The sequence below is a fragment of the Agelaius tricolor genome, unplaced genomic scaffold (assembly GCF_023055355.1).
Source record: "Agelaius tricolor isolate 1412-34295 unplaced genomic scaffold, bAgeTri1.0.p SCAF_1, whole genome shotgun sequence".
NCBI classification, from domain to species: Eukaryota; Metazoa; Chordata; class Aves; order Passeriformes; family Icteridae; genus Agelaius; species Agelaius tricolor.
In genome coordinates this window covers 12,884,385-12,955,148 of record NW_027269261.1, presented here as the reverse complement: position 1 = coordinate 12,955,148, position 70,764 = coordinate 12,884,385, and the positions used below count along the sequence as shown (strand labels likewise).

Sequence of the window (70,764 nt, the reverse complement as noted above, 5' to 3'; positions counted from 1 at the left end):
TTTCCTTAAACATATGGAAGACTGTGGAAAATCAGCACAGGAGATGGGAAGAGTGAGGTGAACAGCTCACTGGAGCAGCAGACACCTTGGCTTACCTCATCTCCCGGGAATCCTGCAAATCCAGCTGGAGAGATCTGTGCAGAGACCCTGCAGCACTGCCAATACGGAGACTGCCTGCCTTGCGCATTACGGGGATCAAAGATCTTCCAAATGCCCCCTTCTTCATATCTCCATCACTGGTATATGGCAAGGAGGTCTGGAAGGAATAAAACACAGTCCTCAGATCAAGCATCCAGCCTTGCCCCCATTCATGCCTCAAGACATTTAGACATACCCTAAACAGGGACCTGGCAGGAATATACTAGTCAGACTGATGGAGCTGACTGGGAAAGAATGGGAAATGGAAAGGGAACTGCTGAGAGAGAAACCATGTCCCACATTTCTGAGAACTCCCTGCCTTCTCATTTCCCTGGAAATGTGGCTGCATTCCCAGCTGCCATCCCCATGTTTGACATCAAGATGTTCTCAGCTGCCACTGCCCCCACTGGCCTTTTGGATGGCATGGCAGTGGCTGTAGATCATCACTGTTCTCTCCCTGCCCCTAAGGTGTCTCACAGCCACTGCTGATCTCCAGCCATGGCCCCACAAAGCCATTCTGCAGGATGTCCAAACCTGCTTTTCTCAAGGCCCTCGTTTCTTCTGCTGCTGCCCTTCCCTCCTACAGTTCCCCAGCAGCCTTTGAGCCCAGATGCTGCTCAGCTCTCGGCATGCTCGCTGCTCTCCAGCTCCCACACATCCATCAGCTCAGGCTCACTGGCATTTGGGAAGCTCAGCAGAGCTCCCTGCCCTGCTGCTCTCTGCAAGCTCTCTGCCTGCCCAAGCTGCTCCAGGGCCCCCATGCCATGGCCAGCAATGGGGCTGGAGGCAGCACGGGTACATGCACACCCATCCTTAGTATCCCATCGTTGCTGGCCCAGCTAAAGAGCCAAATCAGGGCCTGTGCAACATCACTGAAAGGGTCAGTTCCTATCAGGGAAAAGGTCTCAAAACTCTGCTGACAGCACACAAACTGAAGATTTACCACACAGGGCATAGCTTGGTCTCCTTACCTTACTTCCTTTTCCCTCTGGACTCGGCTCCTCTTTCTTTCTCATTTCCTCCTCAGAACCGCTGCCAGGTTTCCCACTCCTCTGCTCTCCGTGGCACATCTTGCTTGCCTTGGTAGAAGGAGAGCTCTTCGAGATGGGAGGCAATGGCTTTGAGGGCAGGAGCATGTAGGGACTTGCCACAGAAAACTTCTTGGCAAGAGGGTAGCCAGTCAGGCCTGCAAAGTGGAGACACAAAATGGATCAGAGCCTGCAATGCAAACCTAAAGCATCTGAAGCTCCATATTTCATGGGACAGATTCCTTGGAAGCTTCTAAACAGCTGCACAGGGAAACATGCTCCTGCTGGCAGACACTTGAGGCAGGCCAGGGGAAAACCCTGAGCCACTTCCCCAGAGCTACCACAGGCACAGCCTGGCCTCTGGGCTGCCCTGGGACAGCAGGGAGCCCAGAGCCCTGTGCTCTCCAGGAATGCCTCAGCTGCACAGGCACCCTCCTGCTGCTCTCCCTGCCCCACAGCTCAGCAGCCCTACAGCTCCAGGGGCACTGCCAGCAGCACAGCTCCTTGCAGGGGGCACATGCAGGCCACAGCTCTTCCCTGCCAATGTGCACAGCCTCTCTGGGCTGACACAAGACCCTTCCTCCCAACAGAGAGCAGCCCAGCTCCCACCTCACCTCTGTGTGAGCCTGAGCCATGCTCACAAGGCAAGAAGTGAATTGGGTGAACTCCCACCTGTACAATCAATCCATCTCATGGATGAGGAATACAAGAAGTTTTTTTACTATTCAGAAGATCACTCTGTTTTTGTTTTTCATGAAACCAACCTCACTACAATTCCTCTGAACTGTATGGGGCTGGCAAGCTAAGAGAGAAAGCTTCTACAACTTTGCTTATGTGTTGCTCATTGCTCATCTACCACTTTGAAATTCCTTTCCTTCTAAATTGTTGGCAATCCACAGTGGTCTCCCAAATTGGACAATGAAATTCCTACTTCCTACACATAGGAAGTAATTGCTTTCCCAAGCTACTGTTCATGGCCTTTATTTCTGTAACTCCCACTCAGTTCTGGGTTGGGTTTGGTTGATTCCCAACTTATTCCATTTCTCTTCACTGCACAGGAAGTGCTGGCACGTGAATAATGACAGCCATGTTAGGAGTAAAACAAACTTTGCACTCCCCTTACATATCCCCAGCATTCAAGCACCCAAATCTGTAGGCACATTGCCTTTCAAATATTCTGCTTGTGCTCAGCTTCATTGCCCCATGCGTTTTTTCCCTGCTACCTTTCCTGAAGAGTCCCAAACCCAACAAAAACATGACTTGCCTCAAAACATTTCTGATTATGGCACTACATAGCAACACAATTTTTTTTAATTGAAGGGACATAGGTCAGATCATGAAAAGAAGACCGTTTGTAAATCTATATTTATTTATCCCCCTAAAATAGCCACATCATCTTTTAAACCACAAGAGTCAAGCGTGATTGGGATAAGTCAATTCTAATCCAAAATTAAACCAGAAAAAAAAAATCATTCCTTACTAAGAAATACTACTCCCGAGCAGCCTTCAGCCTTCCAGCTGCAGTTCGGCAATTAAAGAGTCATTCCAAAGGGGCCATACACAGGATTTGGCAGAACTAACCATAAGCCAAGGAACCAGGGGTTCTCATCCCTTCCTCTGCATCAGCAGAACTATTTCTCCAAGTCTCATCTCTCCTATCACACCCAGAGATGCCAAAGGAACAACAACAGTGTCAATGAGGCTTCCAACTTGGAAGCATTCCCTGAACCAGATGCACCTGACACAGCATTTTGTCTGGCACAATTCCACTTGTCAGGGATCAGGCAAGGCAGGGACAGGCACAAGGCACAAGGCATCTCCTGCCCCAGCCTCAGCCTGCAACAGTGACACAGGCAGAGACAGCCTGGAAACAGATTTGTCACTGTGACCCTGCCATAGGTGGCTTTGGGACTGTGCTGTCAGAGGATGACAAACTCGCACCCTGCCTAGGCTGCATGCATTTGGAAGTCTCCTTCTTCTTCATTGGAAAAGTCCAAAGGACTTCCTGTCATAGGAGGTTTCCCAATTCCTCCCAGTGCAAAACCAGGCAATGTCCATGAATCGCCTTCACATCTCATAGGGTTCAGATCAGAAACAGCCCCAAGGAAAGGTTTTCGCCTTGAAAAGCAGGAGGAAGGAGCGGGAACATTTCTCATTACATACTAAATGCTTTCCATTTCTCTACTAATTCTGACATTATAAAAGCAACAGGGAGATAAAAGGCATGTGCAGGATGGACAGGAATGTTTCCCTTTCCTGCACAGCATTTCCAGGACCCCAAGGTACCACTCCAGCTCCTGCCATTCAACACTTCACACTGGAGGAATTTTCACGGCAACACCAGAGAACACTCCCAGGGACTGGGCTCTGGGAGAATCCACTGTGCCCATCAAGGAATTGAAATGAATGTAAATAAATTTTTAAAAGAATGGGTTTTAACCAAGCTTTCAGAATGTCACCTCCAAGTCAAGACTAGAATGGTCATTTTAGGACAGACATGCCCTGTACACACCTGCATCTCTTGTCATGTTCTCTTGTCTTGTGCTGCTGGATCTTGCCCTGGAGAAAATGGAGGACAAAAGAACATATGAGGAGGTAGAAAGAGAAGGGAGGGAATGGGTGTACCATGAAAGGAGACAAAGCTACTTAGCATGGTCACTTCTATGAAGGAGGGAATGAAACACATAAACCCAAAAGGATGCAAAGATGATTAATTGTCCTTAAGCTTTCAGTTGCTGCAGCCACACAGAGCTGGCCAAGCTCTGGCTGAAACACAGCAGTCATTCTTCAGCTTGCACCAGAACTCCCCAATTCTGCTGCCTCTCCTTTCAGAGCCAAGTATCTCCTGCAGCCCCTCTGAAGCAGCAAGAGCTGCTGGGCTGAGACACCAGCCTGGATGGAGGGCAGCTACTTTTGTACTGCTCACAAAGTTTCACTTTGCCTGCTCGTGCCTTGCACTGGTGGCAGCCCCGTGCTACACGTGGGCAGAGCACTGCTGCCTCCTGAGAATGATATTACACCTCCTGGCTCTTTCCAGAACAAAATGGCCTTTTCCAACTCAGCTGCTAGGGAAGGATATTCACGTTGCACTTTCAAAGCCCTACCAAAGATTTTCAATTGGAATGATACTTCTGTGGCTCCCTCTTTATGGTTATCACTTGGATAAACTTCACAGCTTCATTTTCTCACACCTATCCCAAGCCAATATCTTTCCATCAGGTACAGTCCTAGAACTCTTCTCTAGCACCTTGCCCTCTTTGATCTTAAGCCCAGATCTAAACATCAGTCAGATTATACATTTATATCCCAAAACTTATCAGGGATCTCATTTCACAGTGGAGGCCCAGGCACAGAGAAATTACACCTGATGTTTGCAGAAGCAGCACCTGAATTTGCAGACACCTCTCCAGGAGGCAATATTTGCCCATGCATATTCTCCTGGCTGCAGAATTTAACAGTCAAGGATCTCAGCATTCAAACTTCTGCAGGATCCAGGCCCTTCAAAACATTTCCCAAATGACCCCACAACAATTACAGAGGGAATCAAGAGCCAAGTCCAGTAGAGGACCATTCTGGAGGTGCTTTAAGCGCTGTCTCCTCTTTCCCACCACCACCTCTGCTCTTGGGGCATTGCTGTTGCCTTTGACTTTGGATGGGCAAAACGGTGAATACAAAGAGGTTTGCCTAAATATATAGGAGACTGTGGAAAATCAGCACAGGAGATGGGAAGAGTGAAGTGAACAGCACACTGGAGCAGCAGACACCTTGGCTTACCTCATCTCCCGGGACTCCTGCAAATCCAGCTGGGGAGAGCTTTGGACAGATCCCACAGCACTTCCAACAGGGAGACTTCCCGCCTTGCGAATTGGGGGGATCAAAGGCAGTCCAAATGATGCCTTCTTCATTTCCCCACCACTGGGATATGGCAAGGAAGCCTGGAAAGAGTAGAACACAGTGCTCAGATCAAGCAGCCAGCCTTGCCCACATTCAGGCATCAAGAAATTTAGATATGCCCTCAATTGGGACCTGGCAGGAATAAACAAGTCAAACTGACGGAGCAAACGGGCACAGGATGGGGAATGCAAAGGGAACTGGTGGTGGAGAGACCATGTCCCACATTTGACATCCGCCCCTCATGCTCTCTGCTCTGCAAGTGTGGCTAAGTGTGCCTGCATTCCCAGCTGCCATCCCCATGTTTGACATCAAGATGTTCTGGGGTGCCACTGCCCCCACTGGCCTTTGGGATGGCATGGCAGTGGCTGTAGATCATCACTGTTCTCTCCCTGCCCCTAAGGTGTCTCACAGCCACTGCTGAGCTCCAGCCATGGCCCCACAAAGCCATTCTGCAGGATGTCTAAACCTGCTTTTCCCAAGGCCCTCATTTCTTCTGCTGCTGCCCTTCCCTCCTACAGTTCCCCAGCAGCCTTTGAGCCCAGATGCTGCTCAGCTCTCGGCATGTTCGCTGCTCTCCAGCTCCCACACATCCATCAGCTCAGGCTCACTGGCATTTGGGAAGTTCAGCAGAGCTCCCTGCCCTGCTGCTCTCTGCAAGCTCTCTGCCTGCCCAAGCTGCTCCAGGGCCCCCATGCCATGGCCAGCAATGGGGCTGGAGGCACTGGGCTTAGATGCACACCCACCCTCGGTATCCCATCATTTCTGGGATATGATGCTGAAGAGCCAAATCAGGACCTGTTCAAACTTCATTGAAAGGGTCAGTTGCTGTCAGGGAAAGGTCTCAGACCTGTGCCAACAACACATAAAGTGGCAATTTACCACACTGGACATAGCTTGGTCTCCTCACCTTACTTCCTTTTCCCTCTGAACTCAGCTCCTCTTTCTTTCTCATCTCCTTCTCACAGCCGGTGCCAGGTTTCCCACTCTCCTGCTCTCCGTGGCACATCTTGCTTGCCTTGGTAGCAGGAAAGCTCTTCTGGATGGGCATCAATGGCTTAGAGGGAAGGAGCATGGAGGGACTGGCCAGGGAAAACCTCCTGGCAAGAGGATAGCCAGTCAGGCCTGCAAAGGGGACACACAAAATGTATCAGAGCCTGCAATGCAAACCTAAAGCATCTGAAGAACCCTCCTGCTCCTCTCCCTGCCCCACAGCTCAGCAGCCCTGCAGCTCCAGGGGCACTGCCAGCAGCACAGCTCCTTGCAGGGGGCACATGCAGGCCACAGCTCTTCCCTGCCAATGTGCACAGCCTCTCTGGGCTGACACAAGACCCTTCCTCCTAACAGGGAGCAGCCCAGCTCCCACCTCACCTCTGTGTGAGGCTGCGCCATGCTCACAAGGCAAGAAGTGAGTTCAGTGAACTCCCAACTTTTCATCAACACATCTAATGGGAGTGGCACTCAAGGGCTTTTTGAGACAATTTCTTTGGTTTTCTTTTTCCTGGAACTAGTCTGTGTTTTATTCCTCTGAGCAGTATTGAGTTAGGAAGTCTGAAGGGAAAGATGGAAGGCTCCAATGGTTAGAGGGGATAAAAGATTCCTTCTTGAGGCTGGCCTTTCTGAATCGGCAGGAAAAACCCACACAGCTGTCACTGCTAGCTCTGCAAACCACAAAGACCTCTCAGCCACCAGGCAGGCCTTATTGGTGTTTCTATAGCACCTTAATACCATCCTCAGTGTTGGACCAAATCAGCAAGCAGAGGAAGAACAGGAAATTTATCTGTAGTGAGACCCGACATTGATGGCAGAGAAAGCAACAGGATTTGCATCTCATGACCATTTCCACTTTGGGGTCAGCTGTGGCCACAGTCCCTGTCCTGGCTGACAGAAGGAGTCATTTGGCCACTGTCAAAAGGGACAACACAGCCTAAACTAATGAGACAATGTTGGGATGCCATGGGTGGATCCATGCAGGATCATCTGTAGCTGTCAGGCACCTACTCTGACACAGAGCCAGCACTGACCACCATGCACCAGTCTTCCCTGAAATCCAGGGGGATATTTCTTTCCATTTACTCCAACCTTTTTCACTCCCTTCCTATCCTCACCTTTTCCTGCCATGATCTTTCCTTTTCTAGTAGAATCCATCTTCAAACCCGTGCTCCTGCCAGGCAGAAGTGTCAGGGTTTGAATCTGGGATGGCTCTGGGAGGTGGCAGTGACGGGAGCTTGGTACCCAGCCTTAGAACAAGGCCTAAGGGTGACTCCAATCGCCAGCGCTCGGCACAGAGAGGCAGAGCCAGACGCGTCTGCTGCCATTGGGGCCGTGTCAAGCACAACCTGCACCAGCCCAGCCTGGGGCTGCCCCTTTGTGACACGCTCCCCATGCTTCTCTCGTTTCCATGGCTGCAAAACCCCACCCCAACTCCATCCCCTTCCATTCCTTCCCAAGCCCAGACAGCCCTAAGCCCAGCCTGCCCAGGCCTGAGGCTTTCACACTGTCTAAGATGTAGACCCTTTCCAAAACTACTTTTCAATGCCCTTAATTCTGTAATTCCCACTCAGTTCTGGGTTGCAGCTTGATGGTGTGGGATTTTGTTTAATTCTCTTCACATCAAACAAAGTGCTGAGACACAAACAATGGCACAGGGTGGTGGAAGAAAAAGCAGCTTTGCACTCCCCAGTACATCACCCCAGAATTCAGTTGGCCGTGAGCTTAGGGAACAAATTGACCATCCAAATGTTCCTCTTTTGCTCTACTACATTGTTTCAGGGGTTTATTTCCTGCTTTCTTTATTGCAGAGACACCAAGACCAAACATAATCATGATCTATCTCAAAATATTTCTGATCTTGACTAATACCATCAATTCAAATTCTTTTTCATGGAAAGACTGGAGGGCACTTCATACTGAAATACTCTCCAATTGAACTGGGGGAAGTAAGAGAAGGAATTCTTTACATGGTTCCACAGAGGGTTAAACTATGTGGCATCCAAGCACTATGAAATACCAGCCTAAAACTGGATTTCTTTCCCTGTGTAGAATATCCTGATCAGTAATAAAAGACATAAAGGTATGGATTAATGAGATTAGTCATTCCTGGACCAGAATAAATCCAGAAAACACTTCACCTTCTTCAATGACCAAACCTTCCCCCTAACTGCATTAAGCACGGCAGCTGCAGATCAGCAATGAAGGAGCAATCCAAAGGGGCCATACACAGATTCGGCAGAACTATCCATAAGCCAAGGAACCAGGGGATCTCATCCCTTTCTCTGCATCAGCAGAATTATTTCTCCAAGTCTCATCTCTCCTATCATTACACGACCAGAGATGCCAAAGGAACAACAACAGTGTCAATGAGGCTTTCAACTTGGAGGCATTCCCTGAATCAGATTTTTGTCTGGCACAATTCCACTTGTCAGGGATCAGGCAAGGCAGGGACAGGCACAAGGCACAAGGCATCTCCTGCCCCAGCCTCAGCCTGCAACAGTGACACAGGCAGAGACAGCCTGGAAACAGATTTGTCACTGTGACCCTGCCATAGGTGGCTTTGGGACTGTGCTGTCAGAGGATGACAAACTCGCACCCTGCCTAGGCTGCATGCATTTGGAAGTCTCCTTCTTCTTCATTGGAAAAGTCCAAAGGACTTCCTGTCATAGGAGGTTTCCCAATTCCTCCCAGTGCAAAACCAGGCAATGTCCATGAATCGCCTTCACATCTCATAGGGTTCAGATCAGAAACAGCCCCAAGGAAAGGTTTTCGCCTTGAAAAGCAGGAGGAAGGAGCGGGAACATTTCTCATTACATACTAAATGCTTTCCATTTCTCTACTAATTCTGACATTATAAAAGCAACAGGGAGATAAAAGGCATGTGCAGGATGGACAGGAATGTTTCCCTTTCCTGCACAGCATTTCCAGGACCCCAAGGTACCACTCCAGCTCCTGCCATTCAACACTTCACACTGGAGGAATTTTCACGGCAACACCAGAGAACACTCCCAGGGACTGGGCTCTGGGAGAATCCACTGTGCCCATCAAGGAATTGAAATGAATGTAAATAAATTTTTAAAAGAATGGGTTTTAACCAAGCTTTCAGAATGTCACCTCCAAGTCAAGACTAGAATGGTCATTTTAGGACAGACATGCCCTGCACCTACCCGCATGTTCCAACATCCTCTCTTGTCTTGTGCTGTTGGATCTTGCCCTGGAGAAAATGGAGGACAAAAGAACATATGAGGAGGTAGAAAGAGAAGGGAGGGAATGGGTGTACCATGAAAGGAGACAAAGCTACTTAGCATGGTCACTTCTATGAAGGAGGGAATGAAACACATAAACCCAAAAGGATGCAAAGATGATTAATTGTCCTTAAGCTTTCAGTTGCTGCAACCACACAGAGCTGGCCAAGCTCTGGCTGAAACACAGCAGTCATTCTTCAGCTTGCACCAGAACTCCCCAATTCTGCTGCCTCTCCTTTCAGAGCCAAGTATCTCCTGCAGCCCCTCTGAAGCAGCAAGAGCTGCTGGGCTGAGACACCAGCCTGGATGGAGGGCAGCTACTTTTGTACTGCTCACAAAGTTTCACTTTGCCTGCTCGTGCCTTGCACTGGTGGCAGCCCCGTGCTACACGTGGGCAGAGCACTGCTGCCTCCTGAGAATGATATTACACCTCCTGGCTCTTTCCAGAACAAAATGGCCTTTTCCAACTCAGCTGCTAGGGAAGGATATTCACGTTGCACTTTCAAAGCCCTACCAAAGATTTTCAATTGGAATGATACTTCTGTGGCTCCCTCTTTATGGTTATCACTTGGATAAACTTCACAGCTTCATTTTCTCACACCTATCCCAAGCCAATATCTTTCCATCAGGTACAGTCCTAGAACTCTTCTCTAGCACCTTGCCCTCTTTGATCTTAAGCCCAGATCTAAACATCAGTCAGATTATACATTTATATCCCAAAACTTATCAGGGATCTCATTTCACAGTGGAGGCCCAGGCACAGAGAAATTACACCTGATGTTTGCAGAAGCAGCACCTGAATTTGCAGACACCTCTCCAGGAGGCAATATTTGCCCATGCATATTCTCCTGGCTGCAGAATTTAACAGTCAAGGATCTCAGCATTCAAACTTCTGCAGGATCCAGGCCCTTCAAAACATTTCCCAAATGACCCCACAACAATTACAGAGGGAATCAAGAGCCAAGTCCAGTAGAGGACCATTCTGGAGGTGCTTTAAGCGCTGTCTCCTCTTTCCCACCACCACCTCTGCTCTTGGGGCATTGCTGTTGCCTTTGACTTTGGATGGGCAAAACGGTGAATACAAAGAGGTTTGCCTAAATATATAGGAGACTGTGGAAAATCAGCACAGGAGATGGGAAGAGTGAAGTGAACAGCACACTGGAGCAGCAGACACCTTGGCTTACCTCATCTCCCGGGACTCCTGCAAATCCAGCTGGGGAGAGCTTTGGACAGATCCCACAGCACTTCCAACAGGGAGACTTCCCGCCTTGCGAATTGGGGGGATCAAAGGCAGTCCAAATGATGCCTTCTTCATTTCCCCACCACTGGGATATGGCAAGGAAGCCTGGAAAGAGTAGAACACAGTGCTCAGATCAAGCAGCCAGCCTTGCCCACATTCAGGCATCAAGAAATTTAGATATGCCCTCAACTGGGACCTGGCAGGAATAAACAAGTCAAACTGATGGAGCAGACAGGCACAGAATGGGGAATGCAAAGGGAACTGGTGGTGGAGAGACCATGTCCCACATTTGACATCCGCCCCTCATGCCCTCTGCTCTGCAAGTGTGGCTAAGTGTGCCTGCATTCCCAGCTGCCATCCCCATGTTTGACATCAAGATGTTCTGGGGTGCCACTGCCCCCACTGGCCTTTGGGATGGCATGGCAGTGGCTGTAGATCATCACTGTTCTCTCCCTGCCCCTAAGGTGTCTCACAGCCACTGCTGAGCTCCAGCCATGGCCCCACAAAGCCATTCTGCAGGATGTCCAAACCTGCTTTTCTCAAGGCCCTCATTCCTTCTACTGCTGCCCTTCCCTCCTACAGTTCCCCAGCAGCCTTTGAGCCCAGATGCTGCTCAGCTCTCGGCATGCTCGCTGCTCTCCAGCTCCCACACATCCATCAGCTCAGGCTCACTGGCATTTGGGAAGTTCAGCAGAGCTCCCTGCCCTGCTGCTCTCTGCAAGCTCTCTGCCTGCCCAAGCTGCTCCAGGGCCCCCATGCCATGGCCAGCAATGGGGCTGGAGGCACTGGGCTTAGATGTACACCCATCCTTTGTATCCCATCATTGCTGGCCCAGCTAAAGAGCCAAATCAGGACCTGTGCAACTTCACTGAAAGGGTCAGTTCCTGCAGGGAAAGGTCTCAGACCTGTGCCAACAACACATAAAGTGGCAATTTACCACACTGGACATAGCTTGGTCTCCTCACCTTACTTCCTTTTCCCTCTGAACTCAGCTCCTCTTTCTTTCTCATCTCCTTCTCACAGCCAGTGCCAGGTTTCCCACTCTCCTGCTCTCCATGGCACATCTTGCTTGCCTTGGTAGCAGGAAAGCTCTTCTGGATGGGCATCAATGGCTTAGAGGGAAGGAGCATGGAGGGACTGGCCAGGGAAAACCTCCTGGCAAGAGGGTAGCCAGTCAGGCCTGCAAAGGGGACACACAAAATGTATCAGAGCCTGCAATGCAAACCTAAAGCATCTGAAGCTCCATATTTCATGGGACAGATTCCTTGGAAACTCCTAAACAGCTGCACAGGGAAACATGCTCCTGCTGGCAGACACTTGAGGCAGGCCAGGGGAAAACCCTGAGCCACTTCCCCAGAGCTACCACAGGCACAGCCTGGCCTCTGGGCTGCCCTGGGACAGCAGGGAGCCCAGAGCCCTGTGCTCTCCAGGAATGCCTCAGCTGCACATGCACCCTCCTGCTCCTCTCCCTGCCCCACGGCTCAGCAGCCCTACAGCTCCAGGGGCACTGGCAGCAGCACAGCTCCTTGCAGGGGGCACATGCAGGCCACAGCTGTTCCCTGCCAATGTGCACAGCCTCTCTGGGCTGACACAAGACCCTTCCTCCCTGTTGCCATCTCACCTCTGTGTGAGGCTGAGCCATGCTCACAAGGCAAGAAGTGAACTCCCAACTTTTCATCAACACATCTAATGGGAGTGGCACTCAAGGGTTTTTTGAATTTTTGAGAGAATTTCTTTGGTTTTTTTTTCCTGGAACTAGTCTGTGTTTTATTCCTCTGAGCAGTATTGAGTTAGGAAGTCTGAAGGGAAAGATGGAAGGCTCCAATGGTGAGAGGGGATAAAAGATTCCTTCTTGAGGCTGGCTTTTCTGAATCGGCAGGAAAAACCCACACAGCTGTCACTGCTAGCTCTACAAACCACAAAGACCTCTCAGCCACCAGGCAGGCCTTATTGGTGTTTCTATAGCACCTTAATACCATCCTCAGTGTTGGACCAAATCAGCAAGCAGAGGAAGAACAGGAAATTTATCTGTAGTGAGACCCGACATTGATGGCAGAGAAAGCAACAGGATTTGCATCTCATGACCATTTCCACTTTGGGGTCAGCTGTGGCCACAGTCCCTGTCCTGGCTGACAGAAGGAGTCATTTGGCCACTGTCAAAAGGGACAACACAGCGTAAACTAATGAGACAATGTTGGGATGCCATGGGTGGATCCATGCAGGATCATCTGTAGCTGTCAGGCACCTACTCTGACACAGAGCCAGCACTGACCACCATGCACCAGTCTTCCCTGAAATCCAGGGGGATATTTCTTTCCATTTACTCCAACCTTTTTCACTCCCTTCCTATCCTCACCTTTTCCTGCCATGGTCTTTCCTTTTCTAGTGAAATCCATCTTCAAACCCGTGCTTCTGCCAGGCAGAAGTGTCAGGGTTTGAATCTGGGATGGCTCTGGGAGGTGGCAGTGACGGGAGCTTGGTACCCAGCCTTAGAACAAGGCCTAAGGGTGACTCCAATCGCCAGCGCTCGGCACAGAGAGGCAGAGCCAGACGCGTCTGCTGCCACTGGGGCCGTGTCAAGCACAACCTGCACCAGCCCAGCCTGGGGCTGCCCCTTTGTGACACGCTCCCCATGCTTCTCTCGTTTCCATGGCTGCAAAACCCCACCCCAACTCCATCCCCTTCCATTCCTTCCCAAGCCCAGACAGCCCTAAGCCCAGCCTGCCCAGGCCTGAGGCTTTCACACTGTCTAGGATGTAGAACCCTTCCCAAAGCTACTTTTCAATGCCCTTAATTCTGTAATTCCCACTCAGTTCTGGGTTGCAGCTTGTTGGTGTGGGATTTTGTTTAATTCTCTTCACATCAAACAAAGTGCTGAGACACAAACAATGGCACAGGGTGGTGGAAGTAAAAGCAGCTTTGCACTCCCCTGTAGATGATCCCAGAATTCAGTTGGCCGAGAGCTGTAGGGAAGAAATTGACCATCCAAATGTTCCTCTTTTGCTCATCTTCATTGTTCCAGGGCTTTATTTCCTTGCTTTCTTTATTGCAGAGACACCCAGGCCCAACATAAACATGATCTGCCTCCAAACATTTCTGATCCTGGCAGCTCCTGACAATTCCATATTTTCTTAATGGAAATAGCACGGGGCAAGTCATTCTGAAATACTCTCCAACAGAGCAGATAAAACTAACCATCCTTGTGTTGGCAGAACTAAGCCTGAGCCACGGGACCTGTGGGTCTGTTCCCTTTTTCTGCATCTGCAGAATTATTTCTTCAAGTCTCATCTCTCCTATCTATTCTAAGAACCTTTGCACTCTGCATTAGGTGCCCCCAGTGTTCAGTGGGCCGATATAATCAGCTTTTGTACACACTCTGCCCCCTGAGCTGAGCAGCATCCCTGGGACCCTGCAGCACCACTGCAGGCCAACATGCTCCAGGCACAGCTGCAGGAAGGAGATTGCAACAAGTCCTGGCTGAAGGAGTCTCCAGGCTGCTGCAGCCCTTCCCCTGCGGCGGAATCATCCCTCGCTGCCATGGGGGGAGCAATGGGGGTGACGGGCTCTGTGCAGATGAGGGTCTCCTCCATGTGCTGCTGCTGGCTGCGCTGATACAGCTGCTGCTGCCTTCCCCCACAGCTGGATCAGGAGCCTGCCTGGGAAAATAACACTGCCAGTGCCAGGGCCAGCCACCCATCCCTGCCACGGCCCTTGTACACACGGCATCCTGCCCACAGGGCATCCTGCCCACCAAACTGCTCCGCTCAGGTGATGTCAAACAATATCAAAATACATTCAAACGATGTGTTTTCCACATTCTGGCAAAATCATGGCCATACAGTCCACATGTTGGAGGCAGACTGCTGTTGGCAGAATGGGGGAAGCCCCAGCAGCTGCTCTCCCCATGGCTGGATGGCCATGGCAGCAGAGGCAACTCTCCCACCGTGCCCACTGCTGTGGGACCCAGTGCTTTGGGCTTGTTCCCACTGAACTCGGCCTGCTGCTTCAGCAGCAACATCACTTCACACATTTGATAACAAAGAGTTGGAATGGCACACAGGACTTGCCCCAAGTACTACAAAAATCTTTTTAAAATGGGAGGGGGCAGCAGAGTTGGAATAGTTAGTTCCTTTTTAATACAAGCATACCTGGATTGAAGCAGGGACACTGGGCTAATCATACTGGGAACTGCTTTGTAAGCCTTGTCTCTAGCAATTCCCACCAGTCTGCAGGCATTTTTCACTACAAAGGGGTAGATAAGATTTTACAACACATCCGTGAACAAGTCTGAGCCAGAAGTCAAAGCACAAGAAAAGACTCCCAAATCTGCCACCCATGGGGAAAGGAAGCAGAAAAGCAGATTAAACAAGTGCCCTTGCAGCTAAATTGCCTGCATTTATCCCATGCTCCAAGGGCCAACAAAATCACCTCAATTCAAACCCACAGCTTAAGATGAAGGAATAAAAGTCTTTTGAGAGCATTTAACGCCTGATTCCTATTACTTTCAAGCAGAGGTCAATGCTAAATCCCTTAAAAACACAAATGCAGGTCTGTTTGGGACTGCATCCTTCAAAAGCACAAACGGAGGTGTGAATTGCAGAACTGTTTCCATTGGAAAAGACCTTTAGGATCATCGAGTCCTTCCAATAACCTGAGACCCCTGACACTGCCAAGGCCACCACTAAAGCATGACCCAGGACAGGATGCCATTGGCCTTCTTGGCCACCTGGGCACACCTGGCTCACCTTCAGCCACTGCCAACCAGCACCCCCAGGTCCTCTTCTGCTGGGCGGCTTTCCAGCCACTCTGCCCCCAGCCTGTGGCCTTCCATGGGGCTGCTGTGACCCAAGGGCAGGACAGGGCACTTCACCTTGTTCAACCTCATGCAAGTGGCCTCAGCCCATGATCCAGCCTGTCCAGATCTCTCTGCAGAGACTTCCTGCCCTCCAGCAGATCAACACTCCCACCCAGCTTGGCATCGTCTGTAAACTGCCTGAGGTGCCCTTGATCCTCCCCTCCACATCATTGACAAAGATGTGAATCACAACTGGCCCCAGTGCTGAGCCCTGGGGAGCACCACTTGTGACCAGGCACCAGCTGGATTTAATTCCACTGAATTCCACCACTCCCTGGGCCCAGCCATCCTGACAGTTTTTACCAGGGAAGAGTGCATTCAGTTCTTCAGTCTTTTCCTCAACCTTTGTTCTGTGTTTCCCCCCACATCCAGGAAAAGACAGAGATTCTCCTTAGCCCCCCATTTGTTGCTGATGTATTTACAGAAACATTTTTATCCTCTTAGCGATTTTCTTGGAAGAAATTCTCTACAGTGAGGCAGGTGAGGCACTGGGAACAAGTTGCCCAGAGGAGCTGTGGATGCCTAAGGAAGGGTGTTAGGTGAACATGGCTCAGCCTCACACAGAGGTGAGGTGGGAGCTGGGCCGCTCCCTGTTGGGAGGAAGGGTCTTGTATCAGCCCAGAGAGGCTGTGCACATTGGCAGGGAACAGCTGTGGCCTGCATGTGCCCCCTGCAAGGAGCTGTGCTGCTGGCAGTGCCCCTGGAGCTGTAGGGCTGCTGAGCTGTGGGGCAGGGAGAGGAGCAGGAGGGTGCATGCGCAGCTGAGGCATTCCTGGAGAGCACAGGGCTCTGGGCTCCCTGCTGTCCCAGGGCAGCCCAGAGGCCAGGCTGTGCCTGTGGTAGCTCTGGGGAAGTGGCTCAGGGTTTTCCCCTGGCCTGCCTCAAGTGTCTGCCAGCAGGAGCATGTTTGCCTGTGCAGCTGTATAGAAGTTTCCAAGGAATCTGTCCCATGAAATATGGAGCTTCAGATGCTTTAGGTCTGCATTGCAGGCTCTGATACATTTTGTGTGTCCCTTTGCAGGCCTGACTGGCTACAGTCTTATCAAGTTTTCTCTGGACACTTCCAATGTTCTCCTTGCCTCCCATCCAGAAGAGCTCTCTTTCCTCCAAGCTCAGGAAGTAGCTGCTGCCTGTCTGAAGAGTGTCACAAGAATAGGATTTATGTGTTGGGCTTCATGGTTACAGATGGATTTATATTCTGATATTTAGATGTAGTTTTGAATAAATGTGTTTTGATTGTATCTTCAAATTTTGATGACATCTTTTTAATTGTATATATTTTATTGTGATGATTTTAAAAAAATAAAGAAATTAAATTTAAATAAACCAAAAGGAGAATGTGAGACCCAGACCTGCTAGCCTAGAGGTTATGGGAGTGCAGCTCACTTGATGTGCCTGTGTCTTGCCACGTCCTTTCCTCACTGTGCATCTCCTCTTCCCCTTTTGCCATGTTTTCTTTGTGCCATTTGTCCTGCTCTTTCTTACTTGGCATTACAACAGGGCCACCTGTTCACATGTTTGGGGGACAATGGATCCAAAGGATCCTGTCTAGTCAAAAGTTTTCTACCTGGATGAGTTCTGTCCTCACCAAAGACCTGAGCAAAGAAACATAGAGAAGTGTGCCCAAATGGCAAAGCTTTGCTCCTTGGCAATCTCACACAGATCTGGCTCACAGGTGTCTTCAATCACAATTTCATAGGTAAGGAGAGGTTGTGTATTTCACTGGGAAATGGTGCACTGCTTTGGAAAAGTCATCTGTAGGTATATTTACCCAGGACAGCAGTCCAGCTGTGTTGTTTGCAAGTTGTTTGCAGAAGGATGAGTGGACTGTGAGGCCAACAACAAGTGACAAGGGTTCCTCAAATCTATTTACACTCCAGCCTGGGTACCATTCAGCCCAGAGCTATGGGACAATGCTGTAGTGCATCCCACACACATTCTGCTTCCAAGAAAAGCTTGGCTTGGCCTATTAGAGTGAAAGAAATAGAAGAGTAATAGAATGGACAGTTAAACTCGTCCCTTTGGAATGACCCTCCTGCTTTACAGTGTCAACCCTGCCCCGCATGCTCCCAGGGCTTGTTACAAACAAGTATCTGAGATTGCTTAAAAATTCCCAGGCAAGGTTCAGTAAAAAACAGATTGAATATTAAGCAACAGCCCATGAAAATTCATTGGCAACATTCACACTATTGCTTACTAGTCGGTTAATAGTCAGTTAAGGAACAATAGGAAAAAAAATAGCAACAAACAAAATTCTGTCAATCAAACGAGAAACATTCTGAGAATTGTGTGTGTGTGTGTGTGTGTGTGTGTGTGTGTGTGTGTGTGTGTGTTTTTAGGTGCTTTTGACAAAGGGACAGAAAGGACAAGGCTAAAAAGGAATATGACCTAAAAGCTTAACAGCACTTCAGCTTAACAGTGGTTAAACTGGAGCCTCCAGGAGTGGGGCTCTTGGCCCAGGATCCATTGCTGATCGGTGATCCTGCCAGTGCAGCAAACTTGAGAGCTCGCTGCCCCTGAGAGGCCCCACTCAGAGGGAGGTTGCTGCTGGCAGCCACTGTGGTCCAGGAGAGCTCCAAGGGCCTCCTTTGGAGCGCTCTTTAGGGGCCACAAGAGAGTGGGCCTCGGCCATAAAATGCTTCCTCATGGCCGCACTGTGGGGCAGCAGCCTGTCTTGGAAAGCGGGAGAAGAAGGATGCCGTGCCATTCAGGCAAGAAATGTGGTTTCCAAGGCTGTTCCCAGGACACCCCAGGAGCTCATTAGACAGCACAAGTTCCTGGCAGCACTCCGTGTCCCTGATAAGCTCAGCAGGAGCTGAGCCCGGGGGCTGTTCAGCAAGGCCCAGGCCTGACAAGCGTTTCCCAGATCACCGTGGGGCCGGACAAGGCCGGGCCCATTCACCACCACAATCTGAAGCACCAAGTTTTGATGGAGGGGAAAAAGCCACTGCCCAGTGGAAGTGGGCCATGTCCTCAGGCCTGTGGGAGAATCACAATGCAGATCCTTGTGCTACTGATTCCATGTCTCCCCCTTTTTCTAAGTTCTTGGTGGCAAGGTCACTTAGGTTAGACACACAGCTCATAAGCAGTGCTCCTGCAGCTTTCTGCACAATGAATTAAAATGAGATTACACATCCCAGATCATGTTCTGTTACGGTTTAACTGACTGATTTCAGGAATTTCTGGAGCAGCACTCAAATATTTACTGTGTGCGGCGCAGAGCACAGAGGAAAGATTTAATGTCAAAGGCATCGCCCAGGCAATGCTCTTTTGACAAGTTCTGCCCTGAGCTTTCCTTAGGAAGATCTGAAAGGTTCAATGTCACCAGCACGAGCTCCTGCAATGGCTGCTGGCCAGCAGAGCAGGGCTGTCAGCTGTGAAACAGTTGCCACAAGCAGCAGCTCAGCCAGGGCAGCAAATCAAGAGCTGGGAAGGAGCTGATCTGAAGGCCAAAGCTCCTTAGCTCCTTCCAAGAGGGCTGGAACACTTCCTCATCCCAATGAGGTGCAGTGCTGGACACCACAGCTCTGTGTGAGCACTGGACACAAGTTGCTCCCACTGAGTGCTGTGATGGTTTCTGCAGGAGCTCTGGGCTCCTGTGTGTGCCGGACACAATGAGGAGAGAAGGAGCCAAGTGCCCTGTCACACCTTTGCCTTGAGCATAACCCAGCCTGGACCAAACACCCTGAAAGGTTTCCCCTTTGGCCCATGTCTCAAAATGTCAGGTCGGCTGTTTGATGACTCAGGTTGCTTTGGTGTCAAGGAATTTCCCTCAGAGATACTGGGTTTGTCTCCCTCTGTGCCTTCCCCTCAGCAGCTTTGGGGATGCTCCTGTGTGAAGCCATCTGTCTCACACAGTTGGAGACAACCTAAAACAGGACACTCTGCAATAAGTCGTCTCCTCTAATGTGTTCCAACAATCCCCTTCCAGCAATAGGAAAGTAATACTAATAGATGACATTTGGAAAAAAAACAAGAGTTTATTAACAGCATGCCTACAAAGCAAGAAAAAAGGCCAGTGATTTCTAGATATCAAACTGTCAGGCCTCACCGTCCCCCCACTGGAACAAAGACCCAAAATGCCAGAGGAAAATCCCCCCAGGACACACGTTCCAAGATGGCGCTGGGTTCTCCCTCAGGAAGAACAGGAGCTATCACGGAGTAGTTCCAGCAGCAGATGAACGTTCAGTGGCTTGTCCAGCAACGACTTTCTCCCAATGGCAGAGCTCCGTGGAGCAGCCACGGCAGGTGAAGCAGCTGGGCTGGAGCCCCTCGGTGTCTTTTCTCCCCGGTGTGGCTCAGCTCACAGACTCTCGGGCTGGGAGCGGGGCCGCTCCCCTTCTGCCGGCACAGTGTCCCTGGGCTTGGACAAACAGATTTCTGCCAGGAGAGCCCGGCAGACTGTTCCGCATATCTCTCATAATGGTCACAAAAACAACTACAAACACTCTGCCGCCGACAGCTTTCACAAAGGGCTGCAGAAATCCAGGATAGCCTAAAGTGAGAGGCAGAAGGCTTTGGTCTTCTTCCTGCCACCGAATTCCTGATGATCTGATGCAATTTTATTCAGATGTAACATGGGATCTGAGTTTTTTAATTAAAATATTTCATGATGAGTGACAAGCCTTGGGAGCACAAGGTACAGGACTGATGTGTGAAACCATGAGCATATTCTCCAAAATGACCAATTTAATTGTCCATTTTATTACTCTTGTATTTATTGCACAACTAATCAGCAAAACCAAGCTTTGCTTGGAGGCAAAACAGGCACGGGATATACTACAGTCCCTTGCATGATCACCAGGGCAGTGACAAAGCAGGCAGTCTGCTTCATTGTGAACCACCACAGAGCTAGATCCCAATGTGGTTTTAAGTAGCATGGTATTATTAAGCCCCCTTTTTCTGCATGAGATACAAAAAGAAGGTCTGTCGTGGTTTGAGAGGAAGTAAGTTTTCTGGGATGCTGTGGTCAAACCAATGGGTGTTCAGATTTGAATATTGGCACCTGGTGTGGCCACTGAGGATATGGATACGCCTCTGAGAACACAGGGGTTAAAAGCAGAGCACTCCCAGGGGAAGCTCTCTTGGGTTCTGGTTTGGACCTCCCCCAGCCCAGCTGCTGCTGCTGGGCAGGGGAGGGGAAGCCATGCGGCCGGGTGAGGTAGGCTGGGCCTTGGACAGAGATGGGAGGTGAAGAGGCCCTTGAGGATGGAAGGGTGGAGGAGCACCAAGAGGCATCGGGCAGCCACCCTCCCCACCCCCCCCTCCCCAGGAGAGAGAGAGAAAGAGAGAGAGCACCAGCCTGTGCCGGTGCCACCTTGAGATTTGATAGCATGGCCGGGAGAAGGGGAAGGGGGGGTACAGCGAGAAGGTGCCGGCAGGGCAGTGGGAGCCCTGAGCAGGCAGAGCCTGAGATTTTAACCCCTTTCTCAAATAATGGAAACCTTACAAATACTGATCCTCCGGGATCTGAATGAGAAGAGAGAGAGAGATGAAATGGAGGAGGAAATGGGCAAGTGTGATGAAAGTTCGTGCAAGTGAAAGATGTCGGAAGAGTGGAGAAGAATCTTAGGTGGGAAGAGATGATGGAGTGGCCTTAGCTGGACTTTTCTTGTATAGCCATGGACAGAACCATGTTTCCTGTGACACAGAGACTGCATCCAGGGGGAGGCAATGGCTCAGAACCAAGAGGGTTCAGTGTTGAGACCCCTCGGCCCCGGGGGGTGAAAGTTGGGGGGGACAAGTGTCCCAAAGGTGAGACTGTGCTCTTTTTGGAACGGGACAAAGCATCCTTCAAAGGAAAACCCTAGAAGCAGCTCTGGTCCATGTGCAGTGGTGAGAGCACTGGGCATTGAAGGAAGAGGTCACGACGGCAGATGTTCTCCGTGCAGTGCCATGAGTGACATGGAAACACACGAGGTTTCAACTGTGTTTCCTGGGGAAGCCTATGGCACAAGAGGGACTCCTCTCCTCTTGATGAACTGAGAATTGATTATCTAAAGGGTGGTGATGGACCAAGAGTTGGTGATCTGAGGGATAGATGTACTGGAAATTTGGTGGGGGGAGGAGGAAATGTTTTTGGAAGGTTTTCATTTTCCTGTGTGTTTCTTTTTACATATAGTTGTAAATAGTAATAAAGGTTTCTTTTCTTTATTTCTAAGTGGGGGTCTGCTTTGCTTATTCCTGGTCACATCTCACAGCAGACGCCAGGGCGAGTGTATTTTCATGGAGGCACTGGCATTGCGCCAGCGTCAAACCATGACAAGGTCCCAAATGATTTTCATGCAAGCATGCAGTAAAGAACTGATCCTGCTCTCCTAAGGAAGCTTTGGCTTTGGAATTACACTCTTCCCATTCCTCTTTTGACACACACACTTCAGGTTTGCCTCCACTCCCCTGCAAGGCTGGCAGTCGCTGTTTCCCATTTGTTTTTCCCTAGAGCCAGGACAGTGGCTGCTTTGAGACTAAAAGCCCTGAGATCTGGATATCTTGAAGGAGCATGAAATGCTAACCAAGTGTTCCCATTGGTAATACCCAGCTCTGCACTCCCCAGAGCTCTGAAGCAGCAGCAGGAGGACCATGCATCCTTGCTGTTTGTGGATGTTCATGTTTCTGGTGTGCAAGAGCAATGGCTTTGAGGAGGGACAAGAATGCCCCTCTTCCAACAGTGGCTGTGAAAGGAGATGTGAAGTTTCACTGCCTTTTCTAGGATATTTTTGAAAGATATACGAGAATACTGTGACATGGAGCAGGTCCCTAATTGTGTCTGCAGTGAAATCCCCAAAGGACACATTCAATCTCCTGCTGATGCCAACCCCATAAGCTCATGGAGCAGTTTTCCCTGAAACATGCCACCCTGCCTGGGCTTTACTAGGCCAGGACTAGACCCATAGCTAAGCAAATGCATGCAGCCATGTGACATAGTTTTTCCATCAGAAAACCTAATTAACACATTCACATGCAGTTTATTCTGTAACATCAGAAGCTGGCAACCATGAGGACTTTGCTGGCAAAAGGTTACAGTATGCACTGGGACCAGAAGTGGTTTTCCTTAAGGCAAAGCAAATTGAAATGTGAAGGTTAAAAGCTTCAAATGACTATGAAAGAAAACTGAGAAAACTGCAAAATAATTTCTGGATAGGTGTTCTGGTTTGAAAGCAAAACCAGCGAGAGACTCCAAGTCAGAAATACAATTTATTAGGAAAAGGGGAAAAGAAAACCAAAAACCAAACCAAACCAAAACAAAACAAAAGAACACCACCCAAAATACATGCAATAATACAAAAGAAAAAGCACTGACAGAATACAAGCAGACACCCTGTTGGTCAGGCTGTTGGTAGCAGTTCAGTTGGATTGGTGGCTGCACTCCTCCTGGAGTGGCAGATGTGATCCTGGAGAAGGGTGTAGTCTTCCTCTGAAGATCCAGTGGAAAAGGTGGCCGTTCATTGGGGAATCCAGTGGAAAGGCTGCTTGTTCTGGCCCAAACTCCAGATTATATCCAGGTGGGGATGCTTAGTTCCTCCCTGCTGGGCACAGCATCTCACAATGGGCTGTTATCATTTCATGAGTCATGGGGTGGGTCCATGAGACAGAAATGGCTCCCAGAGGGAATTACCTCTGAGTCATGGGGAAAGGCATTGATGGGCCCATTAACAGGAGATAAGGAACAGAACAATGCCACTCCTGGTTTCAACAGCTTTTGAGGATGGGAATAGAATACATCTTTATATTGTAACCAAGGACAATAGGGAGCATTGTCAATGATCATGCAGCCCACCAAGAGCTGGAGCTGAATCCAGAATTGCTTGTTCCAGCTATGCAGGAATTCATTACCCTGGCAAGCACTGCTCCATGGGAACAAATGATGTCTCAGCACTGGGCTGAATGGAACCCAGACTGGGGTTTAGATTTGAGGAACCCTTGTCACCTGTTATTGGCCTCACAGTCCACTCTTGTTCTGCAAACAACTTGCAAACAACACAGCTGGACTGCTGTCCTGGGTAAATATACATGCAGATGACTTTTCCAAAGCAGTGCACCATTTCCTAGTGAAATACACAACCTCTCCTTACCTATGAAATTGTGATTGAAGACACCTGTGAGCCAGATCTGTGTGAGATTGCCAAGGAGCAAAGCTTTGCCATTTGGGCACACTTCTCTTTGTTTCTTTGCTCAGGCCTTTGGTGAGCACAGAACACATCCAGGTAGAAAACTTTTCACTAGACAGGATCCTTTGGATCCATTGTCCCCCAAACATGTGAACAGGTGGCCCCTTTGTTACTTAATGCCAAGTAAGAAAGAGCAGCACAAATGACACAAAGAAAACATGGCAAAAGAGGAAGGGGAGATGCACAGTGATGAAAGGATGTGGTGAGACACTGGCACATTGAGTAAGCTGCACTCCCATAACCTCTAGGCTAGCAGGTCTGGGTCTTGAATTATCTGCTTGGTTTATTTGAATTTATTTTATTTTATTTTTTTTAATCAAGATCAAATACATTCAATTAAAAATATATCATCAAAATTTAAAAGATACTATCAAAACTCATTTATTTAAAACTACATCTAAATATCAGAACTTATGTGCATCTGCAACTTTAAAACCTAACACATAAATTCTCTTCTTCAAGCACTCTTCAGGCAGGTGGCAGATTCTTCCTGAGCTTGGAGGAAACAGAGCTTTTCTGGATGGGATCAAGGACTTTTGTGGGTAAGAAGTGTCCAGAGAAAACTTCTTGATAAGACTGTAGCCTGTCAGATCTGCAAAGGGGAGACACAAAGTATAGCAGAGGCTGCAATGCAAACCTAAAGCATCTTAAGTGTGATAAATATGTTACAGTGTTGGTTTTCACAAACCTTGGAGTGAACACTATGTGTTTTATAACATCGACTTTAGTCAATGTTAAAGCTTTGAGTTCTTTTAATACGAATGTTGTGTTGTGATGATGTTAACATTTAACCAATTAAAGAATCGAGGCCCATTGATTGTATCGAAAAGCAGCAGACACCACAACGAGGAGGACTGCGCATGGCCTGAAGGGGAGGGATGGAGGAGGAACCATGTTAAAGTATTTGAATATGAATTACCATTTATGAACATGTATTTGGCTGTTGCAATACCCAGGGTATATTAGGGGTGTTGCTGTGTTGATTGGTGCACTTCTGGCTGCAGCTAAGCATCCAGCACAGTTCCTTTTGCTTTATTGACATTGTCCCCTATTGTCTCCTATTAAACTTTAAATTTTAACAGAGGTGTGGGCTTCATTTATCACATGAAGCTCCATATTTCATGGGACAGATTCCTTGGAAACTTCTAAACAGCTGCACAGGGAAACATGCTCCTGCTGGCAGACACTTGAGGCAGGCCAGGGGAAAACCCTGAGCCACTTCCCCAGAGCTGCCACAGGCACAGCCTGGCCTCTGGGCTGCCCTGGGACAGCAGGGAGCCCAGAGCCCTGTGCTCTCCAGGAATGCCTCAGCTGCACATGCACCCTCCTGCTGCTCTCCCTGCCCCACAGCTCAGCAGCCCTACAGCTCCAGGGGCACTGCCAGCAGCACAGCTCCTTGCAGGGGCACATGCAGGCCACAGCTGTTCCCTGCCAATGTGCACAGCCTCTCTGGGCTGACACAAGACCCTTCCTCCCAACAGAGAGCAGCCCTGCTTACCCTTACCTCTGTGTGAGGCTGAGCCATGCTCAGTCTGAAAAATGGGTGGCATTTTCCACACTCAGCCTTCACCTTTTCCTCCCTGGCAGTGACCCTGGGGCCAGCGCTGCTCTGCAGCCTCTGCCGGGGCTCCTGGGCCAAGGCCCCCTAAGCCGGCCGGGAGCCAAGATCTCCATGGTTCCACACACCATCCTTGCAGTCAGGCAGAGGAGGGAGGGTCCTTGGGAGTAGAAGATGCTCAGGAATCCCACCTTTCAATCAACCCATTTAATAGATGAGGTGCTCATGGGGCTTTTTAATTAATCAGAAGGTGTAGGGGCATACAATATGGGTAAATGAAGGTGGTATAGAATGTAATTTTATCCCCTAAAGAGTTGCAGATGAACCAATTACTAAAGATTAGGAGTAGGCCTGATGTTAACAGGCCACACCTGTAACCAATAAGAAGCGCGTTACAAAAGAGTGGATTGGTGGGAGCTAGAGTCAGTTAGCTACTGCAAGGACAAGGAAGAGTCAGTACTAGAGGAGCTGCCTGCAAGAAGCATCAAGGAGGTATGAAACTCCAGTAATGTGGAACCCTTACAATCTAATGTTGATAGAACTGTTGTAATTTATATGACAACAAGAATGTTACTTTGTTGTTTTTTTTTTCATGAAACTAGCATGCATTTAATTCCTCTGAACAGTCCTGAGTTAGCAAGTTGGAAGAGAAAGGTGGAAAGCTGTAATGATAAGAGGGAGAAAAAGATTACTTCTTGAGGTTGGGTTTCTGTGAATACCCAGTAAAGCCCGACACAGCTGTCACTGCTAGCTCTGCAAACCACAAAGACCTCTCAGCCACCAGGCAGGCCTTATTGGTGTTTCTATAGCACCTTAATACCATCCTCAGTGTTGGACCCAATCAGCAAGCAGAAGAAGAACAGGAAATTTATCTGTAGTGAGACCCGACATTGATGGCAGAGAAAGCAACAGGATTTGCATCTCATGACCATTTCCACTTTGGGGTCAGCTGTGGCCACAGTCCCTGTCCTGGCTGACAGAAGGAGTCATTTGGCCACTGTCAAAAGGGACAACACAGCCTAAACTAATGAGACAATGTTGGGATGCCATGGGTGGATCCATGCAGGATCATCTGTAGCTGTCAGGCACCTACTCTGACACAGAGCCAGCACTGACCACCATGCACCAGTCTTCCCCGAAATCTGGGGTTTTTCTTTTTGCATTTGGCTCTGGCCTTTTCATTCCCCTCCTCTCCTCACCTTTTCCTTCAGTGGTCTTTCCTTTTCTAGTGAAATCCATCTTCAAACCCGTGCTTCTGCCTGGCAGAAGTGTCAGGGTTTGAATCTGGGATGGCTCTGGGAGGTGGCAGTGACGGGAGCTTGGTACCCAGCCTTAGAACAAGGCCTAAGGGTGACTCCAATCGCCAGCGCTCGGCACAGAGAGGCAGAGCCAGACGCGTCTGCTGCCACTGGGGCCGTGTCAAGCACAACCTGCACCAGCCTAGTTCTGGGTTGGGTTTTGCTTTTTAGGATTTGTTTGTTTCTCTTCACAATAAAAAGAGTGCTGGGACATGAACAATAGCACTACATGTTAGAAGTAAAAGAAGCTTTGCACTCCCATTAGATGTCCCAAGTATTCAGGGAGCCTGCATCTGTGGGGAACAAATTGACCATCCAAACATTCCACTTTTGCTCTACTTCATTGTTCCAGGGGTTTATTCCCTGCTTGCTTTACTGCAGAGACACCCAGACCCAACATAAACATGATCTGCCTCAAAACACTTCTGATCTTGGCAGTTCCTAACAATTCAACATTTTCTTAATGGAAATAGCACAGGGGAGGTCCTTCTGAAGTACTCTCCAACAGAGCTGTTAGAACTCAGAGAACTAATCATTCTTTACATGACTTCACAGAGGATAAAACCATGTGGCAGCCAAGCAGTAAAAAAAAAAAAAACCACCTTTCTTAAATCAGAATTTTTATCCCCTGTAGAACAGTCAGGTCAATAATAAAAGAGCAACAAGCAAGTGTTAATGGTACAGCCCATTTCTAGTCCAGAATTTATCCAGCAAAAAGTCACCTAAATTACGAAGCAATACTTCTCCCCAGCTACATTCAGTATTCCAGCTGCATATCAGCAATAAAGGAATCATTCCAAGAGGGGCCATGCCCAGGATTTGGAAGAGCTGACCCTGAGCAAAGGGACCAGAGGGTCTGATCCCTTTTTCTGCATCTGCAAAATTATTTCTTCAAGTCTCATCTCTCCTATCTGTTCAAAGAGGCTTTGCACTCTGCATCAGATGCCCCCAGTGTTCAGTGGGCCGATATGATCGGTGTATCTGTAGGGTGCAAACTGGCCGTGCAAATTCTCCTTCATTGTGGCAGGGGTTTATTCCTGCTTTCTTTCCTGTAGACACACCCAAACTCAATATTACAATACCTGTCTCAAAACAATTCTCATTTTGACTGTCCCTGAGAATTCAAACCTATGCTCAGAGCATTTCCCTGTCCCCAGGCACAGGCTCCAAGGCTGGGCTCTCACCTGCACAGAATGAAGAAGAGCTGCTGCACCTGCCAGCGGCTCCGGGGTCTCACGATCAGCACTTGAAATGCAGCTTTTGTACACACTCTGCCCCCTGAGCTGAGCAGCATCCCTGGGACCCTGCAGCACCACTGCAGGCCAACATGCTCCAGGCACAGCTGCAGGAAGGAGATTGCAACAAGTCCTGGCTGAAGGAGTCTCCAGGCTGCTGCAGCCCTTCCCCTGCGGCGGAATCATCCCTCGCTGCCATGGGGGAGCAATGGGGGTGACGGGCTCTGTGCAGATGAGGGTCTCCTCCATGTGCTGCTGCTGGCTGCGCTGATACAGCTGCTGCTGCCTTCCCCCACAGCTGGATCAGGAGCCTGCCTGGGAAAATAACACTGCCAGTGCCAGGGCCAGCCACCCATCCCTGCCACAGCCCTTGCACACACGGCATCCTGCCCACAGGGCATCCTGCCCACCAAACTGCTCCGCTCAGGTGATGTCAAACAATATCAAAATACATTCAAACGATGTGTTTTCCACATTCTGGCAAAATCATGGCCATACAGTCCACATGTTGGAGGCAGAATAGGGGAAGCCCCAGCAGCTGCTCTCCCCACAGATGAATGGTCATGGCAGCAAAGCAACTCTCTCACTGTGCCCATTGCCAGAAATCAGGAATTCTCTAAGAACTGGTTGTGCATCCTAAACCTTTCCTTATTTTCTCCCATTCTATGTCATCCTCCTCCCCTCCAACAGCATGTTTTACTTTTGTTTATACTTAACCAAGGTCATTGAGATACTTGTTTTGGGACAGAAAGGCCATTAGCAAAAGTAATTTAGTGGATGAACCCAAAAACATGTTTGTTTTGTTGGGTTTTTTTAAAAAAACAAATAAATCACTTCCCATAGCACAGAGGGAGGCTGAAAGCAAAACATCCATAACTCTGAGACTGCACAGCTTATAACAGACACAGGTGCACATCCCACATGGGCAGCTCTTATTCCCCTATGAAACTTGCAAGAATCAGACAGAACACTGAAATACTTAGGAAGGGAGGTAACAAACACTTCTCACCCCCAGTGCTGGTGGGGTACTAAGTCCCTTTGGAAGCGGGAGCATAACAAGAGGCATGAACGTGAACCACCCCGCCTTACAGCAGGGTGCATTTAGTACCGATGCGCTTACGCCATCCTCAAAGGCGAGTCATAGCTTGTTCCTGTGATGTGGAGCTGGTTTGGCACCCTCTGGCCACCTCTGGTACTGCTCCTTACCACAGTCGGTTTATCTGCTTCTATAACTGGGAAGGCCACTGCACGAAAAGCAGCAAACAAAAATCCCAGAGGCCCTGCAGTGGTGCCTGGACAGACATTAAACACACACCCATAAATGAGACACGGTAATAGCTGGGCAAATAAAACCCAAAGTTACACCTGAGGGTTTCTGTCCTATTGATTTCTTGGCTGCTTAACTGCAGAGGTTTGCACTGGACTCCTCACAAATTCTCATCCAACCTCGACTGCTCCAAATGAGCTGCTGGTCTGTCCTCTTCATTCTCTTCATTGCTCCCAAACTACCAGGATTAGATTAGAAGGGAGGACCTATCCCATGTCCAGTCTCTCTAGACAGACACACAGTTTAGTCCTCGACTGGCTGAGACCTTGGCTTTGCAGATACAGTTTTCAGGATTACAAAGTGCACAGCATGGTCAGTTAGCAGCTCTCAGGTGAGGGCAGTTTCTGACCAAGGAGCCCAGTTGTTTGCAGCTGCCACAGCCACAGCGTCACACAGAGCAGCTGCTTCAGGGCTGAAGGCAGGGTGAACTGGCTGTCCTAACCCCAAAGCAAGAGACCAGAACTCACCCCCTGCCACCAGCTGGCTGTCACTGTAACAGATTCACAGGATCTAAATGTCTGTGAGAACCAAGAATGAACAAAATGCTCTTAAGATCCCCCTGCTCTTCCTGCTGCCAGGTTCTCCCCCAGCCCCACTCTGGAACAGTTTCTGGTGCATAGGAATGATAGACACAGGCTATGCCAACCTTACAAGTAACAAGGGGCAGTGGTGGCAAGTTCCCAATGCCACCATTCCCCACACCTGAACAGCACAAACAGGATACTCTGCTCTGTAACCCCAATCCAGGGCTTCTGCTTCAACTTCTGGAAGGGCTGGGATGCAGACACAGGGAGGACCTTGCAGGACTGAAACACAGCTGGCTCCTTGCACTTCTCCACACATCAAAGGCTCAGCAGACCAGCACTCACCCCAAGGGAACACCCCTCCATTGACACCCCTGTTTTGCCTGACCCAAAGCCTGCCTGCACACAGTGACAGCAGGATTGCCTGAAAAACTGACTCATCAGTTCAGCCTCCTCTGGGGGCTTGAGTACAATGAATGCACAAGTGTTGGCACGCACTTTCACAGCATCTCAGAACTGAAAACAAATAAAGCCCAGCTGTGTACAGTAGTAAGACTGATTTACTGTCAGTTAAAACCCTCTGAAGACTGTGAAAGCTTCCACCTGCTGCCTTTCTACCTCCAGCTCTCCAAAGCCAAGAACATCTCTCCCAGCTTTGTCCATGACACAATGCCCTCATCCAGACAATGCTGCAACCCCAGTGCAAGCCAAGCTGTGGACAAATCAATGGATATGACTAAAAGGGAGGGAGACAAGAAGCCTGTAACAACAGATGCTTTGCAGAACATCATAACCTTTTAGGCTGCCTTCCTCCTCCACTAGAAATCTGCTTTCTACAAGCAGTATTTCATCTTTAACCACCACCTGAAGCTACCTAAGGTCTCTCTCAACAAACACCACAGGACAGGTATTTGGTAAAAGAGATGTATATTTATTCACTTTACAAAGAGGGTGGTATTTAGTTGCAACAGCTCCATTTATAGACAAATATATTATTGTACATTGTAGTGGTGAATGGCTCAAACCTTTACTTGTTTTGCTCTTAAAAATGTGTTTGCACCACTTCAGCTTCCGTTAGCTGAGCAAATAGCTGTCCTTGTTCTGCCACTGAAAGATTAAAAATCCATAAGAAAGGCATAGCTCTGTGCTATGTATTCACAAGCATTCACCTTCTCCTTTCCCTGTGTCACTCCCCTCTCCCCACCCAATTCAACTTGGTCTGGCCTCTGGGTTAGCATTAAACTTATATACAGCCTCCATTAAAACAAAATCAGGAGCCAGTGATAGTTCTAATGTCCTTTTAAAGCACAAGAAAATTCATTGATTTATACATATAAAAGTCTTGAGTTCAAATTTGTTAAAAAAAAAGGAAAAATCCATTTTTGAGTCAAGTTGGCATTTACATATTGCCAACGTATGGCTAAGCCAATGAAAGGGGGGAAAGAAAAGAATTTCAGGACAGAATTTAAATATTACAAAAATATCTTTTTTTTTTTTTCTTTTTTCAGTTTCCTTTAAAAAAAAAAATCAGAAGGATGCCCACTTGCTATTGCTAACTGAAGCATGGAAAGAAGGTATAGACCAGTTGTCTTTGATCCTGGAATATCTGAAACAAATTCAATGTAAAGCTGAACCAAGTTTCCCACACAAACAGCGGTGGCAGATTTATTTCACTTGAGATACAAATGCATGTCCACGTGACAGGCATAATCTGACCAGGAGGTGGAGGAAATGTTTCTCTAAGTAAGCGCAGGGAAGGAGGGCGAGAGAAGGCTGGCACGGTTACACATTCTGGATTCAGAAATGCAGTGCCCCACAGGTGCCTCTGCACACAGGCTGTGCATTGCTCTGCACTCCTGATATGCAAGTGCAGCATCTTTCAGCAACAGGATCCAGAATCAAAGAGCTTGGTGGCCCACTTGTTCAAACCGCTAAAATTACTCTTTCGTGCTGTTACTCTTCTTCACTTTCGTTTTCTGGCTCCAAATCAGAATCACCATTGATTTCCTTTTCAACAGTCATGTCTTGTTCATCAGATTGCTCCTCTTTTTCTTCATCTTCATCCCAGTTTTCCTGGGGGAAAAAAAAAACCAGAAATGTTTGAACCTCTGTCAGTCACACCATTTCTGCTACAAGCAAATGGGAGAAGATGTGGTCCAACTCCACTTACGTCAGAGTCTTTATCTGCAATCATCTCATCATCTGAGCCTTCCTCCTCTGAGGACTCTGCAAAAAGAAAGCAATCTCTCAGTCTGGGGAACAGGCTTTAAAATGTCATTGTACAAACAAAGTCCAGTCCCATGTGCTGCCAAGTGTTCAAACTGTGCTATTTCCATACCAAAACTGATTCTACCTGGAGATGAGGTAACCAACACCAGTTAAGAGCAGGTCACTCCTGTTACCAGTACACAGGTGAAGACGCAGTAGGAAAAAAGCCAAACTGGAAGTACACACTCACACACAATGGACATCCCCTATATTGATGTCCTGCTGACTCAAACACAGCAGTGCCTTCACTGTATCTACCTTAACACAAGGGCAGGTAACATTAGAAATTTTAGGTTACCAGGTAAGTTTAAAAAGCACACTGGATTTCCAATTCACTGATTTCTTCATTTGTGAAGCAAGGCTGGGAGGGAACTAAAGGAGATAAAAGGAAGGCAAGGAAGAAGTAACTAAGTACAAGATGTCTACATCATTAGCCACTGCTTTTCCTGCCATGGACATCTCCCAAAACCCCTCAATCTGCAGACTGTACAGTGGTAGATAAGCACAGGTGCATGATGAACAGCCATCAAGTGTGGGCTGTCATGGGAATTCAGGAGATGAGCTACACTTAGCATGTAACACTTACCATCCTCATAGACCAGCTTTGCAGTCTGATTAACCTCAGGTACATCCTGAACTGTTTGTGATGCTGCAACCTAAATGGAATTTGAAGATTAGCCTTACATTAAATGATATATTTCAACCTTAAAAGACAACAAAACTCCTAACAATGTAAATGAAAGCTACGTTAAGGGTAGCACACATGAATTCACTTACGGTGCTGGTTTAAGAGCCAAAAAAGTACAAATGACAAAGTAAAATCAGAGAGGCATCTGCTCCAAAGTGGCCCAGTGCCTCCTATTTACTCTTCTTTCAAATTCTATGGGTGAGCAGACACACTTGACAGGACAAAACAGTCCCAGTGAGCAGGGACTGACAGGACGGTCAATTAATGGCCTGCCCTGAGCATTACCAGCATCCCTGAACAGCAGCTGCATTAAGGTGCCCAGGACAAATCACATCAGCTGCTATCCCAACAGGAAGTCAAACAACATCTCTGCACATCCCATGTTATGTAGCTGAAGCTTACCTGGGTGACAAGAATGAAGAGTCTTCCATGCAGACGGGAAAGCTTTTGCAAAGTTTTTACTCTGCTCTCCATCAACTGGTATAACATTCCCAGCTGAGGAATAAGGTCTGGCAACTTGGGAGAAGAGACAGATGAAAAAAAAATGAAGCTGTTAACAAACACATCCCAAATGTTTTTGTTTTTTAAACTACTTTTGTATGTTTGGAGCAAGCAACACTTGCTTACATTATTCTAGACAGAAGGGAGAGCTGAGGAATCACCTGCAGCCTGATCAATTAACACTTAGCCACGTTTAGAAGTATCATCTACTTTTAAAGCATGGCAGTTCTTAGCCTCCTTCTCCTTCCCAGTCTGTGCCACACACAGGGGCAAAGCACTGTTCAGAAAGCTGTGAACATCCACCAGTGTCCCAATGTAGCCTCAGCAATGGGTGCAAGTTCTGCTGCTCAGCAATGCTATAACAAATGGCAGAAAGGACTGACACTGCCCAAAGGTCTCTTTCTTAACCCAGCAAGAATCTTGCATCCATCACTTGTAAGGCAAGGCTGGACTGCCAGCTTTGGCACACCCTTACCCTATAAATCTGGCCATGCCCAAGACAGCCTCAATATGAGCATTACAAGAACAAAGAAAATTTAGTTCTGTAAGATCTAGTGACACAGGCTAGATTAGTCTTTGGCAGTAATTTTGTTCCCTCTCACAGATGTGACGTAACTTATCTTAGTTTGACTTTGGGATGGCTATAATTATGTCAGGAATGACTGAGACAAACAATTTATCAGCAATGTGCAGTAGGTTCAGCAAAAGTCGTGTAAGCAAAGCTCTCTATACATTGATTTGGGCAATGCCATATGCAGAGAGCAGGAGAGAGACTCTTGAAGAAAGAAAATACACTTATTTAAGCATTTAAATGTAGTTCTACTTAAGTGCATGGGCATGAATGAACATTACTTACTGTGGAAAGGTAGGATGCATGTACGGTAAAAACAGACTTCAGCCATCGAACCATTAGTGAGGCACTGGAAAAGAGAAATAAATTATATCCAAGAGATACTGTCTGAGAGATACCCATTTCACATCCTAGATGCTAAACAGTTCTATATAAAGTTCCTCTTTAATTAGAGAGCAAGATAAATGCTCTCTGCAGATGGAAATGTAGTTTGGCTATCCTCACGAGGTATGCAAGTTATTTGTTAGGAAAGGAACAGACATTTCAGTAAGGGACTAAACTAGGCAAGCTCAGGGGTCTGTGCTTCTGAAATCTTTTATGGATGGTCCAAATGAATAAAAGATCAAAGCATGCTCCACCTACAATGAGGGAATTTATATTTAGAAAAAATAAACTCAAACCCAAACCAACCTAACCCCCACAACTCAGCACAGCCCATATCAACAAAGCTGTCCTTATGGCAACATAAGAAGATAGAGGGGGAAGCTGGTTCTGTTATTAAACACGACATGAAGAGATGTCTAAATACATTTGATAATTACACAAGCTCTACACCTGAGAGTTATTTTATTTATTGATCAGGTCAGTAATATAAACATTTGGGGCCTTCAGTTACATTCTCAGGGTTACACACTTATTTCAGGTATCCTTTTCCATTTTTATTTCACTTCAGCTACCCTGACCAAGCACTGCTTTACGTGTTTAAATTCCTCTTTTCACCTCAACAAGGTGAGTTTTTACCTCCAGATGCTGCAGTTTAATTGCAGTTATTATGAAAATCTATCACACACGTGGCAGGAGGGACGGTAGCACACACATGAGAAGTTTTAGGTGAATTGAATGTAGCTGAGTTGTCTCTTACCTGTATGGGTTGCCTTGCAATCTCTTTGTAAGCTAAAAGGACAAAAAAAACCAGTCAGCAATAAGTAACAAACATGATGAGTTTAAAACCCCAACATGAGATCATTTGACAGCCTCAATACTGGGGCAGAAAGTTCTCCAGGAATTTGAAGTATGCTAGAATTAACCACTGCCAGGCTCCAGAAAATTAAACTGCTGGCTCTACCACCCTCTAACAGGCTAGTAACTTGCAGAAACTGGGTTTCAGTATTACAAGAAAGCTGGAACTTCTAACATGCAAAATATCCACTGAAGCTTAAACCTGGCAGGAATAAGTAGGAGGAAACCTCTTACTTTTCATCGCTGTTAATCTGCTTAGTAGAGCATTGTTACAGGGTGGAAAAGTTGGGGAAACAAGTGAAGAAACTATCAGGTAATGGCCATTTCACACAACAAATTTCAAGCTTGGGAGAAGACAGTTACACAAAGGTCTGACCATCCACTGAGATTATAGAGCTAAACATTTGCCCTTAAGATCCCCTGACAAAGGTCCCAGGGAAGAAACACAGCATCTCATTAAAATAAGCCTAAGAAGGTGCTGCAAGACCAAACATTCAGCACCAGGCCATCTGTATAATTCAGTTAAGATCAGTACCATTAAAAAAATTAATCTTATTTGTGGTAAGCACATTAAAATAGAAATCAAAAAAGAAATTGAACCATTAACTTATGCAATAGAACATCATTCCCATCACAAGAGATACTAAGTAACGTTTGGTTTAAAAAAAGTAATGTCCAGTCAAGGCTAATCATTAAAGTATTTCTGTCCAAAGAGTTTATTTAATATCACCGAATAAGCAGTTCAGAAGCCAAACCCCTTTTAAATTACTACTAAGTGATGTTCATAGTTCAAGTACAGCAAAATGGACTTTCTGATGCTTCAAATTATTGTCCACATTAGTAGTTGAAAAGAAGTTGTAATGGTGATTGTTTGCCGTGGACTAAAAAAGCTTTTGTTTAATCTCTTCCCTTTTTTTTCCCACATAATCATTTAAGATAGTAATACATAATCTAATGCTCTTCCTAGCTTAGACAGTGACACTTGGTCCTTTGGTTAAGCTTCAGCCAGAAAAGATAAGTGTATCAGGGATAAATTAAGGGATAAATTAAATTTCAGTATTCCTACGGCACCAATCCCATTTCAAAAATAAAGAGCCATATCCTGGATTTCAGTAGATGGAAGGCAAATGTGGCTTGTATGACAGTACAAGAAGTGCAGGCTCTCTTACCTCATGCAGCAGGGGAATGACAGCATGTATAGGCATTCTGGCTACTGTGTTTTTTACTATATTTTCTTTCCTTGTGTTAAGCACTTTCTGTTAAAATAAAAAAATATGATCAGAGAATAATTCAGCTTTAATATGTGTATGGGCAACCAGCAAAATCAAAAATTCCTGCCTGTTATCTCTCTTCCTACTCCACTATTTTTATGCTGAGGATAATGACCAAAAGATTTGCTATGAAAAGGAGTTTCATTTTCCAAGTCAGGTACAATTAATGAAGTAGAGGCACTCAAACCCATCTAAAACAATCGAGCATTGCCTTTAGTCCACCTGACCCATGTTAAAAATCATGCATTACAGACACATGAAAATCTCTCTTGATATTTTCTGATTTCCATAAATAAATGCCTTTTACTAGCATCTGTGACAAGAAATTTCTATTCAGCATCAAATTCCTAACAGTTCTGTGCCCCAGTACTATTATGTCCAAATGCAAAGATAAACTTTTCAAGTGAAACTTGTCATCAATTCATTTTTCAAACAGTACCTGCCTGAAAAATGTACCCTCAGGAAGACTAAGCACAGATTATGCTCCAGTCCAAGCTAAAGAGAACAGAGGTGCATTGGTAGCACCACTTGTAAAACATCTGAACTGTGACATAACAAATTTATCATAAACAAAGTGCCTCAAAGACCAGGGACTGACTCAGAAAGAAAGGCAGATAACAAGAGAAAAGTAACACCAATTCACAATAGCATTGCCTCGAGCAGCAAATCAGCAAAAAGCAGCTGGGAGAAACAACAGGCTCTGAACTGTTCAGCCTTCCCTACTTTCAGGGAGGCTCCCCACCAGTCCCAGTGCACAGACTGAACAGCACACACTGAACTTGCAAGACTTACATTTAAGATTTCTGCATCATTGCTTTCCAGGCCCTGGACCAGCAGCACAGCAAAGCTGTCTGTTTGGGGAAGGCCACCGGGAGTTTTGACTTTGCTCACATCAATATCCAATGCCCCAAGGCGCTCCTCGATGCTCTCCTGCAGAGGGGAAATTAGGAGAATAAGGGGAAATAAGAAATAAGGGGAAATAAATAGTGCTGTCTCAGAGTGGTTTCTCACAAATGTCAGCTGAAAGCAAAGTACCTAACTTAGAGCATTCCCACTAGTTCTGCTGGAGAAGAACACAAATTTTGTGTATTCTTTTAAATGCACTGAGAGAAGACAGCATGAGGAAACAAAGGCAGATGAAGTTTTGGCTGAAAAGCACTAATCTATCTTGGCATAGGGAGCAACAAGTGTGTGACAAAGTTCTGCAACAAGCTGGCAAAACCACAGGCAAAGTACAGAGGGCTTGAATGAAAGAAATGTTTTGAGAAGGGGAAATCTCTTTCATACAGAAAGATGGTAACATTAACCTTTCTTCCACAACAAACAAAGCAAATCCAAGTTCACCTAAAGAAGGTATAATGATAATTTACGATTCTAGTTTCTCCAGTCTTGCTGAGTTTGAAATAAGAAGCCCTTTACCTCTGTCTCTCCTGGTTTCCTCTTGTTTTTCTTTTTCTCCTTTCCCAAGGCTGGAGTTTTGACAGCTGTACTATGTCCTGGAATGCCAGGTACTAGAACTTTGGCGTCCGAGTTCACCACAGGTGTCTTTACCTGGCACACAGAGAGAACAACATTTGCATGAACTGCTGGCATCCTGAGCTTTCTTCCCATTTAAAATACGGATTTTATTCTGCAACTCTCACACAGCCTGACACAACCCATTTTCTTGACATAAATATTAGGCAAATCCAACATATTTAAGAGAATTAATAACATCAAGAAACAGACAGTTTTCATAATTACCTAAAGCAATGGTCTCTTGGGAATTACCTGTGAACCACTCTTCTTACAAGCTTTTGCTGTAACATTCCCAGAACTGTTTGTATCCAACAACAAATGCTTGGATGTTTTGCTGGCAATAGATACCACCTGTGCTAACATTCAGCTCCATAAAACCACATGCAGATTAATTCAGCATCCACTGGAATGCAATAACTGACCAAGAAAAGCAACACAATGTAATAGCAAAAGGTAGTCAGTATTCCCTTCAATCCCAACTCTCCTCTTCTAGGGATTGCTCAAACACAGAACTCAGCTGTCTGAATTAGGCTGTGACCACAGTGACAAAAAGAGACACCTTAGTTTATACCAAACAAGCTAAGGTACCATCTTCAATGAACACATAGGAGATGGAATTCTCTATTTAACAACCAAATGCTCCCCTGACTGACAGAGAATGTAAGGCAGTATGCCGCTTCCAGAATATCAAAAATGCATTCTCTGCCACTTCCAGAACATTTCTTTAAACCATAGCACTTCTATCCAGGCCTTTTTTTTTTGAAGTGATAAAAGTATAATCTACTACACTGAATAAAGCAACTTCCAATTTCCAAAAAGTTGATTTTCTGCATCAAGAATTTTACCATAGAACACCATAGATAAAATTCTATGCCCTTAGCTCACCACACTCATCACTGACCTTCTCCCCACAGGGCATGCTCAGACAGCCAAGAGAGATGCGTCTTCACTGGAATTCAGCAAGAAGCGAAACCAAGATGGGTATCATCACTGCATGCCACAGAGACCCTGCACCTGGCCCTGCAGCTCAGCCCTGCTACCCACCAGCCCCAGGATTGAGCAATCAGCACAAAACCCTGCCTGGCTGATGGAGCACCAGCTCCAGTAGATAACTGAAGTGCTGTCTGCTCACTTCACTGATATTCCAAGCATTTCAAATCTTCAAGGCCTTGAATATGCACAATGATTAAGAACTTTACAGCCTGTCTCTAAACACCCAGGGGATCCTGCATGAAAGAACACAGTGCCAAGTGGCCTCAGTGGACACTGCTGCCATGCAAGTGCCAAGCTCACGTTCCCAGGTCCCTGTGAGCAGGAACACATGAAGGCCACACCAAGAAAGAGCAAAAAGGACTTGCCCATTAAGGTTCCACTACATTTTATTTAGACTCGAAAACAAAGTCATCCCACGTTCACCCCAAACCATCAGGGTCAAAGAGGCTGTACAAACCAACAGACTCCAAGGGAAGGACTGATCTTAGGCAGAAAAACCCCACCAATCAATCCTGTCTCTCAAGCAGATCTGCTGAGTTACAGGAGGGCCACTGTGTGCTCTCACACGTGCCAGAACACACACACAGGTACCATGAAGATCTCTGTGCCCACACCTGCCTGAGCGCTATGGACATCTATAGCTACTTCTGCAGCTCTGAACAGGTCCATCCAGAAATCCAATCTCATTTTAAGAGAGCAGTGAATATTACCTGCTTCGTTTCTGAAGTAAAACAAGAGAAGCAACAAAACCACACTTCATGCAAAGCTCACCTTTGTTACAGCAGCATCTGTTTTAAGTGACAACACTTTCTGGATGTCCCGTACCAAACATATGTGGGATTCACTGGTGTTCAAAGACTAGGAGGACAGGAATAAAACCAATAAATATATTTGACACTCACACCTGTGATTCATTATGCTACTGAAAAATGAGAACAAATTCCAATGGTATAAATTAGAATTAATGTTTTTTTCACTCTAGAATAGCAGCTCCTTTGCATATCTCTATACTCTCCAAGGACATTTATACAGCTAAACTGGGACTGTATTAAAACAAGTTTCAATGGCCTAACTCAGCAAGAGCTGAAATGGCAAGAATCAGTCAGCAATGGCATAAACCTGCACTCCAACTGAAAAAATGAAAGAATACAAATCACCTTTCCAAACAGCTTGGGGGCAACAGTCACAGCTCCCAAAACAAGGGCAATGATATATGTTTTGTATTGTTATATCCCTTCAAAACAGTAAAAATAAAAATAATAAACCCCAAAATTTCTCCAACTGGAAGCAGCATGCAGTGCATATTACAGAATGCAAACCCTCTCTGTTAAAGTTTTACATACCACTTTCTCTATGATGGGCTGTAAGGCGTTTCCATACACCAGCAGCAGAGACTGTTTGTCCGTGCAAAATGCAGCTGCTAGAATAGGGACTGGCTTTGGTGTGGAGTCCCCATCCCCAGGTGTTGCTATCTGAATGGTACAGTTTGATGTTAAGGGTTTTTTGCAATAACTGAAAAAAAAAAAAGAATTAAAAAAATTCAAGATGTTTAGCTTGAACACTTCAATATCTTGCACATCTAAACATCATTCATTAGCAGGTCCTCAGCAAACTCAGCCATTTTACACCTTTTACAGGTGGCTGAGGCACAGACACACAAAATCTGGGTTAAAGCCACACATAATACCAAAGTGCAACATAGTTCCCAACAAGTGAGTTCTTCAATGACATGCCCAGTAACCCAAGACAAAGAAGCAGCTGGAATCTGGTTCACAAGCATTTACGAGAGCTTAAAGGCAGCAGCATAACAAAACTGAGCTTTGCCTTGCAGTAACCCCAGACCTTTCCTAAAGACACCCTCCAGATGAATCCTAACTTACCCATTCAAGATATGTTCAAATAAATGCAACTGCCCATCTCTGCACACAACTGCTAACTTCACAGGCTGAAAGAAGGCACAGTAAGAAGAGTTTCATTAGATCAAAGAAAAACCCTCCTGGAAGTTCAGGACATCAAGAGACGCCCTTCTAGAAGTTCAGGACATCAAGAGACAGCTGTATGGCTACAATTTGAACTTTTTCAGTATTTAAGAACATGACACTAAATCTGAAAAGAAGATCAAAGATGTAATCACTCAGGAACATTCAGTACAAGTGTTAGAAGATTACTAAAATAACTCACAACTGTACTTTATCACTGGTAATATGCACTGAGTTAAACAGTTTGCACAGCAGCAGACACATGTCTAGAGGCACAGCTCTGCAAAGGCACTGACTGTGAATATGCTTAGAGGAAAGAAACTGAGATGACTCCTCTGAGAAACCAAATGGCAAGGGTACATTACTGAATACTCTCCAATACATGCAGGAAGAGGGAACTGGAAATATTAGAAAAATATAGCATGAAATACTGCTCTGAGAAATGGAACTTAAAAGGCAGCAGGAGAAAAACATTTTAAATAATTATGGGAATAGTTTGTGAATGTGTTTCACATTCACACATTTTTCAAAAGGCAACCACTTTGAAAGACTTGTGCTGTTAAAACTGAGAGACTTGGCAAATGTACACTGCTACTTTAACTCATTCAAGGCTACTTAATTCCAAATGCAGTTACACTGCCAAAAACACTTGAAATCAGAAATAAACCAGGACCATACCCAAACCAGATTTTTAGAAATAATTTATTTTGTGTTTTTCTTTGCTGCTAAGTTCTAACAACCATTTTAATTACTAACTTGTTCTAAATAGGAAGCAACTGACATTTCTGCCATCATGAAAAACATTTCTGAAAAAAGCTCACTGAATTTGCAGTTAGTAGCTTTGAAAAGGAGCATTTCAAACTACCAGCTTTATAAATGCAGCTGTATAAATATTCTTAGACCCATGAATTGGTATTTGGAACTCATCTCTGCATAACAGAACCCAAAAACAAACCAAACCTCTTTCTTTACACCCTTAAAAGGAAACTGATGTGATAAGTGAAAATTGTTGAATATATTTGTTTACAAACTATTGCTCCTACCTCTTCTTTGACTTCTGATACAGTCAGGTCCACAAAAGTTGGTTCATCTGTTACTGTGAAAGACATCACAGAATTCTTTTCTTTTCTATCTGATCTGATTTGCCTGGAAGACACAAAAAGCACACATTATTTACCACAGCACAAGCAGCATTCTCTCCCCCAAACAAGCATTACAAAGCCTATAAATCACTAGTAAATGTGGTGGTATCTCCTAAAAGCACCACACTGACATTTCAGTGTTCAGTTTAGAAAATGTTCTAATTTCTAAGAGCAAAGTAATTCCTAAGAGAAATTGAGCAAGAAAACTTTGCATAAACCTTACAAGAAGTGCCAAGAACAAGGAAGTTTATTACACAGTATATTCTGGCACACACTAGTGATACAAATGGCACCTGGAAGCATGCTCAGACACAGCCAAGGAAAATCTCGTCTTCACTCAACAATCAGTGAGTCGAAACCACCAATAAAGAGATCATCACTGCATTCCTCCAGAGTGCCCCTTCTGCTTTACCTTGTTTAATCACCATCACTTGATGGCTCTATGCTCAAAACTGATCAGTCACAGATGATGAAAAGCCTACATACCACACACTCAATAATCGGTCGTGTATAGCTCCAGACAAGAAATAAAGTCCTGTAATTCCATCAAAGGGTTTACTTTCATTTGTAGGTTTCACTGTGGTAAACATTAATGATGACACTGATGTAGCATGGCCTGTGAAATGCTAAGAGAAAAGACAGGATCTTTCCATGATTGTCGTAAGCAGTCATATGGCAAAAATCAAAACATTAGTTAACAAACATTAGGAAAGATTCAAGCGTTACTAAGTCAACGAGGACAGCTCAGTGGTTTTTAACAAGTGATCAGTTTCCTTGCATTTCTGTACATCAAGGAAGCTTCTTCTGCACTGCCAGATATTTATCAACATTTTAAAACTTAAATGGGGAATCAAAGGCAAATTCAGTGGGACTAAATCCATGCAAAAGAAATGGCATCCACCTGTACTGCTGTTACTGTCACAAAGCATTCCCCTCTGCCCCCCCAGCTTTCCACTTCAACCTTTCCAATGGAATTAGATTCAATTGCATTCTCAACTTAAACAATGGACACACGTGTGCTGACACTAAACTTGGGCAACACACCACCCCCAAGGGCCCCCCAAAATTGGCTCTTCGATCTACTTTTGCAAATGGTGGTTTTGGTCATTCTAGAATGCAGACATACATGGTAGCTGCCATGTGCCAGCAAGCCCACAGTAACAGCACATGTTACACACTCACCTGACAGGAGATTCAGAGACTATCCCTGTCCTGTCTGCTAGCAGGCAAGAGAACACGGCAGCATTCACGGATCAGCTAAAGCATGGCCATTTGCTCAATGTCTGAGCCCTGCTCAGGGAACAATAAGGAGTTGCTCCTATGCCTTCCAACTGTTTCAACAGCAAAACTGATAATGCCATCAGTTACATGAAGTTTAGCAAGGAAACTCGAAGGCTTTGTGGAGGGACTCATGTTAAAACCCATGCCAGCAGTAACTGATACGGTGGTGACCAGAGATCTCCTGACAGAAGGGTATCAGAGAGGGACCCAGTTAAAAAGAACAGCATCCATCTTTCTCCTACAGCCTTGAGAGAGAATGCTGGCAGCATGCTCAGAAACAAAAATTTAATGTCCTCATTCAATTCTCAGCAAGTAGAAATCACAGTTTAGGGTACCATCAGAACAAAAATGTCCAGCAATCCCAAAACTGCTGATTGTATCCTCACACACAGTGAAATGTTTTAGGTGTCTGATCAGGAAACACGAGGTAGGTAGTGTCACCAATCAAAAAAGGGCATTTTTTTGCACCTAGTTTAACAGAGGTACTTACTCTGTAGACTTCTTTGGTCTCCAAGTCCCACAGTTTTATAGTTCTACCAGCTGACAGCAGCATTTTTCCATCTGGACTGATGCATAGACAGGTGACACTGCTATTGTCGCCTTTCCACTTACTAGAATTTGGATGGAGTTTTTGTACAAAAGGAGAAAGATGGAGAAATAGAAAAAACAGTATTCATTAGGATAATCTCAAAACCACCATGATGGAAAATTTAACGTAAAATTTAAAAACCAGTGATTTAAGTAGTCAAGAAGTCAAAGCTATTCTGCTTCTGCACTTCACCTTCAAATTAATTTACAAAAAAAACACAACTCAAAAATCAATACTGAACTGTTGACTTCTTTTTTAATACTTGCTTATTCTGTTCTGATTCCTCTCAAAGTTTTCTGCTTCTGAAATTAGGGCAAGAAGAGCCATACCATTTTCAAGACTTCTCTACTCACCAACCCATTCAAAAAAGTCTTCTCAACACTACAATTCAGAGTTTCAAAGCCTATTCAGTTACTGACCCTCCTCCCAAGTCTCTGAAGCCACTGACAATAATAAACTTCACCTTAATATTTTGATTGTAAACAGCCTTCCTGGAAATATTTCTAAATAACTTTCAGAATTGCCCAAGCAATTCTTCTTCTGTTTTCTAAGACAGGGATCATTTACTGTATCACTTTTGATAGAAGCTGGAAATTTTACAGCCCACAAATGTGGACAACACTGTACCTTACAGAAAGTATGACAAGATTTTGTATTCTCTTCAGAAGCCAAGATCATGACTTAAGAATTTAAACCCTTTATTAACATAAACCAAGAAGGTATTTTTAAATGTACTAAAAAGATGAGTCTAAACTAGACTTCAGAATATAAAGTACAGCAAAAATACCTTGGTTTGCTCTTTGGATATTCATTATATAATTTTTACAGGAAAGAGTTTTAAGCAGGATCTCATAAAGGACATGTCCAGAATGCCTCCAAATAGTCAAGAGTATTTAAGACATGAAAAAGCTCCAGAGGGACAAGAAGTCATCCAGAATGTTTCAGTCTATCTCTCTACAACACCTTGTCTTGCCTCTTCAGCAACTCTCTCTTCCCCAACAGCTTGTCCCTCTGCCAGAGGTTTTATGTGTGCTGCACACACCTCCTGAAGTGGCCCTATGGAGTACTCCTACAGTAGTGGGTTTCAATTCCCTTCCTAGCAGTCCATATCTCTATAGGAACATGTCTAGAAACCTGCAAATCAAATTTAAAAAATTTAATACCACCTCTCTACCCCAGGAGCAACCATCCTGATTTCTCTGTGGGTTGCACAAATATTCATTTCTGGGTCCTTACAGGTGTTAAGGAATGCAGGCACCCTCATGTGTACATTGGGTGTGAGTAATTGATGTGGATAATTTGTTCCTTCTGGTAGGCAAAACTTTAGGAGAACTGATTTCTTCTACTTTTTCCAAATCGAGTTACCTTAGGTAGGACTCATAACATTAACATAGAAAATTTTCATGTAAAAACCATGATGTTACATTTCTCATGTACTTTCTATCTATACACTCTGGGATGATTTTCTGTTGCCATCTTTAAAATTAAAGAACACAATGCTTCAAATGACATTTCATAACCACAGTCCCCCCACACCATGGTCCCTGGTATGGGAGGGGGCAGAGGGAAACATCCAAGAGGTATGGCAGCAAAAACTCTCCCTTTTCCTGAGAAAGCAGCATGGCTGGGACCCATCTCCAGTACTTGCACATGAACACACACACTGTGGGATACAAACAGGGTGAATGAGAGGTCGGTGGGCAGCTTCAGAGCTTTGATCTCACTGGATTCACAGAACAACGGTGGGATGCCTTGCAAGACAAGGACCTTTAGGAAGGCACTTCAGCAATGACATGCCAGGAAGGCAAAAAGAAGAGAGGTTTCTCCACAGAAAAGTGTAGCACAAATGCATGGAACATTCCTTTGAAACAGGGAAAGAACATAAATGCACAGAATAATCCAGGAAACAAGAGGGAAGGTTATACAACAAATCCACCTGCAAACTATGTCCAGCCACTGAAAGGTCAAAAAAAGTTTCTGGGCACATCCAGCATAGAATTACAAATCATGTCTAACCAACCTGATTGCCTAAATGAGACAATCTCCTTGGCTGATGAGGAGAGACACATTTAAGTTGTCAAAAGCATTGCTGAAGCCAAGGTCTCACACAGCCTTGCAGCCAAATTGGAGGTATATAGCCTGAATGGATGGTCTCTAAGGAGAGCAGGATCAGGCTGCACCACTGAGCTCAAACAGTTGTGATCACTGGTATGAAGTCCAGCTGGTGGCCAGTCACTGGTGTTACTCCCTCAAGGACATCCCAATACTGCTTAATATCCTCCATAACTGCCCAATCTCCATTAATGATCTCAGGACAGGACAGAATGCACACCTAACAACTTCACACTCAATCCCAAATTAGGGAGAGCAGTTGATATCTTGGAGGACAGGACTGCTACTCAGGGGCATCTCAGCAGGCTTGAGAAGAAACAGGCTGTCAGAATCTCAAACCTGAAGAGGACAACATAAAGTCCTGCAGGCTGGGGACAAATAGCTAGAAAGGAGCTTTGAAGGAAAGAGACTTGCGGTCCTCACAGTAAAGCTGAGCAGGAGCAAGCAGGGAGTCCTTGTGGCAATGAGCTCAGCTGTGTATGATCTGTATGATCTGCACTAGCCAGAGTGCTGTCAGCAGGTCAAGGAATGGGACTCCTCTGCTCTGTGCAACTCCTGAAACTGCATCTGAGCACTGTGTTCAGGGGGACAGGACACAAAGTCACTGACATGGTGGAGTAAATCCAGCAGAGGGCCACGAAGGCACCTCAGGGACTAGAGCACATAATGGAAAAGGGAAAGGTGAGGGAACTGGGAGTGTTCAAGTCTGATAGAGAAGGCTAGAGGGAGATTTTACAGCCATCTTCTGCTACTTTACACAGGGTCTTAACATATTGCAACCTAAGGATGCATCTCTTTACTAGGGATACCAAAGAAGCTACTGATGAAGGGCTGCCTGCAGTGCCCATGCCAGCCTTAATAAAATCAGGAGCACTGCAGTAATAACCAACAGTGGGAAACATCACAAAAAAAGAAACAACATCAAGAGAAGGATCAATGGGCCATCAGCAGGCTTTTATTGAAGAAAGGGAACCAGGACTGTTAATAGAAATCTTGGTTTCTTCTTTAAAGTTTAAGAACAATTTGACTTTATTACAGAAGAAAATAACTGCCTACACCAGACATTTTGTTGTGCTGCACTAAGCTCAATTTTGCTCAACAGTACTTTTAACAGTAGCAGCCTGCTCAGACAGCCAAGTGGAAGTGTCCCCACTGCACATCAGCAGCAAGCGAAACCAAGTGGGTTATCATCACAGCAAGGCCTGTTGAGCAAAGCTGGGTGCATGCAGCAGGTTCTACTGGAATGAGATCTTCCAGTATCTACCCAAGGATTCTTTTTCTAGAATTTAGATTTTTCAGTATTTAGTGGGACTTTTAGTCTTTCAGTGTCACTAAAAGTTAGCATGGAGGGATTCAAACCCCTCTCAGAACAGTTTCATCCTGCCTTTCCAATACACAGAGGAAGATACCTAACTATGACAACTATGCTGTCATTCCTTAGTAAAACCACTTCTGATCTCAGAAAAGTAACAGCCAACAGTCACTTTGTGGGCATAAAGCCTGCAAAGCAGAGTGCAGCATTTCCAAAACCCGCAAGGGAGAAAACACACAAAAGGAAGTGTAAAAAAAATTCTAAATGTTTAGAAAAGCAGCATTACTCACCACTTTACTTTGCAGGTCTGTGTGTTCCATTCCACAATGTGTTTGTCATCTGAACAGCTATACAAGCAGCAGCTCTCTTGATGCCATCTCACACAGTTTACTCTACTGTCATGACCACCATCCTACAGAAGATAACAGAGGGTCAACTCACTGGAGTAGTCTTGACAACTGAGTCTTCCCCACACCAACTATGTGAACAAGGTGCTTTTGAGATCTAAATTCCAATCATTGGCATCTTAAAGAGTGTGTGTGGTTTCAAAGAACATACAGGACAGTTATATAAATTGAGGATATTTCACATTTTGGTACATACACATAAGTATTTTGGCTTGGCTTATGGAGCCTAGAGGAGAGGAGACGTCGTCTACAGTTTCCTCACACAGGGAAGCAGAGGGGCAGGCACTGATCTCTTCTCTCTGGTGGACAGTGACAGAACCAAAGGGAATGGCAAGAAGCTGTGTTTGGAGGGAAGGACTTAGGATGGATATTATGAAAAGTTCTTCACCCGCAGGGCACAGGCTCCCCAAGGAAGTGGCCACAGCCCCAAGCCTGCCAGAGCTCAAGAAGCATTTGGACCATGCCCTCAGGTGCACGGTGTGACTCCCACGGCTGTCCTGTGCTGGGCCATGTAGAAGACAGTCCATAAGATAATCTGATGTGTATGTCTCAAACACTGACAGCCAGACTGCCAGGGAACCAACCAAGGACTGCTGGTAAGAACACACTGTGGGAAAGAACAGGACGTGGCTGGAGGAGGGGGCCATGCAAAGGTAGGGCAGCACTTTGCTGGTCCATCCTGGTTCTGGCCCCTGATGAACAGCACAGCACAAGCACAGGCAAGACTCAAAAAGTGGGCCTTTGACAAAAGGCACCCCCAGCAGGGGGGGACCCAGACCACCAAAGACCTCCCAAAGCCCTCCAGCCCATTTCCAGAAAGGTCTGGAGAAAACTGCACATGGTAACCAATTCTCATAGAAAGTGACAAACTCTGCTCCAGGGTGGGCAGAGCTGGTCTATAAAAAATGCTCCCACAAAGCTTGAGCGATGGATGACCCAGGACACTGGACACTCCCCTCAGCTGGTTTGATGCTGGAGCCAGGACTGGTGACTTTTCTTCATTCCTTTCTTTCTCTCTCTCTTCTCTTTTGCCCTACCCTTTACTCAAAATCCACTGCTGTGCATTTATATTAAAGACACCAATTTCCACGCCAAGTGTATAATTCACTGATACAACTTTGTAGATTTTGTGGCGCCTGTGTCTTTTGTCATTCCTTTTTTGACCACAAGCACCTACACACCTGCATGCTCCCTTCAGTTTCAGGGTGGGATGCTACTGGACAGGAGACCAATTTTGTAGATCCCTTCCAAAAAAAAAATTGTCCTGCCTGCTGTTTTTATACACACAGCCAAACAAGGCTAACTGTGTGAAATCTGCTCAAAGGAAAGAACAGCCACAGGTGTCTTGCTGAAGTCAGATCCAAGTGCCTCCTTCCTTAAGGACACTCAGAGGTGAGTAGCCTTCCCTTTGTATTAGCATTCAGGAGCAGACTATCATCAAACCAGAAGACCCCTTAAGCAGTATCACTTCTCTTAACAACCAAAATCTCTGCAGCTCCAAATATAACCTTGAATTATTTATGAAAATATTTAATGGAGTCTATTTCACTATTTGGATTGTAATAGCCTGCTCAGATTACTCCCGAAGGTATTGATGCAAATGAACTTTGAGCAAGACAAACTACACTGCAGCAAGACATTCTGTTCAATAAAGATAGCTAAAAGTAACATCTCTTATTTTAACAGGAATAATCTTTTAATTCAACCTATATGTAAAAAGCAAAGTACTCATAAAACCTGCTGTCTTCTATGGAAAAAGAGTGTTTTGAAACAAACTACAACTACACTTTTCAAACACAGTTTTTCCATATAATGGAGTTGATATTCATTAGTCACTGTCACTTGCAAGCATCCTAATTCTCAGAAATTACTGCTTTCTCTAAATTTATGTATGTTTATCACCCTACCTACAACTCTGAGTTTAGAAGCAAAATACCCAAGTATTCTCAAAAGTATTGCACAGCCAATCATATGGATTCATTTTGCTTGTTATGTAACCCACAAGTAAAATGGAGGTGCTTGGGAGTTTGGAAAGGCAAAATTCAAGTCACTGTGTATCATTCAAAAAAGATCATGTGCTGAGAGCTCAAGAGCTTCCACAAGGGAAGTAAATTTACAGCAGAATCCATCAGTGTGACAACTTCCCAAGCACTGATGAGTTGTCTGTCCTTCCACAATGCCATGCAGGAACTGAGGGTACGACAGTCCTGCCAAGGATTTAACTCTCCACAGAGGAATTTCATCATTACTGTTATTTTTAATGGAAAGTAGCAAATCCATGGACAGTGTTACGATGTTGCACTAAATTAGAAACCAAGATTTTTTGGCCTAAACTGACTGAAACCATCAGTATTTGGTAGCACATGATGAAGAGTGCATTACTTACTAGCTTGCTCTGTAATTCTCCTTTTACTGTGCTGTACAACAAAATGCTACCAACTGCTGTACCAATAGCCAGGATATCTAACTGCTTGTCCACTTCTCCTCCAACTTCAGACTTCCGTTTTTTCCTCTGAGGGCCATCCTGGAAAAAAAAAAAAGAGAGAAACTGTGAAATAAATCAGTCTGACTGGCTAATCTCAGTGTTAAAGCAGAGGGAAGAAAAACCTTAAGAGAAGTTTGAGATCCAGACAGCCAGCACAAACACCAATGAGATAATGAACACTGAAGTGTACACAATCCTAGAAATTCATCCTGTACTCCATGAAAAAGGGTAACAAACTTGCTATGAGTCACTTGGAAACACCTGGTATAGGCCATTTTGCTACCACCCCAACCACATGGATGTGGGAAAAAAAAACACATTGAAGATTTTTACAAATTTCCTGTCCCAGAGGCAGAAGTAAAGATTAACACATTCAGAATACTTCATCCACAAAATGGAAATGCTTGATCATGATCAAATCATTTTTTCTCAAAAGGTAATCAAAAGAGTCTTGCAAATCTGAAGCATTCATAATGCTTCTTACAAAGAAAGTGCTACCCCATTCCACAGAGGGAAGTCACTGGGATTCAAAGGAAAGTGCTCTGGCCAAGTCCTGTTGTCTGCACCAGAGGTCCTCAGATGATCAGAAAATTCATAAGTCTTCACACTCTTGCTCTGCAAGTGCTATCAGCCACCTCAAGGAGGGATTTCACTTTGTCTCCCTTAACCAAAAATTTGAGAATGCAGATCACTGGGAAGGGAAGAAGGAATAAAACTGGTTCTTAAACACATGAAACTAAAATAAAGAGGGTAGAAGAAGTCATCATATTCATTCTCACTGGGTTAATCACTAATTGCAAACACACAATAAAAAAAGGAAATAAAAAACTGTTCAAGGACACGAAAAGAAAAAAAAATCACTAATGTCACTGATCAGTTTTTAAACTGGACCTTGGTAAGTCTCCTTACGTTTGTTACACCACAGCAAAGCATTCTCCCCAATTTAAAAATTACACGCATGCTAATGCTTCTCTGCACAAGAGATCTATTTTCACTGACAAGCAGCCTGAAGAAGCCCAAGGAGAGCGATAAAATGTGAGCAACCAGCTCTCTTCAGGTTCCATGTGGTGTAGCTCATCTGTTTTACAACAGACATGACACAGTGAAGACAAATCATTTCTACTCAGGTCCAGAAATATGACAATCAGGATGTGGTAATTTTCACCACAAGTAAGATATTAAAGTTTGATAGTGAAGGATAAATATTTTGGTTCTTTGAAGCAGGATTTTCTATTCCTTCTGTATTTAACAGAGCTAACACCTTCTGCAAAGACAAGTGTTTTGATTTAGACCAAAAAATACAAAATTGCTGTAAAGATAACTTTTACATCAAAAGCAGACTATTGAGAAAAGAGATTACAATTAGGGTTTTTTGCAAGTATTTGTTTAGGCTTTATTGTTGCTGAGAAAGAAAAGTATTATAAAGTATTAAAAAACAAATGCCGAGAAACTAATGGCAATTAATTGAAACTGCAGTATGACATGCAAAGACAAAGGCCACAGAGCAGAGATGCAAGTACAACCCCTGTGTTTTCTGGTACTTTTCCATCTTTTTCAGTAGTTTTAGCAATTAGCCCACATACCCATGCTGCAAAGCAAAACCAAACTTAATAACAGACTTTATTCCCTTTCCCTGAATAAATCTTTCAACTAATTTTTTTCTACCTCCATTTCAGTTTGCTATAGCAAATTTCCCTGGAACAATTCAAAGGCACAACAGAACTCCCACAAGTACAGAGTTATTTCCAGGGTCAGGAAAAAGCAAGGGGCAGTGAAGGTTTCTCCAGTTTTTCTTCCACGTGCATTTCTTTACTGACCACCCCTTATCAGCAATATGAGGGGAGCACTTTATCAGAAAGTTCTGCATGAAGAAATGCCAGTGGAAAATTCAGACACCTGTTAACATTTGAGATGATGAAAAAAAAAAAAAAAAACTTCAAGAACTTAAAAAAAAAAATCAAACTTCCCTACCCTACATTAAATTAGTACACAGAGCAAATGACAACTGCCCTTAACATCCATGTGGAATTCACTTGTGGATCAGGGTGTTAAATAGAAGAGCACACTGTTATCATGGACAGGATAGGATAAATATTCACTTCCTTGTCATTTGATTTCTTTTTCAGATTTATGGAAACTCAAGCTTATTTAGAAATCCTTTAACTTTGCCCGAAAAAGCACAATATTTTAATTAGTAGATATGATTAAAAGAAATTACTTGAAAGGGAACTGTGCACACATTTTTCCATAATGTTCTGCCTTGACTTGATAAGCCACTGAGACTTTCTAAACAGAAATCTGCTTTATGTGAAATAAAACACCTAGAACACTGAAATGGGGAAAAATCTAAAGGTCTGGACACTTGGACAGTGACGGAGCAGTTGCAGCTTGTTAGGAAGAGAGTGGAAGAAGGTGTTTTGGATGTTGGAGGTGCGCTCTTGCACAAGACACCCCTGCGTGGAGCAGGAGGTGATGAACGCTGCACACAGGAAGCACTGACTGACACTGGAAGCACGTGGGCAGGGAGCACCCCAGTAAAGGCAGCCCTGCATCAGCAGTTCCAGAGGCTGCAGTTCAGAACGTGAGTTCTAATATTCCCCTGCAACACATGGCCTCCATGAACATGGCAGCAGTCCAAAACATACTGAGTTTAAGTGTAATTTGGCCAAACACCATTTATAGCTACCTACTGGCAGAGATACTAGAACTGCCTAGACAGATGTCAACTCTCCAGCAAAAGACTAAATAACACCAGAAAAAACACATTTAATAAAATGCTTTTGGCATAACTATCCCAGTTTTAGTTCTACAGCTCAGTCTAAGAGAAAAACCCAATGACTTTTAAAGGTTTTATGGCACAATTATTGTAAGAAACAGTATGTTTCCCAGCTCCACTTTAAAATGGACTAGCTTTGGAGCAGAGGACAGGATTCAAACTACTGGAATAACTAGAAAGCCCTGAGAGGTGGCTAAGGTTACTTTCAAATAACCTTAAACCAGTTTAAATTCAAAGACCTGTGTGGCTTAAGAGTGTGTCTCTAGAAAAGGTTATTTTAAAAAACGGTTTTAAAACCCTCTCAGAAACTTCCTGTGCCTGACTTACGGCACCACAGCAGCACAGTGTATCTAGTTTAGTTTTACTTCATACAGAACAGATTCACCCCATTTCCATATGCCAGTTTCAGTGAACTTAGGAGCAATGAACCTATGCAGCTTTGCAACTGATGAACGGATCGTTTTTACTGCAAAGTTCCATGACAAAGGAACAGGTTCAGGCCACCTAAAACTGACTCTTTCTACTTCATTCTTCACGTGTCCTGGGAGTTTTCAAAGCTGCTCAACGGAGCAGAACAATATCGCCCTCCTTTGGGTCGATAATGCATGTTTTATGCCTTTTGAAACAGCCTGAACAACATTTCAAATACACTGAAATGCTGATATACTGAAACACACTTTAAGAACCCCTCCTTAGTTCTTATGAAAAAAGGGGCTGGATTTCACATACTTTATGCAGGTTTTGCATTCTTTTTTTCTCAGGAAATGGTATATTCCAGCTAAAGAATTACTTCAACATAAAGAAGACGAAAAGGTACCCCAGCACACACTCCAGATATTTTCAGGTTCAGTGTTCACCTGAGGTGATGTTAACTGAAACTTGATCCAAGGTGGAGAACATCCAAGCACTCCCGATGCACGCTGTGAATAAAACTACCGAACACCTTCTTGCAGGATTCCTGGACTCAGGAAGATGAATCACAGACAGTGTAGCAGCTTGCACGGGAGTACTTCCAAGGCTAAGGAAGCGTGGAGAGATCCTGCCTTTACCGGAGAGGGAACTAAGGGGGTGCAAAGCAGCTGACCCGCTCTGCAGCATCGCCTTTTCAATTACTCAAGACGTGCCATCAATTAACATACCTCGCTCCTTCAAGGAAGGCTTCTTCCACGCAGATAATATGAGAGACAAATGGTTTTCAACAGTCAGTGCTTCCGCCGAATTTTTGTTTTAAAAAACCACAAAACTAAGCCTCCAGCGCCGCCCCCCCCCCCACCGACACGTGAAATTTGCCTTAAACAGCGCAATCCTGGGAGAGAGAGCAGCTCCCCCCGCGCCCCCCCATCCCAGGGGGGGACACACGTGGGCATCCCGCACACCCCGGGGCCACACGGAGACGGGACGGGTCAGTGCCCGAGCCCGGCGGAGCTCCGGGACCCTCACCCCGCTCGCCGCGCCCCCGCTCCCCGGCCCGCCCGGCCACATGGCGCCGGGAGGGCGGGGTGAAGCCGAGCGGGCCGCGGCCACGCGTCAGCGCTGCTCGGGTCGCCGCTGCCGCCATCCCCATCCCGCTCCTCACGCGTGTCCTCCCCCCGCCGCTTCCCCGCTCCCTCCCCTCACGCACCTTGCTGGGGGGCTGCCGCGCACCGGCTGGGGCCCAGGCCAGGCACGTACAGGCGGCGCTGAGGTGGGCGGAGGGCACGTACTCGTGCTGCAGGCGGCTGCCGGCCGTGTCCCACACGCGCAGCCGCCCATCGGGCCCGGCCGAAGCGAACAAGCGGCACCCGCGGGGGGAGAAGGCGCACGGAGAGGCCGCCATGGCGCGCGCGCTCCCCTCGCCTCTGCCCAGCCCGCCCCGCGCGGCGCATGCACCGCCCGCGTGCTCGCCCCGCGCGCCTGCGCCGCACGCCCCGATGACGCCGAGCAGCGTCATCGGGGCGTGCGGCGCAGGCGCGCGGGGCGACGGTCGCGAAGGAGAGCCACACCCCCCTTTCCCGCCCCCGGCCGCTCCATGAGGGCCTGGCGCGCGCTGCGGCGGGCGGCCGCCTCCTCATCCTCCTCATCTTCTTCATCTTCCTCATCATCCTCTTCCTCCTCCTCTTCTTTTCCTGCTGACGGGAAGCCTCGCAGGCGGGCATGGGAGACTTCGCTGTCGCCGCTGGAACGGCTGAGGCGTCTGCTGCCGCCCGAGGAAGCGGCGGCGGTGGAGCGGGGCGCGGCGGCGGCAGCGCCGCAGCCGCCTCAGGCTCGCCCTGAGAAGGAGGAGGAGGAGGAGGTGCCGGTGTTTGCCCCCTGTCAAGCGCTGGCTGGGGCGGCAGGTCCGCGCTCCGGCCCCTTCCGTGCCGGCGAGCTGGCGCTGGCGGAGGTGCCGAGGAAGAACAACTGGACGCTGAAGGTGCTGTGCCGGCTGGCGGCGGAGGCGGTGCTGAGCAGCCCCGGCGGCCTCCTGCCCCACCGCGACATCATCGGGCAGCTGCCTGGGCAGATGCTGCGCACGTCGGCCGGGAAGCGGCTGCTGCTGAGGCGGCCCTCGCTGGACGAGTACGTGCTGCTTATGCCACGGGGAGCCACCATCGCCTACCCCAAGGTACCGCTGGTGGCTGGCAGGTCGCTGCCCGAATCTCACCTTTAATTTCACCTTTAATAATATTAAAACTTTAATTTTAATAGTATCGTGCTATGGTTTTCTCGCTCGTAGGATGTAAGTGCTCTATTAATGATGATGGATATCCACCCGGGAGACATCGTGTTGGAAACTGGCAGCGGGTCTGGTGCTATGAGCTTGTTTCTGTCAAGAGCAGGTGAGAACCTGACTTTAGACAATACGGTATTTATTTATTTCCTTATCACAACTTGGGGTATTTTTTGCCCAGATACTTATGGTTCTCGTGGTCTGTACTATTCATGAAAGCTTTGCTGCAGTTCATGTATAGTTTGTTGACTTGAAGGAAAGTTACATCAGCACAGGGACTGCAAGGCATTCTGACTGTGCTTAGAGGGCCGTAGTGTAAATGGTTACCAAAAGCCCTGCAGAAAGCTGAGTTTCCACCATGCCTCAAGATCACTCAACTGCAGCTGGTCTTGATGTGTTGGGCCCAAGTTTCAGGGTAGGCAGTTGCACCTCTGCTCTCTCTCCATTCTTCTGCCTCCTACTGCTATTGCTTGGTTTCTGCTGATTATCTTTCTGGAATAAACTGGTGTTTGGGGTTTTTTAGTTCCATTGGGATTTTGAAGCTAGCGTGGGATTATCCTCAAAGCAAACATTGCTGCTGTAGGAGCTACATGCTGAGGAAACAGAAGATAAAGATCAGCACTTCTCTTTCCATTTAGAGAGAGGGAAAGTAGGAGTCCTTAGCTTTCCCCATCTGGCTCTAGAGGCAGACCCAGAACCCAAAGAGATGGAATACCTGCTACAGGCTAAGGCAAAAGCTAGCTCTTACTAAATACAGCAGCTGATCTTTCTGTCTTGGGTATTCAGCCTACTGTGGCCATTTCATACAACAACACCTGAACTTGCCAATTATTCCTCTCATTTTTCAGTCTTGTCCAACAGTTTTTTTCTAATCACTTTTATTTAGCTATAAATGGGCCAAATTGGCAGAAACATTGGCATTACCAGGCTGTTAACCCTATCCAGGGAAAGAATGCAGTTGTGTGCCAGATCAGCTCTATTTTGAGGAGTGGGAAAAAGGTATGAAATTGCATTGCTATTTTCAAATTTATCGAATTTAAATTGGCCCCAAATACAGCAAGTTTTAGTCACAGCTGAACACACTTTGGTGCTGATGCAGAAATAAATAGATTTGATTTGCTGGCTCCTAATGATGGCTGCTTTTGCCACCATTGAATACACACCAGTGATACCCAACAAGGAAAACAGCTGCTATGTGGGTAAATGCTGGAATTCAAATCTAGCGGGCACCTTACCAATGTCCATGGAATTATTTAATTTCCAAAATTCTTGTTGATTTAACAGATTTCAATCATCTCTTAATTGTTATTCCTTTTGTATTTTCTTTTCTATTCTCTCTTTAACCATTTCCAGAAACTACTGGCATGAAACAGGAGAGTTGAGAGAGTGGTATTTGTCATGACTTTAAAATCTTTGAGAACTGGAAAATATGATGTATGCAAATTGTATGTATACTGTAGCTTCACAGTAATGAAGATTTGCCTAGCTACTTCACCTTGTTCTTATTTTCTAAAAAGCAGTTTCAAAAGTAGGAATTATTTTGAATTAGTGGGGGTAAAACTGACACCCCCCCCCCCCCCCCCCCCACTGTGAAGAATTTAATTTTTCTGATGTTTCTAAACTGATAATCTAAGGTAACAAGGAGTTGGCACTGTGACTCAACAACTGCTTCAGGTGATCAAAGGCAACGTGCTGCAACCTTCCCTTTCTTACCAGCTGGTTCTGGCCTTTGTCTGCTGCAGGGTGAGCTGGATCAAGGAGTGACTGTGGGGAAATCAATCCCTTCTTTTACTCAGTTATCTGAATGGATTCACAGTGGGATCACATAGGTGAGGGAAGGGGCCTGGTGACTTCAAACTAAAATGGCTTAGAAAGGCACAGAACTGACCTGGGGAGCTGCTGCTTCCTGACTGCTGCCTGCACCCATTCCAAAGTAGCAAGGAGAGAGAAGTGAGTGGTGGGGATAGGCTTGAGGAACTGGAGTAATACAAATATGGAATAGAGCAGTGCACACCCTGCTGTCTGCCTGCACAGCCTGGAAATGCATCCTGTATGAGATACAGTGTACATTGGACTCATGGTAAATGTCACAATAGTAAATTTAGACTTAATAATTTATTACTGTTGCAGACAGTAACAGGAAACTTACAGAACCGTGAGTAAATCAAAGAGTACCCTGGAAAACTTGTCTGGCTGAGATCAGTGAGCAGGTTTCTCTGAGCTGTGAGCACTGGTGCAGCATTCTCAGCTGGTACCTCTGGTTGCTCTAGCAGAAGGATCTAGCAGGGGCACAGATGCTCTACTTGTCTTTTGCTGCAGGAGTGACTTCAGGAGAACATCTTGGAACAGTCTGTAACTACACTTTATTTCATCTGTGCACTGATGGATTTCTGTCTGTGAAAGAATTAACATGGCACTTTTTCTGCATGTTTGTTTTAAATGTAAAGAAAACATAGATTGTCATCGATTGTTTCATATGTGACCGTTTCCTAAAGTGGAGATGGAAAGGTGTACTTATGTTATAGACTATGGTTTCTGCTTTTGTTGGGTTTTTTCCCCAAGTCTTTGTAACAGCAGTGTAACGTGGTGAGTGGAGTGTCTTCTGTTTGTTTGCAGTTGGGCCCAAAGGCCGTGTTCTAAGTTATGAAATCAGAGAGGATCATCATAATTTAGCTAAGAAGAATTACAGGCGCTGGCGCTCTGCGTGGGAAATAGGACACACGGACGAGTGGCCAGATAACGTGGAGTTCATTCTGAAAGACATTTCAACAGCTGCTGCAGATCTGAAATCTGTAACACTTGATGCAGTGAGTGAATCCAAACAACTCCCCTGTTTGACACCTGTCTTTTCTCCATTAAGAAAACCTCTAGTGCTCACAGTCACAACGGGATTCCCATATCTAGTGTAACATGAGAAATAACAATCCAGGTCCTCATCAGTGAAAGAAACATTGTAATTTTTTTTGTCAGATACAAATGTTTTCAAGGTTTCAGTTACAGGTTGTCAAATGAAAGAGTGATAAAGCTGTACTGTAGAAATAACACCATTAATTACTGCTGTCTTGTAAGCAAATACCAACTTGCTTTCTTGTATCTCTGCAAAACTGATATTTTTCTGAGATACGTATTTCAAGCATTAAATTTCAGAAGAATACAGAACCTTATTTAATATGCAACTATGTGACCACTTTGCTATCAGCTATATATAGAATGCACAATGTACCTACACCATAATTTAGAGAATGCTGTGGCTTGCTCTCCTGTCCTGCTTCTTTGTATCCAGATTTCCTAAAAGGAGTTTTGCTGAGGAAAATAGGTTGATGTTAAGTGCTCTTCCCTCTAAAGCTGACAAACTACTTACAACTACTTACTAAATGCTTTAAACAAATAGCAATTTTTAAAATGGTGCAAGCAAAGAAATATAATACATAGCATAAAAATACCTTTTCAAAAATGTTTTAAGTAACAGTCCTGCAGGAAGGCTCAGATATTGCATATCCCATTGTTCTACAATCTGAATAGCTTCCTAGCAGAAGATGGATAAATTGCCAAAGACAAGAAGTATTTTTAATCTTGAAACTGACAGCAAGTTAGACATTGTGACCTTAATATGTTCTTTTTATACATTTGAGCAATCTTTTTTTTTTCACATGAGAAATAGGTATTCAAATGTGTTGGTAAATGTAGTCTTCTAAAAGTTTTTATTACTATCAGGGTTATGGGATTTAATTACTAGGAGGCTTAACTTCCTACAGACCTTAGCTGGTTAAATGCTACTTGCTGTTTTAGTAGAAATTCATTTGGAAGTAGAGACGACTTAATTTTGTTTAAGTGTGCATCTCAGGTTTTGAGAGGCAGTGATAAAACTGGTGGTGATTACATCCTACTGTTGTATGTATCTCTTTTCCATAACCTTTTTTCCCCCAGCACTGTTCTGTGTTACACTGGTAGATGTACATATGTTCTCCCAGGAACATTAATGTGTCTTTCTCTTGCAGGTAGTTCTGGACATGCTGAACCCTCAGTGTGCTCTGCCTGTCGTACACCCAAGCCTGAAGCAAGGTGGGGTGTGTGCTGTGTACTTGGCAAAGTAAGTATTTCTTTCTGGCACCTTTATTCAGGCATTACCTGGCCTCAGTACAAAACCAAGCATCTTCTGAAATATACATCCAGCAGTCATGAAATTATTAACAAAGTTGGGGTTTTTCCCCATGTAACTTTCTTTGGGAGTTGTACTCGTATAAATTACTCAGCCAAATCCTTTGGCATCTGCCTGGGGAATATTCTCATTCTGGTCAGTGAAGTTTGGCCTTTATGGCATCCTCAGAGTAACTGCACTGTTCTCCAATGAAATAGTCAGGTTGCTCCTTTACCCTAAAACTGAAGGACTCGTGTATCCTCAAAGGTAAAGAATGTGCCAAAGTCAGTAGAACTGAAATTTTGTGCTTTGGGTTTTCAAAATACTACTTGACCCTTTGCATTTCTTCAAAAGCATCACACAGGTTATTGACCTTTTAGCCAGAATACGGAGCTGCAAGCTTCCTTTTTTATGTGAAAGGATAATTGAGGTAACTCACAGGAGCTGGTCAGTACTCCCTGCTAACCTCAAGCATAACAAATCAAGCCAAGTGGTGGGAACTCAAGAAAATATTGAAGAACCACCTCAAAATGAATATGAAGAAGTCCATATTCAGGATGAAGCAGTTCTTAAGGAGAGCGAATACAATGGTAAGGACTTTACTGCTGATGAGATCCCCTATTACTGCACTTTGATAATCCAGTGTAGGAAGAGGCAGTGCTTTTACCTAGGTCAGCTGAGAACACCCTAGACCTAGGCAAGGACACCCTAGACCTTGTCAGGTTTAAAGAAGACTATTAATTGTTATTTAAGTTAAAATATCCTACTAAAAACCTGGGCTAAAAGAAAAAAAATGCAATCTGCAATAAATAATGACTGCCCTTGTACTACTGTTTTCAAATTTTTGATTTTTAAGAAAATTCAGTTCTTAATACTCGCCCCAAAGCTGCTTTAGAGGACCCTGATGGACTTGAGGATTCCTTAGGAGAAATAGTGGCCAGTGAGCTCTGTTTTGAAATTATGCTGTTCTGGCAAATCCAAAAATGCTACCATATATATATATATAAAATATTTATATGACAAATGTAAATATATATACAGTCTAGGTCTGCAAAATGCAAAGAGTTCTGAATATTCTGATAGGTGACAACAAAAAAAAGAAAACATATCAGGGAAAAATATTACATGTACATTGTCTACTCTAGGCTGCATGTAGGTCTTAAACTTGTGGGAACAAAATAAAAAGAAATGTCCTTCTCACAGGATCAGTCAGTGATGCTGCTGAAACAAACCACTCAGTGCCTTACATTGCCCGACCATCCCACTGGCAGGAAGCTCATTCAGGTGAGACACTTGGAAAAAGTTTATCATAAATATTTAGTGGTATTTTTATTTCAAAGAAACTTTTTTTTTTGGTACTAGCATTTGGTATTTTCCTATATCATGAAACCACAAAACTTATAATAATAAAATAATCATTGTGTATTGAAATACTAAAGTAGTAACTTTTGTTTTTTAATTAGCGTTCCTTACCAAGCTGAGAAAGTTTCGACCACTGCTTTCTTGATGCTGCTGCCTCCCTAGCTGCTAATTTGAATATTGTATCAGAATGAAATAAAACATAACAAAGTAGATGCTACATTTTGCAAGTTGTGTAACTTTTAAGCAATGACTGCTCTGATTTCTACCTGGCATCAAGTTTGAAACACCAACTGTTATCCCACTATGTAAAGGGAAAAATTTGAAGTGAATCATCACGTCTGGTGTTGTGATGCAGCCCAGATTGTTCTGCAAATCACAGAATCTGTTTCTGTCTCATCAGGTGCATTTCATTCTCCATTGCTTGTAAACCAGTCCATAGACTTATCTCGATCCAGGGTGCTACATGGTTGCCTTTTGCTGGACAGCCTCAGACAGTCTACCAGAAATAAGGAGAAAAAAAATTTTAGTAAGAAAATAAGGGATCAAAGGCTCTCCTTTGAAATGAATACTTTGCTGGCTTCCAAGTATAGGTTTCTTTAAGAACTAAGTTCTTAAAGCATAACTTCAAGAGATACTGAAATTCACTGGATGTGTTCACTTGATAAAGCTCTGCTTATTTCAACATCAAAACAGTTGTTGACAGGCACAGCTTTGGTTCCCTTCCAGCACTCATGCTGTAAGTTGCCTGCTTATTTGTGAATGTCACTTCATATAAAGTATTCTCAAATGGTTGGAGGAAACACAATTTTTTCTGGCCCTTGTCAGAGATGAGAAGCCAGATCTCTCAAGTAAAAACAGACTTGAAGTCATTTTGGGTCTTCCCTGAGTGGTGATGTTTAACACATTAAATTATTAAGTTATGTTTTGTAAACACTGACTTGCTTTATATCTCAGGAAATATTCAAATTACCATTTTTTCCAAGTTGAGAATCATGTTTGTACTAAAGCTGTCAAAAACAGTAACAATCTTACTGTAAGAGTGAAAATTTGGATATTAATGAGAACACATGCAAATAAAATATACAGAGCTATAAATAACTACCTCTGTATTAGATAAGTATGCTAGGAACTCTGCACTAGTTAATTACAGGAGAGTGTCTTTGCAGAGCTGAGGCCTTATCCAGATGCCTGAGGAAGTTTACATCTCAAGTGTGTTTAACTTCTAATAATAAATTTAATAATGGGTTTGCCCCACAGCTGCTGTATGTAACAGAGGCCCCTAATGCAAAGGCTGAGGATGCTAGTGTGAGTAGATTAATGGGCAGAGATTCAATTATGTAAACAATTCTTGCAATAAGCCCTTGTTTTCTACTCATACCCCAGTATTAAAACAGTCTTGTATAAATTGTCAACAAATCAGATACTTAGAGGAAAATGGAAAATGTGATTTAACCTATGTCCAAACCTATACCACAAATGAGCATCCTGCCCTTTCTCAAAACATGCTCTCAGCAAGAGCACTTTAACTCACTCTACACATACCAGTATTCTTATTGTTCCAGCCATAAAAAAATCATTTAAAACAGGACTCTCAATTTCATTTATAGTGCAAGAGTAGGAACAAATGCCTGACTAGACTGGAATGCACCCAAAATCTACCATAGTAGGTGAAAGTAACATGAAGAGACTCAATGTAAAGCAGTTGGTACTTCCAGGAAGTCAAGATACAATATGTGAAAATGAATCCATGAGGGTAAAAGTACAGTTCTGCCAAGGTGTGACAGGGAGGGACAGAGCAGTGACAGGGAGGGACAGAGCAGTCCCTGCAGCACTCTGAAGGGCAAGTATGGCCCCAGTTGCCTAAACTAATGGAAAATTATTCACAGTATTTTCCTATATCATGAAACCTAAACCATACCTTGGGCTTTATAAGAAGGAGAGTCGATGAACATTTTTTCAGTTGAAAAGGCATCCTTTGATTTCTGGGATGAGTGCAAGTCCATCATCTCCAAAGTGTCGGTGGAAGAGGAGGAGGATGACAATCCGAGCCGTACAAACCTGCCTTTCTTCCCGCAGAGCAGGCAGTCTGTGGGAGTAGCACTGGGGCCTCGGGGCAGCTGCACCTGCTCCTCGTAACTCCTCAGAGCTCCGCTGTGCTGCACGGAGCGCTCTCGCTGCCAGATGTAGTGTGTTGGAGCGATAGCCATCACCTGTGGGAACAGCCCTGGTGGCATCAGGAAGAGCAAACATAATGGGGAAATGCACAGCTAGAACTAGATCCAGTTAGGGTATGGCAGGGAATTAATGTAGCTGAAATGGGCATCTCTTATCTGTCCCACTGTCCTTAGGTAGGGGTAAGTAATCCTGATACCAGTCAGGTGTGGAAACATCCCAGCTTCCAGCCCTGTACGTTCACCTAAGTCATCACAAACAGCGGCTCGTGCTGGGCATGTTGGACACAGGATGGTCTCATGGGCCAGCTCCAAACAGTGTTCATCATCACTGAAATAACAATGGTGGGAAGCTGGCAGGGTACGCAAGGAAAAGCATCCTGCACTCGCCTTGTTCCTTGTGCTTTTCCCATAGCATCTAATCCCATCCCCAGAAATGGGCCTCTAGAGTAAATGAGAGATTTTCTTTTCCACCATCTGGAAGTAAACATTACGTACTTAGAGCATGACAAGGGTTTTTCCAGATACACACTTCACCTCAAAAGTGAGGAATCAATTTTTTCCTTATAAATTGTAAAGCACACAAAATTATTCCTAAAGTGGATGAAGTGAAACAAATTAAGGTAGATTTTAAATAAAAAAATATTTGCATGAAGCAGATACTAGTCAATAGAAACTTCATTTTAACAGTAGTGCAATATAAAATATTCTAGTTTACTTAAAAAACACCGTTTCAAACAATGTATTTTAAATGGAGAAGGAAAAAATATGGAGGATAAATGGACCATTACATTTTAGCAGCATCTTTTCTTTCCCATGGATTGTCTGTTTACTTTAGGGAAGGAACTGTACAGAGCTAAATTGCTAGCTGGTGTGACTTGTTGTGATTTCAGCATCTACAATATGAAATCTCCCTCCCTACCTCTTCACAGCAGCGTCTGCTTACAATAGCCCTGTAGTCAATTCTACTCCAAAGTTGATCTCTTAACTTTAAGAAATCAGGGAAGAGCTTTCTCCAGGCTTTGCCCAAAGCCCATGGGAAAATGTCATACTTTGCCTCTTCATTGTCTTCTTCAACTGTGTTTGCCAGATACCTTCAAATATATATATGTTTATGTTTGCAAATATTATTCAATCTTATACCACTATATTAGAATGATTTCTAACATAAAGTAACAGCTATGTTGCAGTGGTTCTTTTTTCTAGTATTGTGAGGAAAAAGCACTAACAAAATACAGCCTTCTCTCTGGAATACAGTATTTTCTTAGTTAGTTCCATATGCATCCTTTGGGTAAAAAAACCCAAGCTTTTATAAAAATTGTTTTACCCTTGAGTTTCCTAAATTAATAGATAAGCAAGAACTAACACATCCTGACATCCTTCTCCAAGCTGGCAAGAAACCCTTCAATAAAATGAACAGTTTCTGATTGATGCTTTAAATTCTTTAAATAAGGCTTAAAACTCTCCTGTGAAATCTTAAACTTTTCACTTTTTACTTTATGGATTTTAGCTATTCTTGGAAAATTACGTTGCCCATATTAAATTAGGAGCAAACAACTAAATACAGGTCTACCTTTAGTTATAAATGCAAAACTTAAATTACTTTTTAATGTCTCTGTTCTTCCCTTTGTTCATTATCTAGTTACTTTCAGTTTTATATTGTCTTCTCAGACAACAGGAAAATGTGAACTTCCTCTGGACCCACCTGGTGCTAAACTCCTGTAAATCACACTTGAAAAATTAGGGCTTTTAGTCTCCTGCCCAGTATTCTGTCTAGTCCCAGCCTCACCAGACTCTTTGTCCCCCTCTAATCCTTTCACTGTTCTGGCCTGGCTTTTTCCCCTTCAGTGGGGTCAGAGGGCGCCCTCCTCCAAGCTCTGTGGATGTCACCCACAGCACCAGTGCCAGTAGAAAGAGCAGCCACCTCTGCCCCTGCACTAGTGTGCAAATCAGAGCACCTGAGAAGCCATGGTACCAGAAGAGATGACCTGAGCACCATAACACTGTAAAAAAAAAAAAAATGCAGAATCCTCTGCAGGTATAGCCAAATAGAGAGGGTTATGTAGGCCTGGATTACTGATTCCACCATTGTTTCAAAGAATAGGCATTTTACAACTGTTCAAAAAAGTTCTTAGAAATTCTCTAGCAATGTTTTTACAGTTGATTTAGACATGTTGACAGAAACTTTAATAACAATTTACTCCTGAGATGCCATGGTGAAATGTTTTGCTACAAATGCCCTAAAGGCTGGCAAAGATGTGAAATAGGGTTTTATATGAGCACCTGTGAGCCACATACATGTTGCTTTGTATTGTCCTGAATATATTTCTTGTAATGCTTTAAAAAGCTCCCAGATTCAGTTTGGTAGGCAGAATGCCATTGTGTGTATCACTGGACCAATGCAAGCAACCCCTGTCTGCTGCTCAAGCTTGTTCCATCACAGGAAGAATAGTGACTTTGCACTGTTTATGTACAGTATGTAGATTTTCACAGAACCACAGAATGGTTTGGGTTGGAAGAGACAGCCCCCCTGCCACCCCCTAGATCAGGTTGTTTATATATTCCTCAAGCAAGTCTCATCACCTATTATAATTATCAGTGTCATAAAGAAATTTAATGCAAAGTTTATTCTAATAAAACCAGATAATTTTAACATACTTACAGAGCCACAAAGAAATTGATTCTGGTATGCTCACTTGGTGTGAAGTTAGCTCTCTTGAAATAAACGAAAGTCATTGCCAAGAGATACTGTTTTAAAATGTAAAATGAAGTATCAATGTGTTACTTAGATACGGTATTTCCTAAATCGATTCACACATCTTGCACCAAGATATTTTCATCATTTTTAACAATGAATTAAGTTTCTTGAAACTTCCACGTGAAACCATTAGAAAAAGATGATGTTCTGTATTTGAATTAAAGTATCAAGTAATTTAAGGGCAGATTTCTCACTCAATGAATGTTCTGTTAACTGAGAAGGAAATACACTTACCTTGTCTGCAATTTCACAGCAACAGTCCATCCAAAGGAAATCTTGGATTAGATCATCATCTGTAACAAGAGAAAGCTGTAGCATTTCAAGCACCAAAACTGTTTATGTCAGTGGGTATTTATAAATAAATAACAGATGGTCTTTCATTAAACCAAATGAAAGAAAAGAAGCTAGACTGGCCAGTAGGGAACAGAGAAACTGTTCCCTACTGCAGTAGGAGAGGTTCACGTATGAAAAAAGCTTACATGACAAAAGAAAACAAACTCTACCAGAAAGGGAAGGTGGAAAATCTGGTGACTGCATTTCATCCATTCTCAGTAACAGCAGGTGAAAGTGAAAAATAACCAGTATTTTTTTCTATTTGCATCATTTCTTCCTGCATTACATGCTTCCAGGTGATAGCACACCATTATTTCAGGGGAACTGCTGAGATCCTGCACCTTCATTACCTGGCAGCCTTTATAGGGTAATACTTGCTTATTTTTGGTCAGCGCTTCATTGTCCATGACCATGTGCTGTAATTACCAGCAGCTCTCTCTGATTCACTTCTGTATTTAAGGGTCAAATAAAAACCAGCTGTAATCTTCCACTATTACTTAATGTCTTTGCTAAATTAAATAAATACAAAACTTCATTTGAAAGAGACACAAATAAAGAAGAGATGCTCCAACTCCTTAGATCATTCCACTTCTTCCCCCAGAAGTTTATTCCCACAGTAAAGAACATGTTTAAGAGACAAGGAGTCCTTTTTTTAAGCCTTGTGTAAAACAAGATGCACATTGTTTTACATGTATTTGTTGAAATATAAGAGAAAATAGTAAGGAAAATTATCAAAAATTAAAAGTAGCAAACCACCTTGGTTTCATTTGTAATTTAAGAAAGATACATTTCATCAATTTGGTAGCCCTTGTATTTTTAACTTAAGCATTAAATATTTCTATACCAAACTATAACAATGAAACATTTTGATAAAGAATTGCCATTACTCTCAATATGAAAAGCACTCTCAAAACTCCTGAGCTCAGAAAACATTCTGTTCAGTCTATTCATTCATATCTCACATTATTAACCTACCAAATAATTTAAAGAAAGCTGTCATTTCCTGACGCTGAATAACTAGGCATGGTCCCTTTGGACATTTATATTTCTGACTAGGAACCCCTTTTTCACAATTTTCTTGATGGTCTTTAAAAGCAGGTCTCTTTAGTCTAGTAAGTTTTTTTTGCTGATGTGATCTGGATGCACTCGATTTTACATGAACAGTGACAGTGGGAGGTGTCTGACACACCAGATTATGTTTCATTTCGTTTAGCAAAGGTTCCTGTTAAAAAAATAAGAAGAAATTAACTACAAAATTAGTCAGTTTCAGCACTAGTACATTTCTTTCATTCACTTGAAATGTTTCAGTAGAACTTGTATGTCAGATGATGGAAAATTAATTTTATCAGTACTGATTATCTAAGTCTTGTGCCCTAAGACAGCCACGTAGAGTTCTTTGATTTAGTTCTAATTTTATAAAGCTTTATTTTTCCCCAGTAGAAGGAGCTTTCAATTTTGCTTTTTCCAATCAACTTTGGAAAATGGGAAAAGAGCCTTTCCAGGAAAAGCTGCTGTTTGTCAGATCCTTGTAGCTCCACACACTTCCTTAGATCTACCAAAAAACCTGTGTTCTTCCCCTCCAATTTGTGATTGTGTGTGGGTGTTTTTAAGGAATATTAATAGAACTAAGGCAGCGGAACTGTGATTGAGCCATGTTGATTGATTAAAATCAAGTCTTGAGCTCCTAATTGCCCTTGGGGATTAATCTTATCCCTCACGCTGGACCTACCCTGAAGGCACAGCCAAGGAAACAAACATACCTGTGGTGTTTGTAACCGCAAAATGTAAGGGGATACCAAACGGAGAGTGAGGAAGGGTATTTTTTGGCGGGATTAAACGTATTTACACCTTCAGGTCTCCCGGTAGGGGGCTGTCGGAGGCTGGCTCACCGCAGCCTACCTGGCTCCCCAGCTCTCGGGTGGCTGCCGCATGAGCACGGAAGGGCCCTGAGGCAAGGCCGCGCTCTCGGCTCCCGCTGCCACAGCCCAAAGCCGCCCCTGGCCGTGCCCGTCTCTGTCCCTCTCCGCCTCCCTCAGCCACCTCCCCTCACGCCTCCGCGCCTCGAGTGGCGCCTCTCGCAGCCAATCAACGTGCGCGGGCCACCGCTCCAGCCAATCGGACGGCGGGGCGCTCTCTCCTCCCGCCCCTCCTGTTGGCGCCCGGGCCGCGGCAGCCAATGGGAGCGGGGCACGGCGGGGGCGCTTCCTGCTCGCCCCGCCGCCAGATCAGGGCTGCCTGGGGGCTCTGAGCAGCACTGCACACCTTCCCTTCCCTTTCCCCCTTTCCCCTCCGTTTTAGAGTAGGCTTAGATGAGATGTTAGGGAGAAATTCTTCACTCTGGGAGTGGTGACAAGGCATAAGTTGCCCCGAGAAGCTGTGGATCCTCCATCCCTGGAAGTGTTCAAGGCCAGGCTGGATGAGGCTCTGAGTAACCTGGGATAGTGGGAGGTGTCCCACCCTGCCCGTGGCCGGGGGTTGGAACGAGGAGATCTTTCAGATCCCTTCCAACCCACATCATTCTGTGATTCTATGATTAAAACATCTCCCCAGACTGATAAACGTCTCCCCAGAAGAGATGAGACACGAAGGAGAAGGGATACCTGACTCTAAAGATCATTAAACAGAGGTGCAGGATACCCTGCTGCTACAGAGGCAATTAATGCAATTAGTCTAAGGCAGTCTATTGAAATGTAACAACAAGAATGAAAAAATCCCTTTGCTAATAAGATTCAGTGTGAAATCTTACTGTTGCCTTTTGTTAGAAGAGCTAAAGATTTATCCTGGGAAGATGGCAAGACATACATCTATTTTCACTGTTTCCCCCTGCGCAGGCCAATTAAAGTGTAAGTGGCCTCATTTGTTATGGTAATGAGGAGAGAGTCCTCTTTACACCTTCCTCATCTTCTATTAATAATTTGCTAAATTATTTACATACTCTGAATTAGAGTCAGGGAAAGATCATGCCAAGTTTCTGATCAGGGAGAGAGATAAGAAACATACCAAGTGGTAAATGTACCAACTAACAATATCTCTGTACGGAACAGACTGAAGGGTGGGGACAATACCAAATACATCAGCAGGACAAAAGTCTGTTTCTTTGAGATTCTCTCTTCTTGGACATATATTCACAGTGAGATACCTACATCAATTGTTCTCTTTTTTCTCTTTTTTTTTTTTCTCTTTTTTTTGTGCATATTACTTTTCGTCAAGGAATTCAAAGTACTCATCAATTAACTACTGTTCATTTGATAATTGTGAAAAACCAAGGAAGGGCAGGTTACAGAAACTTCCACATAACCATCTTAATCGTTAAAACCAGGAAAAAAAATCTTCTTTTTTATTCCCTATTGCAAAACATGAAGCTGCAATGATAATTGTGACATGCATACTTCCTTATTCTTTACACCTTTACATCAATAAAAAGTGACTTACAGTGTCAATCTTTACCCACACGGAGCTTCCTATAGCTCTCCAACCTCTGAAAGAATTTTTGGGCTGGTGGTTCTGCAACAAAATATTTAAAAGACTTCTTTTCTCACTCAAAAATCTGTCACAATCAAGTCATTGAACAGGTATTGTGACTCTTCCAGCAGTGTATTGTCCCCAGCCTGCCAGGACTCAGGTCCTGCTCTGGTTCAGGCCCGTTGCACAACATTGGATCAGAGTCTTGAGGAAACTGAACTTGTGAGAGGGAAGTGTCTGGGACTCTGCCTTTCTTCCCTTGCAGGACTCTGCAGCCAGAGGTAGGCCTGAGATGGGGATGACCCAAGGATTCAACTTCGGAGGCATGATGGAAAAGCATCGACATGGAAAGGCTGATCCCTGAACCCAGTGAGAACAAGGAAACAGAACTTTGCCTGACTCTATAATCGAATCAACTGGTTCCCAACTTTGCTTTTTATTAACTACAATTTTTACAAGAAGGATGTTGAACAATTCATCCAAGAATATCGGGAAGAATGGATGGAGCTTCTGGACTCCCAAGTCGCTTTTGGACATCAGGGAGCGCTGTTTCACCACCAGCGATTTGAACAGAGACAAAGCAGCGTTTGTTACACGGGGTTTCATGCTGTACCTCGTTCCTAACCCTTCCTGTAGGTGTCATTAAATTAGTTTAGCCACTCTTCATCTCTGTATGTAATCACATTTTGAAATTACATTTTTGATATATATACATTTTTAAATATATATCTTCTTATATAATTTCATATAATAATATATAAATTCATACATCATTCTTATATAAATATGTGATTTGTATAATATTTATATTATATACATATATTTGTATATGATATAAATATATTTACATAGAATATATATTATATATTTCTATATTATATATGTATAATATATTTGTATTATATGCATTTCTATAATATTTATATGAATAAAATTAGTAAGACCTGGGATTCTTATAAAATCTTATTTCTGGAAAAAGCAAAAAATAATTTGATATACACACTGAAATTCCGTTATGATATATATAGTTATATAGCTATCCAGAATTTGATCCAAAAAGGCAGCTGCAGAGAAGTTTGATTCCTTTAAATGAAAAAAGGACTTAAAGTTTTTTCAGTGAATGAGTTGTTTACAGATAGATCAGGAAGCATCACTGAGGAAAAACACAGGGATAGTATTTTTATAAATTACATTTAGGATATAGATACTTTTTTTCAGA

At 44.7% G+C, this 70,764-nt stretch overlaps 2 protein-coding genes, 1 long non-coding RNA gene and 3 other non-coding genes across 11 annotated transcripts; 1 reads left to right on the top strand and 5 right to left on the bottom strand.

Annotated features, from left to right (window-relative positions):
• Positions 1-30,410: 30,410 nt before the first annotated feature.
• WDR43 (WD repeat domain 43) lies at positions 30,411-54,527 on the bottom strand. The gene is made up of 18 exons (XM_071423459.1): positions 54,254-54,527; positions 49,758-49,895; positions 47,255-47,376; positions 43,442-43,562; positions 42,157-42,296; positions 41,572-41,674; positions 40,430-40,494; positions 39,893-40,061; positions 39,321-39,407; positions 37,458-37,589; positions 36,831-36,968; positions 35,937-36,023; positions 34,670-34,701; positions 33,814-33,877; positions 32,859-32,972; positions 32,355-32,424; positions 31,671-31,726; positions 30,411-31,573 (listed from the first exon to the last, which is right to left on the bottom strand). The coding sequence occupies exons 1-18, from the start codon at positions 54,446-54,448 to the stop codon at positions 31,454-31,456; spliced, it is 1,953 nt and encodes a 650-aa protein (XP_071279560.1). The 5' UTR covers positions 54,449-54,527; the 3' UTR covers positions 30,411-31,453.
• On the bottom strand, positions 38,474-38,552 carry LOC139600367 (small nucleolar RNA SNORD53/SNORD92). The gene has a single exon (XR_011682505.1). It is a non-coding gene; the product is annotated as a small nucleolar RNA SNORD53/SNORD92 (small nucleolar RNA).
• Positions 41,972-42,055, bottom strand: LOC139600346 (small nucleolar RNA SNORD53/SNORD92). Its single transcript, XR_011682495.1, has one exon. It is a non-coding gene; the product is annotated as a small nucleolar RNA SNORD53/SNORD92 (small nucleolar RNA).
• LOC139600374 (small nucleolar RNA SNORD53/SNORD92) lies at positions 46,774-46,851 on the bottom strand. The gene has a single exon (XR_011682508.1). It is a non-coding gene; the product is annotated as a small nucleolar RNA SNORD53/SNORD92 (small nucleolar RNA).
• On the bottom strand, positions 51,236-54,188 carry LOC139588300 (uncharacterized). Its single transcript, XR_011678612.1, has 2 exons — positions 53,490-54,188; positions 51,236-51,752 (listed from the first exon to the last, which is right to left on the bottom strand). It is a non-coding gene; the product is annotated as an uncharacterized lncRNA (long non-coding RNA).
• A 48-nt stretch (positions 54,528-54,575) lies between the features above and the next one.
• Positions 54,576-70,493, top strand: TRMT61B (tRNA methyltransferase 61B). 6 transcript variants are annotated; one of them, XM_071423412.1, is made up of 7 exons: positions 54,576-55,216; positions 55,328-55,430; positions 57,938-58,128; positions 59,320-59,411; positions 59,814-60,049; positions 60,663-60,743; positions 69,294-69,797. In XM_071423412.1, exons 1-7 carry the CDS (start codon positions 54,641-54,643, stop codon positions 69,452-69,454), a joined length of 1,440 nt encoding a protein of 479 aa, XP_071279513.1. In that variant the 5' UTR covers positions 54,576-54,640; the 3' UTR covers positions 69,455-69,797. The 6 variants fall into 6 exon arrangements, with proteins under 6 accessions (XP_071279513.1, XP_071279502.1, XP_071279547.1 ...); XM_071423401.1 differs by lacking the exon at positions 69,294-69,797 and adding an exon at positions 61,222-65,944; XM_071423446.1 differs by lacking the exon at positions 69,294-69,797 and adding an exon at positions 69,811-70,493 and having other exon boundaries at positions 54,577-55,216.
• The last annotated feature ends 271 nt before the right edge of the window (positions 70,494-70,764 follow it).

What these genes read in the sequence shown, in the direction of transcription:
- TRMT61B (XM_071423401.1), top strand. Translation starts at nt 54,641, where the DNA reads ATGAGGGCCTGGCGCGCGCTGCGGCGGGCGGCCGCCTCCTCATCCTCC. An exon ending in AATCTGTAACACTTGATGCA is followed by an intron (nt 58,129 to 59,319) that starts GTGAGTGAATCC and finishes TTTCTCTTGCAG; the next exon opens with GTAGTTCTGGACATGCTGAA. An exon ending in CTGGCAGGAAGCTCATTCAG is followed by an intron (nt 60,744 to 61,221) that starts GTGAGACACTTG and finishes CTGTCTCATCAG; the next exon opens with GTGCATTTCATTCTCCATTG.
- WDR43 (XM_071423459.1), bottom strand. Translation starts at nt 54,448, where the DNA reads ATGGCGGCCTCTCCGTGCGCCTTCTCCCCCCGCGGGTGCCGCTTGTTC. An exon ending in CGCGGCAGCCCCCCAGCAAG is followed by an intron (nt 49,896 to 54,253) that starts GTGCGTGAGGGG and finishes TTTTTTTTCCAG; the next exon opens with GATGGCCCTCAGAGGAAAAA. An exon ending in CAGACCTGCAAAGTAAAGTG is followed by an intron (nt 43,563 to 47,254) that starts GTGAGTAATGCT and finishes TCCAAATTCTAG; the next exon opens with TAAGTGGAAAGGCGACAATA.